The following is a 72,089-nucleotide window of genomic DNA, read 5'->3' as shown; positions in this document are numbered from 1 at the left end:
GGATTGTGCCATTCATCACCATCATATCCATTATCTTTTTGTGTATGTTTACAATTTCTTCAGTTTGCTTTCCAAGTTAATATCCTTTATCTCTTCCTTCACTTCATTTAGTTGGTCCATGATATTTGCTTGGGCAGCTTTGATTAGTTGTTCAATGTTCTGTTCCTCTTCCTGGTTTTTAGTTTGTTCATTAGATTGGACCATGTCTTCCTGATTATTGGTATGGTTTTCTCTTTGACATTTTGCTCTTTTTATTCTATTTCCTTATTGTTGACTTAAGTTCCCTAGAAGGAAAAAGTTTAGGGCCAGGGAAAGCAAAAGAGGTAAGAAAAGAAAAAATATAATAGTAATATTAGTAGTAAATGTTAGCAGAAGAATCCATATAAGACCTACAAGAATGAATATTAAACTCTTGTTAGCAGTGTAGAGGTATAGGAATTTTAAAAAGTGGAGTACCTACAATGAAATGGGAAACTGAATATGGTTTTATGAGTAAACTAAGATAAATTATATAACAAAAGTAACCTTTTTTTTTTTTTTTTTTTGGAAAAATAAGAGACCCAAGGGAAGCTAATACAAGGATAATGTCTATGTTTTCCCTGTCCTAAAGCATCAGTGAGATGTTTAGTATCCCAGTAAGTCATTACTCCAAGAGGAGCCCAGAATCAACCTAGAGAACTTGTATATTCAAGGCTGAAACTCCTCCACTGAGCTAAACTTTCTTCATGGGTTGATTAGCTCTTCAGAAAGAGTCCCTTTCCTGGGACAGGATTGACTCTTTTGAATTGGATAAACTGCTGATTAGGAATCTATCCTTCCAGGGCAGCAGGAAGCGTGTGTGTGTGTGTGTGTGTGTGTGTGTGTGTATGTGTGTGTGAGAGAGAGAGAGAGTTCTCTTTTGAAATTCAAATGGAATCCTGGTGATTTAACTCACCACAGAAAAAAAAATGACTCTCAGTCTCTACGAGAGACAGCACCCACACTTTGCTGGGAACCCTAAATATGCTCTTGGAAGCTTATTAAGCACTTCCTACTATTCGCCTCCCTTAGGTGAGTTGCACAGAACTAGTTAATCGCCTGACTCCACCTTCTCCCAGACCAATTTTCCCTATCCCAGGGAGGCTAGGTAAATGAGGCTGCCTTAGCAGATTCACCTCTCCCCTCTTCCTGGTTTCTCCTCAAGCCATCTGGTATGCTCCTCAAAACTCAAAAAAGGGAGTCTAGACCATTGAACCTGCACTCGGGGGACCCCTCTCCTCCCTTCACCAGAACCCTCCCACTCTCAGAGTTTATCTACTCCAGTTGGGTGACTGGCAATTGTCAGGGAATGCCATGGATTGCTGCCCTGAGGGAGGGGCTTAGGTGTCCCACAGCTCCAGACTCAAGCACCAGAAATTCACGGTATTACCTTGAGCAATCACTCTTTTTGTTGCACTCTCTCCAGATCGATCCCGAAGCCTCCTGCTTTGTGGGTTCCCAAAACAGCTCCCTCAGGCAGGATTTTGCCCCAAATCAGCTAGTTTTTGCAGGAGATATGAGTTGGTTGCACTTAATCCAATGCCATCCTGCCCCGCCTCCTCCTATAATTTTTTTAAAAGGAATGAGCAAATAAAAATACAGTGAAATTAAATGTGATATGTGATCTTGGACAAGACCTAATAATGAAGTAGAAAAGGCCCAAAAGCTCATTTTGGGGACATGTTTAAAATTGGAACACAGACTATAAACTTGAAACCAATGTTAAATTTCTTGAACTTAATAGCTTCCCTTAAAGTAATTACGTAAGTGAATAAGCTTTTTTTTAGGAAATTGCTCATGGCAGTATTAAGTATTCAAGGAGCACGATGTATGCAATGTACACTCAGGTGCTTATAAAATAAATTGATAAATATGTGGACAGATAAATAGTTAGATGGATATTTTCCCTGCCTCAAAAACATGAGCAAAATATTCCCATTGTTTAACCTACCGTTTTGTGGTACAGTATTTGCTGTCACTAGCCTAGGAAACTAAATGGGATTTTGGTACCAGGAGAATAGGGTGTTGCTACTGCAAATACAAAAATGCAGAAACAGCTTTGAAATTGGGTAATGAGTAGAGGCTGGAAGAATTGTGAGCTATTTGATAGAAAAGGCCTAAATTGCTTTGAAGAGGCTCTTGGTAGAAATATGAATGCCAAAGCTACCTCCAATAAGTCCATAGGCAGAAATGATAAATGTGTATTGGAAACTGGAGGAAAGGCAAACGTTGTTTTAAAGTGTCAGAGAACGTGGCAAAATTGACTCCTGAAGTCAGATGGAAGGCAGAATTTGAGAGCAATTAACTTGGATATTAGTTGAGGAGATTTCCAAGTTAAGTGTAGAAAGTGAAGTCAGGTATTCCTTGCACTTATAGTAAAATGTGAGGGGAAAGGGACTAACTGAGAATTGAACTCCTGGGCACAAAGAAATCAGAAATTGATGGTTTAGTAAATTCTGAATTTCCAGAAAGCAATACCCCAGAGACTAGTGCTCCCTGTCAGAGTTTAAATAAACATGGAAGCAGTTAGCGATTTCTGTGGAAGTCAGGATTAGAAATGCAGCTATCCAGGAAGGATTTGTAAAAAGTTCTTTTGTTTAATGGTTTGGATCTCTGGGTACTTCATGCAAAACCAAGAAGTTTTGTTTGTTTTGTTTGTTTGTTCTCCAAGATCTGTATGAATGGAAACCATGCCAGTTTAGAATAAAAGGGAAAAGAAAGGGACAGATAGAAGGAACAAATAAGAGGTTGGAGCCTTCACCTCAGTGTTCAGGGAGAGCATGGCCACTGCACGAGAGCTTGGGGGATGGAGCTACTGCTTCTTTAGGCTTGGAGGACCAAACATCATTCCATAGATGATTCTCAGACCTTGAAACCTGATGGAGTTTCCCATCTGGGTGTTGGAATTGTTTGGGACCCATGACCTTCTGATTTGTCCCTATGGGAATGAGAATGTTCATCCTATGCCTTTTCCTCCATTATCTATCAGAAGCAGATAACTTGTTTTCTACATTTCACAGGTTCACAGATGGAGAAAACTTGTACACCAGGAGACATGGTACCTATAACAGATTTTGATGAGACTTTGAACTTTGCACTGTTACTGAAATGACTTAAGGCTTTTGGGATTTTTTTACAGGATGAATGTATTTCGCATCTAGAAAGAATATTTCTTTTGGGGGTCCAGAGAGTGAGGTGTCATGGATTGAAATTTACATACCCCAGAAAAACATGTTCTTTAATCAAATCCATTCCTGTGGCTGTAAACCCATTGTAAGTAGAACTTTGGATTGAGGTGACTTCAATTAAGGTGTGGCCCAACTCAACCAGGATGGGTTATAATCCTATTACTGGAGTCCTTTATAAGAGAATGAAATTCAGACAAAGAGAGAGAAAGCCAAATGAAGCATGAGCTAAAATGGGTCCCAGAAGTGATGGGAGAGACCAGGAGATGCCACTATGAGCCTTGCCATGTGACAGAAGAGCCAAGTATCAGCGGCAACAGGTCTTTGGGAAAAAAGATTTGCTTAATATTGTGTTGGTTTTCCTAACCTCAAAACCGTGAGTGAATAAATTTCCATTGTTTAACCTGACCCATTTCATGGTATTTGCTTTGAACAGCCTAGGAAACTAAAACATGGGGAAATAGTAGTTTGTTGGAGTTTTCCATAGGAGTTTGCATTATTTTTGTAACTGTCCTATAAGACAACAAGGTATTTAAAACTAAAAAGTTTATAAACAAAGATATTTCATTGCAAACAGAATGAATGAGAATGAGAATGGCAGAACAACAGAATCAGAGAGTGAACTTGAAGCAAGGGAGGCTCTCACCAGAACTAGAAACAAGGGCACATTACAAGTATGCCCAATGAGGGCACTGCCAGGTGCCCCAAGCCAGGCCTGTTCCTCTGTGTCACCCAATCCCTATTAGGGCTCCTGGTGGAGCATCTTAGTGGCAAGACTTAGGTTATAGAGTGGCTAGGAAGGGAGGAGAAGTAAGATCTGGCCTTTATTCTAGAGTGGTAGATGGGACAGATTCTCACCAGATTCACAGACCTATGTTCCTCAAACATAGGAAGTATTAGATGCTGGGCAGCAAATATGTGCACTCTATATTGAGATGCAAAGTATGACCAAAATGCACTACAATTGCCTTCATGAAGTTAAGGAAATCCTTTTCAAATTCCAATTATCTTCTCATTATTTTTTTCTGGCCTGAAGTATGTTTAATGTTACCCTAGGCTTCGGGTTAAATTTCACTTTCTTTAGAAAAATTTCCTGGCCTTCAAGAATACTTTCGTTTTTCTCCCTGTGTGCCTGATTGCACCCAGTGTGAAACTTATCAAAGTCCTTATCACACTGCATTGTAAAAACCAGTTTCCAAACCATTTTCTCTTCTAGAAAATAAAGTCCTTTGAAGTCAGGGAGTCTGGCACACAATAAGCATTCAAAAAAAGTTTGTTAAATGAATGAATGAATAGCTATTGCCAGTCAGTAAATTGTTGGAAGACAAGCATATAATCACACCATGCCTCCTTCAAGATGTACACTTTGTGCTCTAATATTGCTTCTAGGCTTTAATGAGGTTGAGTTGGAGTTTGAAAGCCAGGCTCAATTTTTAACAGTATGATTTAAGCAAATTATTTAAACTTTCTGAACTTCTGGGTGGGATGGTCATAAGCTTGAGGTTTTCTCATATAAATTGATGGATCGGCAAATGAGAAAGAAAAGTGTTTCCTTTTTAAATAAAATATCTTAGGGAAGCAGACTTGGTCCAATGGATACAGTGCCCGCCTACCACATGGGAGGTCTGCAGTTCAAACTCCGGGCCCCCTTGACCCCTGTGGAGCTGGCCAATGTGCAGGGCTGATGCGCGCAAGGAGTGCTGTGCCATGCAGGGGTGTCCCCCACATAGGGGAGCCCCACATGCAAGGAGTGCACCCCATAAGGAGAGCCGCCCAGTGAGAAGGAAAGTGCAGCCTGCCCAAGAATGGCGCTACACACACGGAGAGTTGACACAAGATGGTGCAACAAAAAGAAACACAGATTCCCAATGCCGTTGATAAGGATAGACGTGGTCACAGAAGAACACACAGCAAATGGACACAGAGAGCAGACAACTGGGGGGAAGGGGAGAGAAATAAATAAAAAATAAATCTTTAAAAAATATATATATCTTAAGTGCTATGATACAATGTAGCACTCAAAAACCAAAAACAACTAAAATTATAGAGAAATGAGTAGAATATTATCTTAATTTAAGTGCAGGCAGGATGTCTTCACTGAACAAGAATCTAATTGTTGAGTTCCAATCTCCATGTCTACTGACATAGAATATTATTTCCCAAAGCCTGCAGGGCTACAAAGCTGTTCAAACAAGAAAATAAACAGCTCCATCTTACATGAGTGAGCAGGGAGTGGCCTTTGCCAAAACATTCCTGGCTGCAGACCCCTGAAGACACCCATTCTTGGGAGAAGACTGTTTGGTCACAGTTCATAGGCCTTGGCTGTGAAGTCTTGACATGCAGGTAAAATCATCTGGAACTCTAAAGAGAGCCACGGGCGTGTTACCACATTGTGGATTTCCCCTTTAGCAATCCGTCTTCTTACCCACCTTTACTGTCATGCTTTATGTGTTAGCTCACTCAATTTCATTTCCAAAATAGGACATTTCTTTGTTCAACCTCTGTGTTGAGAGAGAAAATAATCAGGCCAATTTAAAGCGAACTGTTGCTGCCACAGTTTATTTAACCTTTGGCATCTTAATAGTCTCATGGAGGCTATAATATTCATTGTAAAGTGGGGGTAATTCTAGTACTATTCAAATGGGAATTAAATAAAATAATGTGCATAAATCAATTGCTAACAGAAAATAAGTGTTTATTATTAGCTGACTATTTAAGTTCTTCAGGACTGGTAAACTCATGAGCAGATAATGTAGACAGCTACCTAAGAGGTGTGTATGTTCAAAAGAGAATCTTTGACAACCAGCAAGATGGCAGCAGAGTAAGGAGCTCCTAGAGTCAGCTCTTGCTACAGAGCAGTTAGTAAACACCCAGAGCTCTTTGGAGCTAGCTGAAGCACCTGTTTAGGAGCTTAAGGAGGCCAGAAGAGCATCCTGCCACATCCTTGAAGGAATGGAAGGAGACTGCCCATCTGCAGAGAAGACTCATAGGTAGAGGCTCAACACCCCTTAGGCTGGTGCCCATCCTCCACTGCAGGCACAAGCTGCTCGGGAGCTGTTCTGCAGCTGGAATTGAAAGCTCCACTTTCCAAAAATGGGGGAGGAAGAGACAGTTGGGCACCAACTTCAGCTACTGAGGAGTAAATTCAGCAGGCTAAAGTATAATCCTGAGAACAGCTAAAGTATGAGCCTATCCAAGTCAGAAAGAGGCCAGGAGCCGCCATCTTAACTCTGTGCCTGGCACGAGGGAAGCAGGGCAGACTGAAAATGCTGGTGGGGACCGGCTTCTTTCCATCCAGGTCAGATTGTGGGTAGGCCCCAGTGCTACCTCCAGCAGGAAGGATGGTGCAGGGACCTACACCAGCCTCTCCAGGAAATTACTGGCCAAGCCACAGAGGCTGGTGATCATCCTACTCTGGCAGCATGAGTCACCCCAGGATCTGTTGTGTGGCTGGAATTGGAAGCTCCACTTCCTGGAAACAGGGGAGGAGGAGACAGTTGGCTACCGATTTCAGCCACTGATTGGTAGACGTGGCTGCTGGCTAAGGTATAACCCTGGGAACAGCTGAGGTATGAATCTGTCCAAGTTTGAAAGAGGCCAGTGGCTACCATTTTGACTCCACCCCCGGCCTGAGGGGAAGCCAGGCTGACCGAAAATCACAGTGTCAGTAGGAACCAGTTTCTTTAACCCAGAACAGCCTGCAGCCCTAGCCAGAGGCAGGGCTGAAGCTGGCGGGTCCTGCACCAGCCTATCCAGGTAATTGCAGGTACCTTTGGCTGGCACAGACTGAAAATCGGAAGTCTACTGGGGCAATTGCAGTCATCTTGGACCCACACTGCATAGATTGCTGCCCACACCTGTAGCTTTATCCCTGCCCCAGGCAGGGGAGAAAGGGGCATAAAGCTTCATCAGTGTCTCTGGGTAACTATAGTCTAGGCCTGCACAGCTTGGATTATTCCACACAGCTGTGAATTTGTCCCTACCCCTGGCAAAGGAGAAAGTTGGGAGAAGCTTCATTGGTCCCTAATGCAATAAGGGCAGCTTGAGCCTCCACAGCTTATAGCACTAAACCCATCCTTGGCTCCTACTGCACAACCAGCATGGGAGAAAGGGCAGGAAGTGATAAACTAAAGAAAAAACTGCACCCAGAATAAATACTCCTGTAATCCAGATGCCAAGACACCAACAAAAAATTACAATCCGCACCAAGAAACAGGAAGCTATGGCCCAGTTAAAGGAACAAGATAAGCCTCCAGATGACATAAAGGAGTTGAGTCAATAATCATAGATGTTCAAATAAATTTCCTTAATAAATTCAATGAGATAGCTAAAGAGATTGAGGATATTAAGAAGACACTGGATGAGCACAAAGAAGAATTTGAAAACATATATAGAAAAATAGCAGTTCTTATGGGAATGAAAAGTATAATAAATGAAATTTTAAAAAACATTGGAATCATATCATAGCAGATTTGAGGAGGCAGAAGAAAGGATTGGTGAACTTGAAGAAATAACCTCTGAAAGTTAACATACAAAAGAACAAATGAAGAAAAGAATGGAAAAAACTGAACAAGTTCTCAGGGAATTAAATGACAGTAAAAGACATGCAAACATACATGTCATGGGTATCCCAGAAGGAGAATTGAAGGGAAAGGGGACAGAAGGAATATTTGAAGAAATAATGGTAGAAAATGTCCCAACCCTATTGAAGGACATAAATATATGTGTCCAAGAAGCACAACATACTCCCATCCAAAAAAATCCAAATAGACCAACTCCAAGACACATACTAATCAGAAGGTCAATGCTAAAGAAAAAGAGAGAATTCTGAGAACAGCAAGAGAAAAGCAATGCATAACATATGAGGGATACCCAATAAGATTATGTGCTGATTGCTCACTAGAAACCATGGAGGCAAGAATATAGTGGTATGATATATTTAAGATAAGAATATTCACAGATAAACAGAAACTGAGAGAATTTCTAAGCAAGAGACCAGATTTTCAGGAAATACTAAAGGGTGTGCTACAGCCTGAAAAGAAAAGACAGGAGAGAGAGAATCTAGAAGTGAAGATTATATCAATAAAAGTAACTAACAGTGTCTAAAGAGTGGTGAAAATAAAATATGACAGATAAAACTCAAATAGTCAGGAATAAACTTAATCAACAATGTAAAGCACTTGTATTCAGAAAACTGCAACTCAGTGTTATAAGAAATCAAAAAAGGCCTAAATAACTGGAAGACTGTTCCATCCTCATGGATTGGAATACTAAATATCATTAAGATGTGAATTCTACTCAAATTGATATATAAATTCAAAACAATCCTGATCAAAATTCCACCAGCATTAAAAAAAAAAATTGAAAACACGATCAGCAAATTTATTTGGAAAAGTAAGGGGTCCTGAATAGCCAGAAACATCATAAAAAGACTTTAAATTGTATTACCTAGCTATAGTGGTAAAAACAACATGGTGCTGGCCTAAAGACAAACACATAGACCAATGGAACCAAAATGCTGGTTCAGAAACACACCCTCATATGTATGGTCAAGTGATTTTTGATTAGTTTGTTAAACCTACCCAGCTCTGATGTCCATTCAACAAATGGTACTGAAAGAATTGAATATCTATAGCCAAAAGAAGGAAAGAGGACCCCTATCTCACACCTCATACAAAAATTAACTCAAAATGGATAAAAACCTAAAAATAAAAGCAAGAATCATAAAACTTCTAGAAGAAATTGTGGGAATATATCTTCAAGACCTAGTGGTACATGGTAGATTCTTAAAGGAGATAAGAGGAGGACTGAGATGGCCTACTGATGTTTAATGTATGTAGCAGTTATAATTAGCTTTACTGTAAAAGTGTGGAAATGTATACAGTGGATGGTAATACATAGTAACAACTAGTTTATAAATGGGGATGTGACTGAAAATGGTAGTCTAGGTATGTAAATGCCAATTGACAGAATGCCAGAGAATAATCTAGGAACTGAATAGCACAGTAAACCAAGAGGTGGATGAGAATTGTGGTTGATGGTACAGATGCAAGAGTGTCCTTTGTGAGCTAGAGCAAATGTACATCACTACTGCAAGGTGTTGGAAATGTGGAGAAGCATGGGAAAAATACAACTGGTGTGACCTATGGACTGTGGTTAGTAGTAATAATATATTATTACTGCTACTATGTGAAAGATGTGCTGTATTGATAATGAGACAATGGAAAACATGAGCCAAATGTACACTATGGACATGGTAACAATCAGATGATCTGTAGCAAAATTTCCACCACAATGTGGTGTGTTGATGGAGGTGTGTTGTTTGGGAATTCTGCACATGTGCATGATTGTTTTACAAGTTTACAACTTCTGTCATAAAAAAATACACTTAAAAAATAATAATAGGAAAACACAAATTTAAGATAAGGTCTTTGATTAGTAGTAAGATTTTGACAATATTCTTTCATAATTTATAACAAATGTCTCACGACATTGCAAGGCATTGGTGGAGGGTTGATGTATGGGACCCCAGTACGATGTTATGCATGTTTGCCTGTAAGTTCACAACTTTTGCTATACACTTGTTTTTGTATGTTCATAAATAAATGATATAAAGATAATATTTTAGTAATATTTTGACAATGCTCTTCAATCATTAGTTAAAAAAGTTTAACAACAATGCAAGTTATTGGTGGTGGGGTGCGTTGTAGGAGTCCTTTGTGATGTTATATATTTTTCTTTTGTAAGTTCACATTATTATGCATTTACTGTTTTCATGTGTTTATGTATGAGTGATATACTTCAATAAATTAATTAAAAAAAAAAAAAAACAGAGAATGTTCTCCCAAACACCTACACGCACAACTCACTGCCATTTTACCATGAGAGCTTATTCCTTTCGGTTTGAGAGTTTTGCCTAACCTGGGGGCCGGGGATAGGGAGCTTCTATTATGGAGGTTCTTTGGGCCATGATTAGGGCATGGACCAAAGCGCCTCCATCCCTCAGGAGCATGGGCTGATCTAAGGGGTGGGCCTGGGACGCAGGCAGGGCAGGAGCATTCAGCAAGCTGCCTAAGGATTGAAACCTGAATGCTGGTACATGAAGCCCCACCCTCTGCAGGCTGGGAGGCCGGGGCCCAAGTCCCCCTCCCTGGGAACCAGGAAAGGCAGAAGAGAGAGGCGGGTGGGGAAATGCTTTGCAGTACTTTCTCAAATTCAGTTATTGTAAACAAGATACTTAAATCTTTCGGAACTGCTAACTCTGAAGAGACAGTGTCCTATTCAGGTAGCACCGTGGGTTGATGCGGCATGGTAAGAAGAGATGATGTTTTTAACAGCCTTGTTAGCAAACCTAAATATCTCCTGACCCTATGTCAGTCCCCAGTGCTTTGGGGGCCCAGTGACATGGACCGTATTCCCACAAGGTCTGTGATGACCCTCCCATCCCATCTACTCTCATGAAAGAAGAACCGGTGTTCTCAACCTGCCCTTAAGACAGTGCCTGTCCCCTCAGACTAGGGCAAAGAGATAGGAATCCAAGCTCACTCGCTGAGAGCCTGCCAGGGCTCCCAGTGCCTCCACATTCCGCACCCAGGACCCCAATGGGCTCTTCCAAACCACTGGAGGCAGGAGGTGCTGCTGCACGTTCTTTCCACCTTCCACCTAGTGTGTCCCTCCCCAGCAGCCCCACAGCCATCCTGGTTGGCGGAGCCATAGACCCACCATGCCCACCCCCAAGATGATAAAATTGAGCACATTCTGACCCAATTCTTCCAAATCACAAGCTCACTGATTTGTTCGGAAAATCTTTCTGCCTCACCACGTGGCTGGTACTGGTGTAAATGCAAATACAGTGCAAGCACAAATGAGGAAGGCAAAGCTTTTGCTCTCACAGAGCTCACAGTCTGGTCAGGCAGAGACAAGAGATACAGAAATGTATAATATAACATCTGGTGGACATGAGTGAAATAAAGGAAAATGGAGCAGAGAGAAGGAGCAAGAAGAGGAGGTCAGGAAGGGCCCCACGGAGGAAGAGGCATTTGAGCAAGACCGGCATGTCCTGAGAGGGAGCCCTGAAGGCCTGGGAGGAACCTTGCAGCAGACAGAGCCAGGGAAAGGTGCTTGGCTGCAGGGATGACCAGCGTGGCTCTAGCCCAGGGCGTGAGAGGCAGTACCTGCTGGAGGTGAGGGTGGAGGCTGTGCAGGGGCTGGGTGAGCAGGGCTTTGTGGGCCATAGTGGGGGCATTATGCTTTACACTGAGGGTGATGGAAAGAGTTACATGGCCACCTTCCACAATCTGATTCCTGTTTTCAAGAGACCACTCAGCAGATTAGAGAGTATATGAGCAACAAGCCAGCAGGGCAGCTGGTTGAGAGGCCCCTGTACATGTGTACGTGGTGGAGCTCACGAGAAGCAGTGTCATTCGGGGTATTCCTGAAGTAGGAGCCTCGGGGAGTCCAGAAGAACCCCTAAGCTCGAGGTCTTAGCTACAGAAAGAATGGAGGTGTTACTGTAAGGTGGGAGAGGGGCAGGTTTGAAGGCAGAAATCCAGAGCGGTGCTTTGCACATATTACACCAAAACAGAGATGCTGAACCGGATTATGGGTATTTGAATTTGGAGTTCCATGTAAAGGTCAGAGCTGGCCACAGATATTTGGGGGCTGTCATACCCCAATTTAGACATATTCTCCATTGTGATCTGCATCCCTGTGAGTTGTGAGCCCACTGTAAATAAGAGCTCTTGATGATGCTATTTTTAAGATAAGGTTTGGCCCAACTACATGAGGCTGGGTCTCAATCCAGATGACTGCAGTCCTGTACAAGCAGAAGAAATTCAGACACAGTAAGAAAGTCACAGGGAAGAGCCAGAAGCTGGAAATGAGCAGAACACAGAAGAGAAAGGAGAGGACATTTCCATGTGACATAAGGCAGGGACCCAAGGCAAGGGACCCGAGGATTGCGGACAGCCAACACACTGCTGGCTCCAGGGGGAAGGAAACCTTTAGCCTCTGAACATGGGGGACAATTATTTCCTGTTGTTGAGCCAAAGCACTGTGTGGCCTTGTCTTAGCAGCCGGGCCAACTGAGACGGGGGCCAGCACTGTAGAGATGCAATGGAAAGGCATGGAAACCGGTACTGTGATTAGAGCAAGTGCGGAAGAGATGAGGGCTGAGGTCTCCCTCCTGGGGCGATCCCAAGTGTGGAGGTTGTGAAGAGGGCGGAGCCAGCAGATGAGAGTCCAGAGGTAGGAGAAACACAGTAGGGGGGATCCTGGAGGGTGGGAGGAAGGCTAGAGGGCGGGGCAACCCAGTGGGCTCAGAGGTTGCGGAGGGTCCCAGCAACGAGGCCTGGGGACAGGTGTTGCCAGATGGAGATTCTGGTGCCTCAACCTGAGCGATTTCAGTAGAGGGCAGAGAGGGGAGAACAGGAGCTGAGGATGGGCGAGACCAGGTCCAGAGAAGGGGGAAGGTCTAGGAAGTGGTCCTTGAACAGCAAGTGAGAGTGGTTTGTGCAATGTGGGAACTGTCTGGGAGGAGAGAGTTGATGGCAGGAGCAGTGGCCGTGAGGAGGGGTGGGGAGGCAGGGACGGCAGGCGGGCAAGGCCAGCCTTCCAGGGGACCTGTGCAGGCCCCACGTTGTCCATGGAAGGAGGGCGAGTCCCATGTGGTGGATATCGGCCAAGAGCCGATCATTCGTTCTGTGAAGACGGCCCCTCTTCTGCCCATCTCCAGGCTCCCACTTTCCACACATGCACACAGTCCTGCCCTTCCCCTTTGCCCCCTGCCCCAGCTTCCATCTTATTTGCGAGATGGGCAGGAGTGCAGCTGGCAAGGACACCGGGTGGCTCAAGCTTCTCCGTTCTCCCTGCAGTGCCACACGTCACAGGTTGTGACAAATACATGTGCAGAAGTCAAAGAAAACACATCTGGTTCAACCACTTTATTTCCATGTAAGTGACCCTTGGAAAGATTGAGAATTTATTCAATACCCATAAATAAGTTATCATCAGAAACTTCAAAGTTACAGCTTAACAACTGACAATGTCTGATTGCTTAAAATTAAATGATAGCTTTAGTCAAAATATCCCTGAGAGAAAAAAATTCAACAGGATGCCCAGGACTTACTCTTCTCGACAGGACCACTCACGCCTCCCGCTCAGGCAGCCTTGGCCCCAGAGGCACTGCAGCCCCTCCCGCCCCTTCCTCTCCCTGAAACCCAAGGGAGGCGATAGATACTCATCCCCTACAAAGATAAACATATCAAGTGTGCCCAATACAGTTTTCTAAACACACGAAACCAAAGACTGAAAATGTTTTCCAAACATAAAATAATTACAGAAAATATCAACGTGAAAAAAGACTGTCCAATTTAGACCTTATATTGTCCTCTTTTCAGAAAGAGGACATGTCCATCACATTTGCCTACAGTTCAGAGCTAACCATAGTGAATTATACCATTACAATCATTTAACTTTCATTAAATATAAATACCATATTAAAAAACACAAATAAATGTTTAACCAATCCTAACATATAAAGAGATGAGTCTAGCAGACCATCAAGTGACATATAAATGTATTTGAATTTGTTTTCTTCTAGGAAAAACAAAATTTGACCACATCATCTCCCCAGTATGCATTAAGCAATTTCCGTTCATGCTGGATTGTTCCTGAATGTCGTATCTGACTAGGTTTGAAACAAGTGAATTCTCTGCCATCTGCTTTTTTCTAACCTAGACTTTAACTAAGTGCAATCTGCTTCTTTGTTAACCTCTGTGTTTGGAGACTAAAGGACTAAACCTGGAGGCTGACCCTGGATTGGTTCCCAGAAGCGTATTCAGGGCAGGGGCTCAGGACGTGGCAGCCCAGCAGCAGCCCCCAAGGCCAGGGCATGGAAATGCCGCACTGGACACTGAACTCTGAATCAGGTGCTGATTTTTTATCCAGCGATGGAGGCAGTAGAACAGATAATGCCAACAATATGACACACACACAGAAACATATTTGGCTATGGAATGAATTTTTCTGAGTGTATTTTAAAGTGATTATGTCTGATAAGCAGGGAATCCATTTTTTAAAATTTGATTAAAAGCCAATTTTCTGTTTGTCATTATTCTCATCCACAGGCACTGGGATGCGTTCCAGCTTTTTGTGGCTCTTTGCCCATGATGGGTGGACAGCTTCACCCCTCAGCTTTGGGCTGATCCATGAGCAGGGCCTATCCTGGTGGCCAAGCTTCAGAAGCAGGAAAATGGAGAGAAGTCCGTGTTCCTTTGTTCCCAGTAGGCACAAGCTGCCACCCTTCCCTTCACATGCCACCATGGGAGTGAACACGTATTTCATGTCTCGGAGGCATCGCTGAGAGTTTATTTCACACACAGTAGCTATGGTAAATCTGACTAAATCAGATTCAATCTATTACAGAGCCATAGAACCTCAGCTTGGAAGGCTGTGAGGTCCCCACAGCCTGGCCTTCTTTATTTCTTTCTGCCTGTGAATGAGGGCTCAGTGGTACAGATGACTCTAAATATTGTTAAACTCACAATTCTTGCTTGTAAAAAATACATGTTGATACTAAACATCACTCAGTATGCTGTCAGATCCATTTCACTTTATTTCACTTTTTCTAAATGTTCTGCCTGAACATTTGAGTCCAGGGAAACCTGAGTGGTGGTCCTGCGGAACATTCCGGCATGTCATGTCTGCGGCGTCTCTACCATACTGCACAGCAGGCAGCCTATGATTGTGTCACAAGTGTGATGATTGTGCAAAGGTGAGAGCAAGTGAGGACTCTCCACTGCACACTCCCACCTCAGCAGTCAGGAGATGGGCCCAGGTGAGCAAATGGCCTGCTCGTTTGCTGCCCTCCACAGGCCCTTACGTGGGTGGTTTAGGTGGTTCAGAAACCGGGGGCGGCTGAGTGTGGTGCTTCTCTCTGGGGCCTTGGATCCATCACACTCACGCTAACGGAAGCGGGAGTCTGGAGCTCTAAAGCCATGCTCTTTGGAGAGACAGCTTGTTTGGCAAGGGCTTTTGGGAAGGAGGGATGGAAAAGTGGGGGAGCTGGGGGAGTTGATGTTCTGAAGCCAAATATCTGTGCCGGCTGTCAGGGGGTGACGCAAATGACCTCGCGGCAGGGCAGGTGGGACAGGACATGTCGGGGACCCAGCTACGAGGTGGCTCTTGGGAACGTCACAGATGATGGTCAAGCCCCAAGAGGTCATAGAACACAGGGGAGGTCAGACTGAGGGGCTCAGCAAGTGCAGGGGACAGAGGAAAAGGGAGATGACAACACCCTGGGCAGGACCAGCCCGTGCTTGTAAGGAGGTGCTCATTGTTAGGTGCGTCAGGGGTGCTGTGGACGGAGTCGTGTCCCCGGTCATCCAACGGCTGACCCCAGGCTGTGGGTGAGAACCCGCGTGCGGACACGATGCTTGAAGATGCTGTCAGCTACGGTGACGCCAACTGAACCAGGTGGGCCTTCATCCAGATGACGAGTCCTCGGAAGCACAGGGAGTGTGGACAGTCAAGAGGAGGAGACAGCGAGAGTGACGGCCAAGTGACGGAGGCAGGTGAGCGACGGAAGGCCAGCAAGCAACCCCGGAACCCGACAGGTTCAGAGAAAGCACGAGCCCACCGAAACCTCGATTTTGGACTTTGGGCCTCCCAACCTGTGAGACAACAAAAGCCTCTTGTAGAAGTCCACCTGTGAGTGCTATTTGTTACAGCAGCCCTGGCAAACCAGGACAGGAGGCCTCCAGGAGGGAGTCATATTTGAACACCAAGGGCCAAATCTCCGCCAGGGATGAGCCGCCCTTCCCAGTCCTGCTGCTGTTAATTGTGCAGGTCACTGGCTCCCTATGAGCCTCAGTTTTCCCAGCTCATCACTGGACTTGGATTATATGCCGTGAAGGGCTGCTGAGAGGACTCACTGAGCAAGCATGGGAACGGTTTATGATGCACATCCACACAGAAGGCACTGAACAAACATTTCTTCACTCCACTGACGGGGATGAGGCCCCTGATAACCTCCAGAGCCTGTGCATTTACTCAACTAAAGCTCTGTTTGCAAAATCCTCAGACCTTAACATCACCTTGGCCCTCAAAAAAAGCACTGGGCTTCCTTTTCCAAGGGATGCTTCCAGATCAAAGGGTGGGTGGCTGACGGGAAAGTGCTAAGGCTTGTTCCTAATCCTGGATATGCCACTAAGGAGTGGCTTAACTAAGTCCCTCAAGTTTCCTGGGCCTCAGTTTTCTTATTTGTAAACAAAGGCGATAACCACCATAATCTCTGAGGCAACTTCCAGGCCCAGTATTCTTTTACATGCTCAGACTTTTGCACATTCTGAACTAACAGAGTCTACAACATTGTGCTGTGTGACTGAGAAGGTGGCTGTGGCTGCAGGATCTCCTCCAGGAAAGAGTTTCAGAAGGAACAAAGGTACGGGAGGTATTGGAGTGAAATTGGTATCAAAATAAATGAGACTGTTACAGACTTAGGATGAAGCTTAATTAACTATGTAAATGGGATTGTACATTAATAAAAGATCACTTTAGAATGACTGCTAAATTTCCTGGAAACTAGAAAGAGACTATTCAGATTTGTTAACTCAAGTTAAAAGCCTAAGGCAGAATTTTAATAAATAATTTATTCTTAAAACCAAAGTACTCATCTGGGTAATCCTTTTTTTCTATTATTTTGGAAGCAAAAATAACCACACTCGAGGGCATCAAAAAGGTCACATGGAACTCAGTTACCTTTCAGTTTTCCATTTCAGAGCTGAGTGCCAGCCTCTGGGATAACTGGAGAAGGGCTGGGACTCCGCGGGTTTGGAGTCTTGGGTCAAACCTCTTGAACAGCACGTGACTCACGCACAGTGGGACCCAAGCTAAGCCTGTGTACTGAGGTCACCGCAAAGCCTAGAAAAGAGCCAGTGGCGCTGGCCGCTGGGCACATCGGCTGCCCTGCTCTGTGCTTTGCTCTCCTGCTGCCTGCAGGGAGCTGCATCCACACTTGCTCATCCAGGGACCAGGAGGCAGAAGCCAGGGGAGAAGACGCCATGCCCTCCCCACACATTGGGGTGCCCAGGGCAAGTCACTCAGACCCCCTGGGTCTCTGAGTTTCCTAACCAGATTTACTTTGCAAAAGTACTCTGGATATAGAGTGGAGAACAGATGGGAAGGTGGTTCCACTGGACCTGAGCCCAGTTAGGAGGACTGGCTGTGAGTCCAGTTGACCCAAGATGGTGGCCAGAACAGAGGTTCCAAGGGTGGAGGAGGAAGAAGAGGCCAAATCCAAGGTTTTGGCAATGATGGGGCATGGGCAGGTGTAGGATGGGGCAGTGGGAAGTGGCAAGGACTCCTGGCAGCAGAACTGAAGGAGATGATGGTGATCATTCCTGAGGCTGGGACGCTGGGACAAAACAGGTCTGCAGGAGGCAGGTACGCTGCATTTCGTGCACCTCTGGGGAAGCTGGAGAGGACAGTGGGGCTGCTATTAATCTGGAACTCAAAGAGACGCGACCTGAGCAAGTCTCTGCTGACTGGCCTTTTCTGTCTTATCTTTTTGTTTGGGGTGTTATGTGGCTAAAATGACAGGTTTTAAGATGAGTAGGTAGTAAGTGTATTTAGTAAGATAAAACATGTACAAGGAAAGCGGACTTGGCCCAACAGATAGGGCGTCCGTCTACCACATGGGAGGTCTGCGGTTCGAATCCCGGGCCTACTTGACCCGTGTACCGCTGGCCCATGTGCAGTGCTGATACGCACAAGGAGTGCTGAGGCACGCAAGGAGTGCCGCGCCACGCAGGGGTGTCCCCCACGTAGAGGAGCCCCATGTGCAAGGAGGGTGCCTGGAAGGAGAGCCACCCAGCGTGAAAGAAAGTGCAGACTGCCCAGGAATGGCGCAGCACACACGGAGAGTGGACACAACAAGATGACACAACAAAAAGAAACACAGATTCCCATGACCGCTGATAAGGATAGAAGCGATCACAGAACACACAGCGAATGGACAGAGAGCAGACAACTGGGGGCAGGGGGGCAGGGAATAAATAAAAAATAAATATTAAAAAAGAAAAAGAAAAAGAAAGCAATAGCAGAGGACCTGAGGCCAGCAAGTATTTGGAACTGCCCTTGTAGAGCTGAACAGAGAGGGCAGTGGGGGAGTGGTAGGGGGAGGGGAGGCCGGGGATTGTTTCCTTGTAGGATGGAAGATCGCAGCATGTTGGGGTGCTGAGGGCAGTGGTCCAGTGGAGAGAAGGGAGGGTGGGGAGACCACGCAGCACAGGCACGCCCCTGGGGCAGCAGGAGGGCTGGGGGTGCGGTGGAAAGAGGGGAACCTGGCCTTCTCACCCCAGATGGCTGGCGGCAGAGCACTGGGCTCATGGGCACGGGTGCTGGGCGCGTGTGGCAAGGGAGCTGAGGAAGTGCCTGTAATGCAGTCTGGGCACCCGTGCACCCGGCAGCACGAGGGAGGGCCAGCTGACAGGCAGGGCCCCGGGGACAGGATGACAAGCCCATGGCGGCACCTGTTACCTGGGCTTCAATGCCCACTTCCGCCACTTTTCAGCTGTGTGACCTTGCCTAGTCGTTCCACCCACTCCTTGCCTCAGTTTCCGCATCTATAAACCAAGGGCCTTGTAGGTACCACCCAGAGGGTTGCTGGAGCATTTAAAGGAGCTGACACATGGGAAGCCCCTTCCTTAGTACCTTGAGAGTAGCGTTCCCATTCTAAATCCTTTCTCCCTTGAGGCCTGGAGGTAAAAGAAGGCAGCAGCGACACACAGGCCTGGCTGCTCTCCAGTCCCATCTTGAGTCTAACCATGGGCATCACCAGAACAGCCTGGCTTTGTCTCGTGATTCGTGCTCTGACACCATCTCTCACCCTCAGATACAGGCAGGACGTGGGAGAGGGGCCCAGCTGAGCTGGAGCACGGACTCCGCTAGACGCTCGCTGCGACATCGGGGCAAGCCCCCGGCCTCTCTGAGCTCTAGTTTTCTCCTACATGAAAGCGGGAGGTTGGACCAAACGAGCTCCGAGGTCTCTTCAGGTTTCTACAGTCATGCAATGATTTGTCCCTAAAGAAAACAATTCATTGTATAAACAGACGAAAAAAAAAGTGTTCACAGAAAACCCTAAGAGCTCAGGGAGTGCACAGGTGGGGCCCACACCTGAACTCGCGTGACCCAGGGCAGGGCCTGCAGGTGGATGCTGAGCAGAGGCCATAGCAAGGCACACGGGGGCAGGCACTGGGCCACCCCCGCCCCACCTCGCCCACCAGGGAGGTCCGCTCAGCCCGGAGCCAGCCCTGATGCAGACAAACTCCTTCACCCTAAACGCCAACAGCTCAGGGCAGAGGCCACCATGCAAGGGCCCGGCTCCTGGGAAATGTGGGCTTCAAACACACGAGCTCAGTCCCTGACTTTCCGACCTGAGGAGGAGGCTTTGCCGAAGAGGACCCAGCAGTGCTGCGAGCGGACCGCAGGAGGAAACACCTCTGCTACGGGCAGCTCAACGCAGACCCACGAAGAGCGACGCAAAACGGAATTCTGCGTTCCACAGTTTACCCTTGTCACGACGACTCTGCAGTAAATGTCCTTGCCAAGGTGCAGGGGGAGTTTGGTCCAACCGTTAAAAGTTAAGCAGCCATGGGAGGCCTCACTTTAAGTGCTTAGTCATGTCTGGTAAAGTGAAAAACAGCAATAACAAAATCCATCACTATTTTGATCAGGAGCAAGATGACTTTGCATGTCGTGCAGGGGTGGCTGAGTGGCAAAGGCCCTGGCAAACAACCGCCTCGTATTCACACAGCCCTACGCAACAGGCTCACACTGGCCCCCAGAGAGGACACAATTAAGGTAATTCTGAACCACAAAGCGCAGTTGTTCTTGGCCATCTGAGACCTCTGAGAAGACGAACTGATGTCACACTAGGAAGCGGACACAGGATAACCCCTGGCCTGGGTCCCATTCGGGACACTGTGCCCCAGGAGCTCTTGGATAGCCCCATGACTTAAGTCCAATGGAATGTTCAGGGAACTCCAAGGATCCTGTGTAGACTATGCCTTGCGTCCAATGGCGCTCGCTGTGCCCTGAGAGAGTTAACGGGCCTGGAGGGCTGTCCCCAGGGATCGAGGACAAAGGACTTCTGGAGCCACAGACCCTGAGCCCCACAGACAGGTCTCAGATGCTGTGCTCGCTGGGGAAGCCAACAGAGCCGTGAAGCAGTCTGCACACCACCAGGGCCCACAAAATGTGCCCTCTGTCTGGGGCGGGCGTTTCCTGCGAGGTGAGCTGTGGTTGCTGCAGCGCTACCTTCTGGGATGGGCTGTGTGGTCTGCCGTGAGCCCGGCCAATCCATCCTGGTGGGTGAAGGGAGCTGGGCCCAGTTCTTCCACCCCAGGCTGAGGACGAGAAGGTCCAACGAGTGGGAGGTAAGTGGGAAGGCATCTTAGGAGGAGGCTGAGGAAGCTGAGGGAACTTCTCCCCTAGCTTCAACCATCAGCACCTCCCAAGGGGAGCAGCACAGAGTCGGCAGGGAGGCTGGGACTGGCTCCTGCATTCCACGGGAGCTTGACGGTCACCACCACTCCAGCCTTTGTTGAGCGTGAGCCTGGGGACAAGGAACAGTTCCTCTAAGAACCACTGTTTCCTCATCTGTAACACGGGGTGAGAACGCCCTCACTGTATATGCACAAGGGGAGGATGTGGGTGCAGATGAAACCCTTAGAGAGTGGTGCAGGTACTGGAGGACGGTCTCTCTTACTGCTTGGGACACCAAGTGGGGGTGACCCAGTGAAGCTTGTATTTGGACCATGATGGGTCCCCACCTTGCTCTCCTTCTCCCTCTCCCTTCCCTCCTCCCCGCCCTGCCCCAATGACTCTCAGTGCTGCCACCCAAAGATCTTTCACCAGCTATCACTGTGGGTTGTCTGAAGCGCACTGGGGTGTGCTACTGAGCACCCCTCAGACCGCTGGGCATTCTTCTTCCAGGGTCCCCTCCAGAGCCTGCCAATAGGTCAGCAGTGCTGGGGGCTTGATATAGTGGCAGGCCACGATTCTCTTAAAGCGGCATGGGGAAAACCGTAACCCTTCCGGGAAAAATGTCCGCTCCGAGTGGAGCTCCTCCAGTTTGATTTTCAGCTTTTCAAGGCAGAGCCCCACAAATACATCTTCTAACTTAATGAACGGGACACTCTCAGACACATTATACACCTGACTTGCCACATCACTAGAAAACACATAGCCAGTGCCAGAACAAAATGGCAGGTACTTGTCCCACGGATACTCGTATTTGCTGACAAACCACTTGTTGAACTTTTTCCTAATGGGAAACTCATTCATCTTCAAGAAGCCAGTGAAAAACCGTGTGGTTTTGTTTTTCTTTAGGAGTAGTTCGGTCAGATAGTAGATGTTGATGAACATGTCTGAATCCGTTTTCATCACAAAGGACGCCTGAGGACAAAAGTAGTGGACCCACTCCATGCCCATCATGGTCTTCAGAGTCAGGTTGACATACACGTCCACAAAGTCCTTCTGGATTATGTCGCGATGCCGCTGGCTCTCCTCGGCCACCACTCTCATTTCGTCCTCATTGTCCGAGGCTCCCAGGAGAAAGAATGTCTTTATTCGTTTACCTTTCACAACGTTTTCTCGTCCCCAAGTCCTCCGGATGGCTGACCGAGCCACCACCTGTTTGGGGGATGAAGTCACCAGCAGAACAAGGAAGGGAGGGCTGTGCCTGCAGTCTATGCTTGGAAGCTGAAGGAAGTTCCCGTTATCCTTCTTGAAAATAAAGGGTTCTTCTTTGAAAGAACTCAGTGTGTACATGCTAAAACACAAGCAGAGTGCCCCCAGAGCCAGAAGAAAAATATAGATGCATCTCAACCTCGAATGAACCATCTAAAAAACAAAATCAAAGGATTAGACCCCAAAAGGATGAGGGGTATGTTGAGCTTTTCTTTGGGGCTGAGATGGGGGAAGAAACTCAAGTTTCATGAACCATGTTTCAGATACTCTGGAACCCCCTTGCACACAGATTTGGAGTTCTTTGGTTAAAGAGTCAAGCATAGGGTATGCCCTAGGCTGGAGAGGATCCCCCAAAATTCGTGCCTGTGCAGAACCTGTGTAAGTGACCTCATTCGGAGAAAGGGTCTTTGCAGATGTAACTAGTTAAGTTTAAATGAGGTCATCCTGGATTAGGGAGGGCCCTAAATCCAATGGCCAGTGTCATTAGCAGAAGAAAAAATAAAAGTCGGACACACACAGGAGAGAAGACCATGTAAAGGTCAAAGCAGAGACTGGGGTGATGCATCAAGAGCCAAAGGATACCAAGGATTGGTGGCCAACACAGTAGCAGGAGAGTCATGGAACAGATCCTTCCTCAAGCTGCCAGAAGGAATCAACCCTAGCGATACCTTGAATTCAGACTTCATGTTTTAAGCCACCCACTTTGTGGTACTCTGTTACAGCCACCACAGGAGACAGTAGATTTCCATTGTTTCTTGATTTATGGTATAACATAAATCAAGGGTTTCATCATTGGTTTTGGCTCTGCCTCCAGCCAGCCCTTAACCTACTGAGGCCTCAGATTCCAAATCCATACGTGAAGGAACCCACCACAAATGAGGTCTTTCTAGCCCTAGTCTTCAGTGGCTCCATGATGGAATCCAGGCAGAGAACCTGCAAAGTTGGAAACCATCCTACATCTAAAGGTATCAACCACTTCCGTTTTTTCCCTTCACCATTTGATTGCTCACAGAATGAAGTAAGGTAAGTCTCCTGGTTTGCATTAGTACCTTGGAATTCCATTGTTGCTAGCAGTTGACATTTTTTATTTTTTCAGGTCATTTATTTATTTTTTTTAGGAGGTACCAGAGTTTGACCCTGGAACCTTTTACATGCAAAGCAGGTGCTCAATCACTGAGCAACATCCACTCTGCCCAGGTTATTTTTTAAGATTTCTTATCTGACTCTTTCATCCTTTGCCCACCCGTTCTCAGCAATTCAGGATTGTCTCTATGCCAACCTACGATCATTAAAAAAAGACATAACTTGCTTTTTGCTGGGTGAACCTCTGGTTTGAAAGCTAAGCCACTAGGTTTCTGCAAAGAGGAAATTCATTTTGAAGACTTGTCAGTGTATCATGTTTGACAGCACCAGGATCTGGACTGATCCTTCTGTTTACTCAGGAACCACTAGAAGGAAAAAGAAAAACAGGAGTGTCATTCAAATCACTCAGCCCTCACTGGTGAGTTTCACAGTTTGCTGGGTTCATCCTGATCAATAACTTTCTCTATGTAACACAGTGTGTAGCTAATGCTTAACGATTTTAGCATAAGGAAGAAATTCATCAGTTCTTGGCTCAGCTTCAGGGCTGGGCTGGCTGTGGGAAACCTGGCACAGCTGTCCTACTTACCTCCCAAAGTCAGGGTGGACAGGACCCCTGACCCCAGGCTACAGGGCTCAGAGACAAAGGGATCAGAAGTCCAAGCCATCATGGCTGGAGAGCCAAAGGGAGAGTCTGGAAGGTTAAGTTCAAGGGGACCACCTGGATCTACAGGGTAAGATCTGGATTTGGGGGGCCAGCAGAGAGGGTAGCCAGGGCAGATGCTCACAGCCAGGAAAGATCTCCAGGGCCCAGGGCTCTCGCTGTTGAGAGAACTGCCCAGTGGGCCCTGTGGTTCTCAAGCTGGTCCTTGCAGGGCAGGTGTGATGAGTAACTGGAAGCAGAGGGATGGGAATTCCAGGCTAAGGCGACTGCTGGAACAGCCCAAGGGTCTCGAACTTCAGTAGGTGTAAGAATCACCTGGGAAGCTTACCAGAGATGCAAAGGTTCCATCCCATGAAAATTCTGATGAAGTGGAGGAGAAAGCCTCCTGCCCTGGAAGGCTACAGTGTGGACACAAGTGAGAAGAAGGCACTAAGCAGTCCAGTGCCCTTCCAAGGAATCAAGAAGGAGCAGCGTACAGTGAACTTCTCCACAACTGTCCAGACCCACGCTGGGCTGAGGCTCTCAGCTCCCACTGGTGTTCGGCTCCCTGCCCACTGGTGAACGGCTGAGCGACCGTGTCTGAAGCAGAGGGAGCAGCGCAGCAACTGGACAGAGTCCCTGTATCTTCTGAGCAGTTTGACGATGATGCTTCTAGGGTGACTAATGTTGCTAAGATGGCAAAGGGATGCTTCTGGAAGCATGTGGAAGAAGTACCAGAGCGGGAAGGACACCACCTGAAGAAGAGAGCAGGAGTAAGGCCCTCCAGAATAAGTCCCAGAGGAGTGGAGAAGGGGTGGGCTGAGGGGCTGCAGGCACAGAACAACCACACTGTGCAATTACACTTGCACCTCGATGATTTCTCCAAGTTGGCTGGCGCCTGGAATATTAAACGTTTTATGTGACAGTTGAGGATGTCCACCTAATCTTTTAAATTGACCCCTGATAAATGACAAATGAATCATGACAATTTAGAGGGGAAAGAGTGGTATTTTCAGTACATGATGCTGAGTCAATATGGTATACATATTGGGGTGGGGGGAAGCCCCTGACCTCTACCTCACACTATACACATAAAATAAATCCAGATGGGTTACATATATAAGGAAATGTGAAAAGTACAATAAAGCTTGTGAAGAAAAACTTTCTGAACTTCAGCTAGGCAATTATTTTTTAAACAGAACACATAAAGCATACCATAAAAGAAAAGACTGCCAAGTGGAACTTCAACAGATTTTGTACATCAAATATGTACAAAAGCAGTTCAGGCTGGGAGAATATAGTCCACATATGTATGTCTGACAAAGGATTATTATACACAATATACTAAGAATTTCTACTAATCAATGAGCAAAAGAACAAACTTTACTCCCCTCCCTTAATTTTTAAAAGAGGTAAACAGATATTTCACAAAAGAAGATATTTAAATGGCCAAAACACAAGAAAGGTCTCAACACCACAAGTCATTTGGTGAAATTATATAAAATCTCAATGAATATCACTACCACCCACAAGAGGACTAAAATTACAAGGATAGGCAAGACAAGTGGGCCAAAGCCACAAAGCCACTGGAACTCTCTCCTAGTATAGGTGGATCTGTAAACTGGAACGCTTTGGAAACTGTATCTACTTTGGCAGTGTCTAGTAAAGCTAAATACACACCTGATGACCCAGTGATCCACTCCTGGGCACATGCCCAACAGAAATGGCTGCTTATGTCCACCAAGATGCACAGTCAAGGCCGTTCATGATGGCATTGCTTCTAATAGCCAAGGACTGTTGGATCAGTCCAGGTCCCATTTGGAGAAGGAAACCACCCACTAATTTGAACAGGGAGTCTAATACAAAGAATTTATATGAACTAACAGGAGATTTGAGTAATGAGGGATCAAATGTAAGCACTAAAGAGAACTCTAAAGAATGGAGGAGCAGCAGATATCCCGAGCAGCCACTGCCACTACGGCTGAGATTGAGCACCCACAGAAGAGCCCCTGGCCACAGGGCTGGAATCCAGATGTCAGTGGAGAATATGTGGCCATGGTCACTCAAAAGCTAAGAAGTAGCTCCAAAATGTATTCATCAAATGCAAATGAATGTGCCACACTGATGAAAGAGGTTGTTGATGTGGGAGGAGTGGGGTGGTGGGAACCTCTTTATTTTTTAATGCAATATTTTGTGTAACTATGCATCTTTAAAAAAAAAAAAGACAGAAAAAAGGAAAAAAAAAAGAGCAAAGAAATCACCCTGGTAGCAGTCACCATGGGGGAACTTATAGAACTCTGCTCTTTACTGTGCCAGCGAAAGCTGTTCACAGGAGGTGGCTAATCAATGCACACTGCTATAAAACCACCCAGTGGGTGGACCAGGGAAGCTGCAGCCCCTGGGTGCTGCTGGCACCCTTCAGGAGCCTGCCAATCAAGCACCCCTGAGCCCAGAAGCAAAGCAGCTGTCCTCCTGCAACAACTCTCCAGCGCCCTCTACTGACACAGCTTCAGGGCCAGCTGGAAGAAGAAAAACATTTAAAGGGCCAGATGATCCTCTGTCACAGAGGGGTCTGAAAGAAGGATGAATTTGAAGGTGAGAGCCAACACATCAACACCTGGGACAACTGTAAACAGGAGTTGTCCACAAACAGCAGAATGGATAGAAGAATTGCTACAGAGCAATAGGAAAAGATAAGCAGTTGTTATACAGAACAGCATGAATTAAAATCACAGACATGCTGAGAGAAATAAGGCAGACATCAATGACTCCAGTCATATTAAGTTCAGATTCTGGCAAATTTATCAGTGGTAGAATAGTGGTTGCCTTTGACTGGGGGAGGGGCACAAAGGACCTAACAGAGAGCAGGATTTATTCTATCTCTTAATCCTGGTGGTAGTTACACAAGTCCTGTGCCTTTTGTTTACCTTCTTAAGCCATGAATATAATAGCAGTAGTAGATTCAATTCTGCTTACAAGCAACTTTACCTGCGATTTTGAATATTTTGAAAGGAAAAATGTTTTTTTTCCTTCTCATAAACATTCCCAATTAGATTTTTATTTCTGTTTGGAGAAAACCCTACAGGCAGGGACAGTTATCAAAGAGTAGACAAATGGTTCAATTAAAGGCCTGCAAACAGCTGGGGAAGGGGCTCTGTCCACTGGCTGTGCCCTCCCCTCCCCAGGTATTTCTGCCGGCCCCACCTCTCGAGCACTGCCTTCCTTCTGGAGCAATTACAGCTGCACAGGGTCACAGTGACGAGAGACTACCTGGCCAAGCTTCCCAGAAACCAAATGAGCTTAGTTAGCACTTACCTGGTAAGCTCGAAAGGAAAGAAAATGCAAATCAATCACCTCCTTCAGTCTCTCATTGTTTCTCACTTTAAGACATAAACTCAGTTCAGAGGCTCAGGAATTGATGGAGAAAGCAAGAAACGTGAGAAAGAGAAATTTCACAGAACGAGTTCTCCGTGAGTCGTTCTGAGCGGGTGGCTGAGATGGGGGCTCGGCTAAGACTGTCAAGGGGAGCGCGAGCAAAACCAAGACCCAGGTGTCAGGAAGTCCCCCCCAAACATTTGGGTCCCTCAGTGGAATCTGCCTCCAGCTTCTCTCACTCCAAACCTGGCAGGAAGCACCAAACTTTTACTAAAGATAACACTGGCAGGAAATCCACAGGATTTAGCTGTGAAATGATTCACAGTTAAATATGACACTTTTTAAGAGCTCATTACAATTTTTAAATATTGACAAGCTGGTGAGAGAGTCCTACCTTTCCCTTTAAAGACGCCTCTTCACTTTCCATTTAAAGTCCTTCCAAGCTTTTCACAGATGCCTTCCCCTGAGGGACGGTTATTACAGAACAGGCTGGGACCTGTGAAAGGAACTCTAAACTGACCTGAGTTTAAAACGGCGGCCGGTAAAGGAGGGCAGGAGGTGGATGCCCCGCACTGACACAATCAGACTTCAGGAAGGTGCAGCAAGAGAACAAGACTTAGGCAAGCGGACTTGGCCCAGTGGTTAGGGCGTCCGTCTACCACATGCGAGGTCCGCGGTTCAAACCCCGGGCCTCCTCGACCCGTGTGCAGCTGGCCCATGCGCAGTGCTGATGCGCACAAGGAGTGCCCTGCCACGCAGGGGTGTCCCCCGCATAGCGGAGCCCCACACGCAAGGAGTGCGCCCCGTAAGGAGAGCCGCCCAGCGCGAAAGAAAATGCAGCCTGCCCAGGAATGGCGCCGCACACACGGAGAGCAGACACAGCAAGATGACGCAACGAAAAGAAACACAGATTGCCAGTGCCACTGATAAGGATAGAGGCAGACACAGAAGGACACACAGCCAATGGACACAGAGAGCAGACAGCTGGGGGGGGGGGAGGGAGAAAAATAAATAAATCAATCTTTAAAAAAAAAAAAGAACAAGCCTTACAGGAAGTAGGAGGAGGAAAACAGGCCTAAGTTCTGACCAGTTAGTTTCAGACAAGTTTCCTTCTGCCTCAGTGTTCTAATAAGCTGCAGAAAGGGAACTGGGAGGACAAACAACATTCCTCCCACCAAAGTTTTTGAAACATAAGTTTCCAACTTTGGAACACCTGCTTTAATCTGGTGAGGCTCAATCTGTAAATTGTTACACTGTTAATAAAGCTTTCTCTTTTCTATCTGCAGCAGCAGTTTTTTTGACAATTTTAGTGTCATAGGTGGGATCCGAAGACACTTTCCTTCGGTCTCTGAAGTCTCTGCCAGACCCAGGACCTGGTGTCCACAGAGGTTTCAGGCTCTCAGGTTCCTCCAGCCTCTTTGAAAGCTGAAGGTAAGTTCTCTTGGATCCAAGCTCCACTTCCTTGCGTTGCAGCTCTCGGCTTTATCTTCACAGCTCATAACTTGAGTTTAGTGTTAATTACCTTTGTTTACTATCCTGGTCATGGGTGCCAGTGGTTCAAAAAATGCCCATGAATTACCTTCAGGGACTCTGGCCCCCTCCATGTTCAAATACAGTGGCACACGGTCATGTTTGCTTTGGGACCAATGGCTGGATGCCATTCCTAAGGCATTTCCTGCAAGATTTTGGTTTGCTCGGGAAACAAATAAGTTTCCTTACCTCTTCAGAAGCTGCTATTAAGAATGGAAAGCATGCCTATCAGAAACTCTTCAGCTGCCCAGTGCTACACGAGTTACCTAAATTAAAGCTCACACCCCTGAAACTCTCAATTCAGATGAAAGCGAGGGTAATGACTTTGCTGATGGGGCAGCTAAGGTGGTAGCTGAAACTGTCTCACAAAAATCAGTGGAGCTTTGTACACTGGATCAAGCCCCACCTTGCAAACAGAATTACCTAATGAAATATCAAGAACTGGGAACTCTCAAAGACAAGAGTCTATGGAAGGAATCTAACTGGAAATTAGACCCTAAGCAAAACAACCCATTATAAACACATTCAATAATTATCAACATTCTGAGTACTTCATTCATTCACACCTTAGAACAGCCAAAATGATAGAAATAATGGAAAAATACTGATGGGAATGCTTTCCCAGTACCACTCACTATGTCTATACTTCTTGTCAAACATGTCAACAGTACCACCCAGGAAAGCCATTATTGTTTCTCAAGGGATATTTTCCTTGACCTTGCTAACCTGGCAAATGGACTTTACCTAGTTGCCCCCTTCTCATGGATATAAATACACATGCTGGTAATGAACTGTGTTTTCTCTCACTGGCTAGAAGCCTTCCCTTATAGACAAGCTATTGCCTCTTTTGCAGCCAAGAAAATATTCCATCCTGGAGCACCCCCACCGAACTTGAGAGCAATCAAGCCATTCATTATACAGGACAAAAAAATTAAAGAAATATGTAGAGTCTTTCCTGTATATCAAAGGCTTCACTGCCCAACCCACACCCAAATGTGCAGCCTAGTGGAAAGTTCCAACCAGATAATCAAACAAGGTTAGTGACTCTCTAGAATTTCCCTGGCCTAAAGTATTTCCCTAAGTTCTGCTCATTCTTTGCTCAACCCACTTTGGAAAGCATAAACTTATACCCCATGAAATTGTTATGGGAAGACTTTTACTACTTTCTCATGAGTTATTTACAGACCCTAATCCACCAAGACCTAGTTAAGCTTGTGAGGCGATAATGAACTAAACTTGAGCTTATGCTTTGCAACTGCAAGAAGCCTTTATAAGAGAAAATTACCTGACTCTAGCAGACCGTAAAAATCAGCAACCTGGATGGTTTGTGCACTGGAAAAGACATCAAAAAAAATCTCCGGAACCACAATGGAAAGTACTTTATCGGGTGCTCCTCAACAACCAATATGCTGTTAAACTTGCTGCGGTAGGCCCTAGGATACAGCTATGTCAACTTAAACAAACCTCTCGTAACTACTGGAGAGTTACTGAAACTAGTGACCTCAAGCTCAGCCTAAAAAGAGTTTCAGTAAAGTAGGTGACAACTTATGTAGGAAACTTTCCCAAAGAACGATGGGTCAAGAAACACGCATTTTTCTCCCTTTCCTTTCTCCTGCCCTGTACTTCCTGGTCCCTTGCCATTCACCACCCCATTTTACAGCCATACATCTCACTGCCAACCTGTGCAATCTGTCAGAACACTGTGCCTGTGCTACTCTAGACTCCACAGAAGGGCCCCAGTTAGACATTCAAACTTGGAGACATAAAAGGCATATTTTGCGTAGACCAAGTATGGGACAAAAAGGATGGGCACGCTGTCGATAAATATCAAAAAGGGTCACTGCATTGGACTTACTTTACTCTTAAAGGAAAGAGGGACCCCACAGCACAAACTGTCCAGACTGAAATGAATTTCTCTTTTTGCATAAATAATGATAATAGCATGGACCTTATTTAGGTGCTATACTAGCCAATATCTATAATCAGACCATTTGGGTCAAGAGAAATAGGCAAATGGTATCCTCTCTACAAGGACAGAAAAATCAAACAGGACTCCGATGAGGATGTACCTGACACACTATTCTGAGCTAAATGAAACAGCCTCTTCTACCTTAGGAAACTTTTCAGGGCATTGGAATGCCAATGTCATCCTTGTCTATAACTCTGACATCATACTACCTAGCTGGAATATTACCAGGTTTTGCTTGGACAGATGTCCCGAACAGCACTGCTCTCATGTATAACTGTTGCCACAGCCTAGTATATCAATTACCCCACAATGTCCATTGTTCACTCTCCACTAGACCCCATCAATTTACAGACTCTGCCTGTAAAGATGCAAACTCCTCCACATCTGGAGGTCTAGAGAGACACGAACAAAACTGCTGGGTTATAGGAGGCACGTGAGCACTCAGCCCGGACAGCACAGGCGAGTCCTCCCCATGTGGGAAGAACACACCGAGGGTGGGACTTGCACAGTAACAGCCTTAAGCCCTGACCTAGAGAGGAGGGACCACTTAGAAACAACAAATGCAGACAACCTGGGATCTTTCATTTATCAACTCAAAAACCATTTTAGCCCTAAGAGGGACACTATAGAATAAAACCCATTAATTGAGCAGCCTGGTAGGGCTGGGACTTTCTGAGAAGTATATTTTGGTTTCATGGAATTCCCCAACTCGAAAAAGCCAAAAACTATTGAGGGCACCTGTACTGACACCATCAAGGCGTTAGATAACCCACAACTCAGGGTGGAGAGCCTGGCCAAGTTTGTCCTACAAACCACAGGGCACTCAGCACCTGCACAGCTCAGCAAGGAAGGGCATGCGCCTTCTTAGGGGAGCAACGCTGCGTTTATGTCGGTCAGTCTGGCAAAACTGAACAGAACACCAAGGTATCCAAGAAGAGATGCAGATGCTCAAGGACTAGGGATGGCCAGGGCTCAGGGGTTATATCCTGGCTGAATCTTGGATCCTGGGGACCTGGGATTGGGGCCTATTCCAAACACTGTCAATCGTTTTCCTCTTTATAATCAGAACAGTGTCTTGAACTCATTGTTTTATTTCCAGGATAATGGCTATGCTTCAACAATCGCTCACTTCCAAAATCATGCTGCTAAACTGGGCTTTCGACTTGAAGGCTGCGCTTATGACCCCCACAGGACAACACCTGGGATAACTGCCTGCACTTCCCGAAAATGCTGTTGCCTCCAGGTAATATTCCTCACTTGTCCTTCAGAAACCTTCCCCTGACCAACCAGATCTTGGTGGAATCCATTTTCCTCGATTGGCCACAGTTCTGTCACATATTCCATCCTCCGTAAGACATGACACTGCACCTTTCCAGTCACATGGATGCCTAGAAAACCCTCCAGCCCCGTGGAACAGCACAGAATCAGTGTTCATCAGCAATGCTGTCTCCTGATGAGCTTTATGAAGAGGAGGAAAAGTGAAAGGAACTCTAACTTGACCTTCAGTCCCGGGGTTATAGAATGGCTCTTTGCTGGCTGACGCAGTCAGACATCAGGAACAAGCAGCTCAGAGAAGGAGACATATAGGAAATGGGACAAGAAAAAGAGGCCTAAGTGTGACCAGCCAGTTTCAGAGAAGTGTCTTTGTCTGATTAGGTCATCTAGGACATTTATAAATGATGATTGATGCAAAGCTAGGAGGTGGAGAGGAAAGCAGGTACAAACAAATGGCAGTCAATATATTTCCCAGAAGAAAGCCCATGAAAATAGAGCACTGTACTGGGTCTGTTAAGACTTGGGGGACTTTCAGGAAAATGGTGACGGAGTAGCTAGGCAGAAACCCACCCTCTCACAAAAAAAAACGGAGATACAACAGGACCTATCCAAAGGAGATGCTTTGGATATATATATAGAACGGGCAGGTGCTCTGCATCATCCAGGAGGGCACTGGAAAGTTAAAGAAGCCAAATGAAAACCATGTGTTTCTCACACCTGTGGCTGGAAGGGCATATACACCCTCTTAGGGCAAGAAGTCTCAGTGCCCCTGACCCGCTGCTGACAAGGGACTGGGATGGGGCATTCCCTGGGAGGAAGAGGGGTCTGGCACAGGGTGGAAAGTGGTTTGTTTGTAGTTAGTTTGGCCAGCTGAGCCCCCTTTGAATCTCAGAAGGGACCCCAATTCAAGGGCAAGAGGACAGGGGGGATTACGTCACGCAGGCTGTCAAACCCAGACTATGGGAGAGACAGCAGTGAGATTAGAGAGGGGGCAGGGACCGATGCCTAATCAGCAGGGCTCTAGAAAGCTGTTAGCTAGAACAATGAACCCCTAATCACTTAATGGCCTTTTAATGGCTGGTTTAACTGAGAAACTATTGGACAATAAAGTCATGAAACTAAAACTGCAAAGAAAATAAAACACAATTCAGCTAGTAACTTCATGTTAAAGTTTAGTCAGCCTGTCTCCCAAGTCTAAAACTGCCCTGGAAATGCAAAGGAATAAAATTCTTTTTTTTAAATCTGTGCTTAATTTTGTGTTCAACTTTGAAATCTATTTAACTTTGTCAGTTTGCTTGTACCTAGAAAATCAAATTAGAGTTCACCTGTTACAAGTTGGATGATGGTAAAAGGTAACTTGAAAATAAAGCTCTGAATGCCAGTACTGTCTTGCTGGTAAATTAAATGCATAACTCACGAGTGAAATTTATTTGGTTGCTGGAAAAGGTGGAAAAACTGCAAAGAGTTGTTACTAATAAAATATTTTAATTGTATAATTAATAAATAAAGATACCCAAATTAATTTTAAGTAAAACTTTCTAAAAACTAAAAGTTAAAATATTGTATAAGTACCGTTATGTCTATAAAAAATTATAACTAAAATTATTACAGCAGAGTAAATGTAGCCTAGATTTCAGCTATTGTAACAATAATCTTAATCTAATTTACCTTTGTTTATGGTTACTTCAAGTTTATCTAGTGCTTACTATAATAATAGCAATTATAACTTAAACTTATCTTTAATTATAGTTATTTTTTAACTAATTTCACCTACTCCTAGACTTCAACTATTGTGATGATAATTATAAACTGAGTTTGTCTTTGACTGCAAGTCTAAAACAAAAAAATTGTATCATAGCATTGGAAACATTTTCGTTATAAGCCTTTAATTAAAAAAGCCACAAAGCAGGGAAACCGCAAACCCCTAGTGTGGAAAAGCCAGCAAAAGAAAAGACTTCAGGGAAATCTTTCTTTGGTTTGTAAAATACCAGGTTAATAAGTTAACATTATATGTATTAGATCTTTAAAATAATAAAAACCTGTAAGTTCATGTTTAATAAAATTGAGTTTAAAAAATATGTAAATCTACCCTCTCCTAAATGCATAAAGCAAAATCCATTGGTTGCCAATTACAATTTAAGGTAAATTAACCCGTCTATGTACTATGTAATTATATTTAAGTATAAAACTTTGTGAGAGCATCTTCCAAATTAAAGCATTTAAATGGCTAGTTCTAAAAGGCCATTATTAATTAAAAATCTAAATTAGTATTAATGGAAAATAACTTCATAACAATAAGACCTGTCTGAAAGTCACCTAAATGTGCATATTCAAGTGGCAGCAGCAAGAAGTTACCTTGATTTCATTGAGAATCTTCAGTTTTCATTTTAAAAATAAAAAGTTATTTTTCCCTCTACTGCTAAAATAAAATACCTGTGTAATTAACATCGTCATGGTAGAAGTGTAAAAGTCAAAAGCAAAGTACTGAAAGTGTTAATATATAACACATTGCATTAAAAGTGTTTAAAAGATGTATAAAAATCAAGAGATAAACTTAACATTGTCAAAATCTCTTGTGCATTCAAACCAGGTGTCCAATACGTACAGGGTGCTTCTCCATGTGAGTTATTGGCTAGTTTAGTCACTGACCCCTAAAACAATAAAAGTATCTACTACATTTCTGGTCATGCTCCTGAAGTAGATGCAAACTACTTTGCAGTTTTGAGTTCCTGCAGCAGCCAGCAGTGGCTAAGTACAACCAAATGTACAATAGATATCATCTCCAAACTGGCACTGTTTCATACTGACAGAGAGCGCTATGCACCAGGCCAGTGCATAATGAGATAGAATTAGTCATCAAAAACCTCCCAACTAAGAAGAACCCAGGCCCAGACAGCTTCACAGGTGAATTCTACCAAACATTCTGGAAAGAACTAACACAAATCCTACTTAAACTCTTCCAAAAAATAGCAGTAGAGGGAACATTGCCTAACTTGTTCTACGATGCCAACATCACCCTAATACCAAAGTCAAACAAACATGCCGCAAGAGGGGAAAACTATAGACCAATCTCTCTAATGAAACTAGAAGCTAAAATGCTCAGCAAAATACTTACTAATCATATTCAACAACACATTGAAACAAATAATGCGCCATGACCAAGTGGGCTTCATCCTTGGTATGTGAGGATGGTTCAACATAAGAAAATCCATCGCTGTAATCCACCCATAAGCAGATCAAAAGAAAAAGATCACATGCTCATTTCTATAGATGCAGAAAAAGCATTAAAAAAAATACAGCACCCTTTCCTGATAAAAGCATTGAAAACATAGGAATAAAAGGAAACATCCTCAACATCATAAAGAGTATATAAAAAAAAAAGAGAGAGAAAAAAGAGGATCTGAGAAAGATCAGGATGGACTGCTAACAGATGGGAAGACCGACTTCAGAGGGATGAATCAAAAATATAAATTTGCGAATTTGATGGTTTGGCCAAAGGTCATCCTAATGTTCTCCAACATCTTGAAATAAATGCATGTGAAATTTTAAAACAGTATGAATTTACCTGTCTCTAAAAATCACATAATATTAAAACATAGCATTTGGTACTGAATATTTGGACATTTTAATTTGCAAAGGATTAAGAGGGAGTACCAAAATAAAAGCATAAACACAGTCTGTTAATCCCTTTTGGTTAACTTCAAAATCAGAGATGCTTTCTTCATGTATGATATTTTTCTGTGAAGTGCCACAAGTCTCTTGATGCCACTGGAAAGAGAAATACTAAAGAGAGAATGCTGGATTTCCATCTAGTTTATGAATGTGCCAGGTAGTGGAGGTACACTTAAAGAAATATAACCAAAAAAGACAGTGACCTCTGGATAAGCATATAGTGAATGGAAATTGTACCAAATATTAGTAAGACAGTATTTTCTGAGTGTTGGGACTTTGTTTTTGTGATTTATGTCCTAATTTTCTGTATTTTACAAAATGTCTGTAACAAATGTGTATTCATTTCATAGTAAAATAAGTACCCTTATTTATAAAAGAAAATAAATGTATTTAAGAAGAAAAAAAAAAAGTATATATGAAAAACCCACAGCTAACAACATATTCAATGGTGAAATCCTGAAAGTTTTCCCTCTAAGATTGGGAATAAAACAAGGATGCCCACTTTCACCACTCTTATTTAACATTGTGTTAGAAGTACTTGCTCAAGCACTTAGGCAAGAAAAAGGTATAAAAGTCATCCAAATTGGAAAGGAAAAAGTAAAAATTTCACAGTTTGCAGATAACATGATCCTACACATAGAAAGCCCTGAGAAATCTACAACAAAACTCCTAGAGATTATAAATGAGTTCAGTAAAGTTGTAAGTTATAAGATTAACATGCAAAAATCAGTAGCATTTCTGTATACCAATGATGAACAATCTGAGGAGGAAATCAAGAAAAAATCCCATTTATAATTGCAACTAAAAGAATCAAAATACCTAGGAATAAATTAATTAAATGAATTAAATGCAGAAAACTGTAAAACACTGTTAAAAGAAATCAAGAAGATTTAAATAAATGGAAGAATATTCCCTGTTCACGGAAAGAAAACTAAACATCATTAAAATATCTATCCTACCCAAACTGATTTACAGATTTACAATAATCCCAATAAAAATTACGACAGCATTTTTTACTGAATTGGAAAAGCTAACTATGAAATTTATTTGGAAGGACAAGGAGCCCCAAATAGCCAAAGACATATTGGAAAAAAAAAAGAAATCAGAAGAATCACACTCCCTGATTTTAAAACATACTGCAGGGCAATAGTGGTCAAAACTGCATGGTATTGGCACAAGGATAGACATACTGACCAATGGAACTGAACTGCGAGTTCTGATATAGATTCTCACATATAGTCACCTGACACTCAACAAGGCCACCAAGCCCATTCTACTGGGAGAGAATGGTCTCTTCAACTAATGGTGCTTGGAGAAATGGATATTCATATCCAAAAGAATGAGAGAGGAATGCCACCTCACACCTTACACAAAAATTAACTCAAAATGGATCAAAGATATAACAGCCAAGACCATAAAGCTTCTAGAAGATAATGTAGGGAAGCATCTACAGGATCTTGTATTAGGAAATAGTTTCATAAACTTTACACTCAAAACACGAGCAATGAAAGAAAAAATAGATAATGGGACCTCCTCCAAATTAAAAACTTTTGTGCCTCAAAGAAGTTTGTGAAGAAAGTGAAAAGGCAGCCTATGCAATGGTAGAAAATATTTGGTAACCAAATATTTATATATGCCAATATCCAGCGTATATAAAGAAATTGTATATATGCTGAAACCTCAGAAATAAAGACAGCCCATTTAAAAAATTGGCAAGTGATTTGAAAAGACACATCTCCAAAGAAGAAATATAAATGTCTAAAAAACACATGAAAAGATGCTCAACATCACTAGGTATTAGGGAAATGCAAATCAAAACTACAATGAGATATCATCTTACACCCACTAAACTGGCGGCTATTAAAAAAACAGAGGACTGCAAGTGTTAGAGAGGATGTGGAAGAATAGGAACTCTCATCCACTGCTGGTGGAATGTAGAATGGTGCAGCCATTGTGCAGGGCAGTTAGGCAGTTCCTTGAGAAGCTAACTATAGAACTGCCATATGATCCAGCAATCCCACTGCTGGATATACACTCAGAAGAACTGAAAGCAGGGACACAAACAAATATATGCATACCAATGTTCATAGCCACCTTATTCATTATTGCCAAAAGTTGGACACAACCTAAATGTCCATCAACAGATGAATGGATAAACAAATTGTGGTACATACATACAATGGAATATTACTCAGCTATAAGAAGAAATGCATTGTTAACACATGGGAAAACATGGATGAACTCTGAAGACCTTATGTTGAATGACACAAACCAGGCACTGAAGGGCAAATATTATATAACCTCACTGATATGAATTAAGCAAATTGAGCAGGATCACAGAGCTAGAGTCTGGAAGATAGGTTTACAAAAGACAGAAAGGGAGAGGAAGGTTGTGAGTCAATACCCATAATCTGTGATAAGGTAGAAAGTATAGTTGGGGAGTGGATGGGCATAACAGTGGTGCAGTGATGCTATTGGGCTGGGTTGTGCTGGTCTGTGTGTGTGTGGTGGGGGGAATAGGCTGGGGAGGGGGCGTTAGACTGTCCATGGTACTGGAGCGAGGGTCAGGAGAGGGAGCAGGTGAACTCTGGGGATTTCAGGTATGCGGTTGAAACTACAATGCTGGAAATGTTCTTTTGTAAAAATGGCAGGAGAGGGTTACTGGTTTAAGGTTGGGCACACAGGGCACATCAGCCTTCTAGGAAGTGTGTAGCATTGTCATAGTGTGTTGTGCCAGGGGATAGAGACTCACAAAATGAGCAGGAAAGTGTTGGACTTCCATCCTGTGGAGTCCTGCTATGTTTTCAAATAGAGGGGCAGAAGTCTCTTGAGAGCATAGGAAGTACTTAATAGGGGAGGACAAGCTAGTATGTTAAGCCCTCAATACTGTTGCAAGTAACTGAATCTGGCCCTTCAATGAGTTCTTCTTGGTGGTTACCATGGGACCCAAGGGGAGAGGGAGAAATAGAATAGATGGAACACAGAACATTTTTGGGGTGATGGAATTGTTCTACATGATCCTGCAAGGATGGATACAGACCACATCAAATTTCATCAAAATTTATAAAAGTGTACAGCCCAAAATGTAAACTACAATGTAAATCATTGACCATGGTTAGCAGCAATGTTTCAATATTTGTACATCAATTTGTAACAAATGCACCACCCACCGGTAAAATGTAATTAATAGGGGAAAAGGGGAAAGGGAGAGGATGTTGGGTATATGGGGATCACCTATATTCTGTATGTGACTTTCCTGTCACCTAAAGCTTACATTTTGAAGACAAAATGAAAAAACAGACATTGCATAAATAAATAGAAGCAAATGTCACTGCACATACAAGACAACAGATCTTACAGTGATGAGAGACATAATGTTAAAAAAAATTTTTAATTTTATAATTTTTATTTTTATATCATTTCAAACTTTTTAAAAATTTTTCATATTTTATTCATCATTTTAAAAACCATCATTATTATATCATTTTCCTATTAGTTGTGTTTGGTCATTTTGTTCACTTCAATTTTGAAGAAGTTTTTAATCACAGATGGGTACGACTGTGGCAGGGTAGGATCATTGGTGCTGGGTATCAGAGATGGGGGATGCATGGGAGGAGGTTCACTGGGGTCATACCTGTAAGTCATATGAATGTGTTCAAGTGTTCATGGGGCATTGTCAAGGTGGGTGGACATCCACACAATAACCAAAGAAACATTGACTTCCCATCCTGGAGAGCTCTGCCACATTCTCTAATGGGACAGCAAGAATTCCCTGAGTACAGGGAGAGTGACTATTGAAGGAGGATGAACAATTGATGGGTTCTTGACTGTGATGACTGTAATTAGGAACTTTTACTTTTGAAATTGAAATATAGCATAGTATTATAGGGTGCTTAACTTGTTATCTCCGGAGAGCCTCCTTGTTGTGCAAATGTGGCCTCTCTCGAAGCCAAAACTCAGCATATAAATGCATTGCCTTCCCCCCAGCCCCAGCGTGGGACATGAATCCTGGAGATAAGCCTCCATGGCACCAAGGAATTACTACCAAGGACCAACCAGCAATGCATCTGGAAAAAGACCTTGACCAAAAGGGGGAAAGGGTAAAGACAAATGAGTTTATATAGCTCCGTGACTTCAAAGTGAGTCAGGAGGTCATATCAGAGGTTACGCTTATGCATGTCTGGGCAGGAACTCATTGACTGCCAAAGTAAATATTATCTCAAACAGAGGGGCACCTGAGGGTTCTGGAGACATCCAGACACTACAGGCAGGGCAAGCAGCTCAGGAGTTGGGCCCCTTGCCAGTGGGTCCTCCTTGGGAATTTATGCTCCCCAGTGTGACAGAGTTGGACTCCATTGTGGCTTCCCTACACATGGCTCTTCTGCCCCTTCTATTTGAACCTATAGTTAGTGCTAGAGTTGATAGGCATATGTCCAAGAGACTTAACTCTTTGGGCTGTCCATGTGCCAGCTGGGCCCTAAATCTCAACACTGTTGCAACACTTACAAAACTTACTCTCCAGTTCATTGACTCACCCAGGACAGCTAACAAGGAGATGATGATGGACAATGGCCATCCCAATGAACAGACAGAGTCTGCAACTGCAAGCAAAAGAGTCCCATCCATCTGCCCCATGGGCTCTAAGATCCTCTCAATTAGAGATGGAGTGGGCATCACCATCCCAGAATCCTCAGGATTGAGGAATGAACAGTGGACTAGAGTGGACCTACTAGTATTAAAGTACAGACTTACTGTGATTCTAGCAACGGAAGAACTTTTATCATTGATGTGGAGGTACTGGCCACTGGAAGTTCTGAGGACAGGGAGGAGGAAAAGCAGTTGAAATATGGGCACATTTTTGGAACTTGGGAATTGTCCTGAATGACATTACAGCAACAAACACAGGCCATTGCACTTGCTATAATCTACAAAATTGTGTGGGAGAGAGTGTAAACTACAATGTAAACTATAATCCATGCTTAGTGGCAATGCTCCAATATGTATTCATCAAACGTACCACATTAATGAAGGATGCTGTTAATGTGGGAAAATGTGGAAGGGGTTGGGAGTTGGGCATATGAAAATGCCCTAAATTTTTTATGTAATATTTATGTTATCAAAATATCTTTTGAAAAAAAGTTAAAAAGTATATTGTAAAAATATTAGCATGCTTTTTAGATAACAATCATGTGTGGTTTCATACCAGCTTAACTTCAATAGCATACACATGGTCCTATACCCTCTGTCCCCTTACCTTTTTGTTTCACTTGTTACAAATTATATATGTATATATTGTATGCTCTTAACCATTGATTTATCATTACCTAAGTTTTGAGTTTACAGAACAATAATGCATAAAATACAGAATACCCACATACCACCCTATTATTAACAACTTGTATTGGTGTGGAACATTTGTTACAATTGATGACAGCACATTTTTATAATTTCATATTAACTATATTCCATGATTTCACTTAGAGTTCACTGTTTGTGTAGTGCATTTCCAAGGATTTTAATTTTTTTAAAATTCTGTTACCATATATACAACCTATCGTAACTTTTTATGCATTTTAAAATCTTAATAAATAAAAAGTGGAGTTACATACCAAAAAATAAAAAATGTAAAATATAAAGAATTAAGGGTACATTGAATTATAAACTTTACAGGTGAAATTTATGTGTGCCTGACTTCAAACAAAACTGAGACACTGAACTCCCCCTCTCACTAACTACTGATGGGTTGATTTTATAACTATTAGTGTCCAAATAATACAAAGACAATGAGGCATCTATTTCTCCATTTTGTCCACACCCAAATGAAATAAAATAGGCCAAAAGTATTCAAACAGCACTCAACCAAAGAGACACAACTCTGACATACTCCTTATAGTGGTACAGGAAAAGCATTAACGGTCCCAGAATTTTACATGTAGCTTCTAAAGGGGAGGTGAAAACAGGAAAAGGTGAACAACTGAAATTTATAAAATTCTCACAATCTCCTTTCTCAAGTTGGAGAAAAATGAACCAAGGTGGTAAGAAACCAGAGGGAAATGATTCTTTAGAGCAAAAAAGTGACTTAAAACCTCCACATTTCCATTCTCCCTCTCAGGGAGAAGGCAGGCCCAGGCTGAAAGGAAAACCATCATCTTCCTTCCAAGATAATTATGTCCAACAACCGCAAGGCTTTTTCAGCAAGACAAAGGAGAGGTTGAGAGTCAATTCATTCTGATAAGAGTTTCTGAAAAGAAGAATGGAAAGAGAGCAGAGAAAAAAAATGGAAAGAAAGATCAGCTGAGAATTTCCCAGAATTCCTGGGTACCCAGTGTGGTTTACAAAGATAAACCCACCAGCCCACTTTCACACATCATAATATTTCATCAAGCATTAGGAGAATCTTTTTTTTGTTTTCACCAAAACAAATTTTATTTCCAGTGTTTAATTTGGTGGGCACACAGGCATGACACAGGTTTGGATTAAGTCCTCACAAGCATTAGGAGAATCTTAAAAGCTATCAGAGATAAAGACAAACTATCTTCAAAAGACTGAGCAATTTCTCATGAACATCAAGGCAGAAGTCAATGGAGTGACATCTTCACAATGCAATAATGAAATAACTGTCAATTGAAAATTTTATACCCAAACTAAGATGCAAAAGTCAAGCTATAATTAAGCCATTTTTAGACACACAAATAGTAAGAAAGTTTATCAACCATGTACTCAACTAAAAGTATTATCAGTAAATGCACTTCAACAAGAAGATATGTAAAACCGGGCATATATCAAGGGCTATAGGACACAATAATGCACATAGAAATTGATGGAATATGTTATTAATTTAATTAATTAAGGTCCATAAAAATAATGAATTTTGCATGTTTAAAATTTTAAAACCAAACACTAGGCAAAGTAACAAAATAAAGAAGAGATTGTTCAATGATTAAAAAATGTGTTAATGTCTTCCCTTGTCTTAATAGCAAAAATAATAGATATACTGAAAAGCTTTCAGATTATATATGGTGAAAATATGTAAATCAAATATATCTAAAATATATAACTCAACGTTAAGAACAATTACTAAAAGAAAGTAACACATTTTAACCACTGAACAATCTCTTCTAGCAGTGGAAGAAATTATATCATTGATGTGGAAACAGTGGCCACAGGAGTTGCTAAAGGCAGGGGGAGGGAAAAAGGGGTGTGCTATTAGGGCATTTTGGGGACTTGGAGTTGTCCTGAAGGATATTGCAGAACACTATATATCCTGCCATAACCCACTGAATGGACTGGAAGAGAGTGTAAACTGCAACATAGGCTATAATCCATGCTGTGTAGCAATGCTCCAAAATGTACTCATCAAATGCAGTGAATATACCACACTAATGAAAGAAGTTGTTGATGTGGGAGGAGTGGGGGGTGTGGGGAGTGGGGTATATGGGAACCTCTTATATTTTTTAATGTAACACTTTGTGTGATCCATGGATCCTTAAAATAAAAGATAATAATTTTTAAAAAATTTTAAGTAAATCTATTCTATAGCTTGTAAACCAGCAAAAGGAGAAAAAATGGGAATAAAGAAAACTTTATCAATCTAACAGGAGACAAACAAAGTAAAGAGAACTAAAGAGTAAAGTTGTTAAAGAGAAAACACACAATGAAATAATGGAAGGAAGCCCAAATACCTCAGAAGTCATACTTCTTATAAATGGATTAAGCTCACTTATTTAGAAACAGAAATTACTGGTTTGGGAAAAAATCCAGCTTTATTCAGCTTACAAATGACACACCCAAAGTAAATGTACAAGGTGAGTTGGGAAAAGACATATATGCACATACTATAGGGAAAAGGAAAAAAAAAAAAACCCTCGTGCAGAGATGTTGGTGTAAGATAAAAGAGAATTCAAATAAAAAAAAACAGTAGCAAACAGCAGATACTGCCATCAGCAGACACTGCAAACTGCTACAATGAGCAGACGATGCAATAACCAGATGATGCAACCAGCAGGGAGCAGGGCACTCACCCCCCATTCGGGTTTGGTTCCCGGTGCCTCCTAAAGAAGACAAACAGACAAGAGCCGACAGACTAGGGAGCCATCTGGGGGAGGGGAGGGAATAAAAATAATTTACAAAAAATATATATATAAAAGCATCAGTATGATACAGCATCTCACCATATTATAATATAATACAGATACACGATAAACTTGCTAGTATCTAGCAACATAGGCTCAAAACATATAACAAAAATTTGACAACACTAGAAGGAGAAATTATATTTTTACATACTCCTTTCAAAAATGTAAAGCTCAAGCAGACACTTATTGTTTATGTTCATATACAAATGATATAAATATAATAATAATAGAGTGGGTTGGGGAAAATACTTTGGTTAGTAGTAATATACTGATGATGCTCTTTAATCATTAGTTTAAAATGTTTAACAACAATGCAAGGCATTGGTGGTAAGGTGAGTTATGAGAGTCCTGTATGAAGCTATGTATGTTTGTTTCGTAAGTTCACAACTGCTACTATATACTTATTGTTTATTTATGTTTACGTGGGAGTGATATACTTCAATAAATTTTTGAAAAAACTCAAGCAGATAAAAACTTGGTGAGAACAATGATTTGAGGGGAGTGGATGTAGCTCAAGTAGTTGAGCACCTGCTTCCCCTGTACAAGGTCCCAGGTTCAGTCCCCTGTACCTCCTAAAACAAACAAATAAACCAAAAAAACAACTCTCATTGAGGAGCAGGTGTAGCTCAATAGTTGAGCACTTGTTCCTATGTATGAGGTCCATGGGAACCCCAATAGCTCCTATAAAATTTTTTTAAAAGAATAATGATTTCAGCAGAAAATAAACGTCAAATAATAAATATGGAGGGAAGCAGATTTGGCTCAACTGATAGAGCATCCACCTAACATATGGGAGGCCCAGGGTTCAAACCCAGGGCCTCATGACCCGTGTGGTGAGCTGGCCCACATGCAGTGCTGATGCGCACAAGGAGTGCCCTGCCACAGAGGGGTATCCCCCGCGTAGGGGAGACCCATGCACAAGAAGTGCGCCCTGCAAGGAGAGCGGCCCCTTGCCAAAAAAGCACAGCCTGCCCAGGAGTAGCGCCGCACACACAGAGAGCCGATGCAGCAAGATGACGCAACAAAAAGAGACACAGATCCCCTGTGCCACTGACAAGAATAGAAGCAGACACAGAAGAACACACAGTGAATGGACACAGAGAGCAGACAACGGTGGGGGGGGCAGGGAAGAAAAATATGGAGAGCACCCTGCATCTAAGAAATAATACATTCACATGTGTTAGAAAGAAAGCTGCACCTGTAAGAGAACAAAGGCTTACCTGATTGTGGAGGAGAAAAGAATTTTATTAACAATCTAGCAAGAACCAGCATGTAACCTGGGAAAAATGGCCGGTGCACCAAACAACAAGAAACAATGATATTTATAACCTAAACCTAACACACAGGTGCCTCCTCTGCTCCCCACTGATTGGGTACTTCAGGAGTTACAGCCTATCTGAGAGATCTCATTTACCCGGTTCTGGCTCTGAATTGCCGCTCCCCCATTCTCTACATTCCAGCGGGCTGGGCAGGCTTGGCAATGCTTTTAAATTCGGCGCCACTTTCACCATTAGCCAAGCTCTTGCTTCTCACCATTGGCCCCCCTCGCTTTGGCCCTGCCCTCACTTTGGAGCTACTTTTCAAATTCTTGGCGCCAAAGTTGCCAGAACCCCTTTCCCTCCCTCCTCCAACTGCAGAGCCGGCCCTGGCTTCACCTTTATGTGAAAATTAAACTTAACCCTTTCCCACAAATCCCCCCTCTTTCTTTTAGACTCTTTTAGTTTTCACAATTTAGTTCCTCAAATCTGCTAAGAGCCTCCTCACACTTCATAGAGAGCTCCCTCTCGAAGGGGGAACAAGTGGTTTTGCTTGTACCGTATGGGCCTCTGTTTGGTTAGGGCCATTTCAGTGAGTTTCTGATCTAACCCTCGGACACATGGGATGATGCAACATCCAACTGCTGTTGAGTACCCCAGCCAAGATGATGAGGAAGGTCAGGACAGACAGTCCATTTTCCAAACCAGCTCTCTAACCATCCATGAGTGGGTTGTGCCACTCATGCCAGAATTTTCTGCTAACTCTTCAAATAAGGCTGGTAAGCCTTGCAAGGCTTTGGTGATAGCCCCATCTGGGGCCACAGTCTGGGGGGATGAATGTACAGCAACTACTCCCAATCATAACACAGACGCCTCCTTTTCCTGCCAGCATCATGCCTAGGGCTGTCCTATTTTCCCAAGCCATTCAGTTAGTAGCATCTAACTGTTCTGCTATTTCCTTATGCATCCCTAGTGTAATTAATAAATCCTTGTTGATTATAATATATATAGTTAATCCAATCCACATTTTTGTTAACGGTGACCCACCAGAACAAGAATGACTCAAATCCTGCAGCTCCCTGACTTCTAGCTTTAAATTCATTTGGGGCTCCCCGGGGAACTCCTATACTATCTAGATATATTCGGTCATCAAAGGAACCAGTAAAACTTCTTTTCTTTCTCTTTCCCTGGTTTAGTGTTTCTTCCTCTTTTTCAAATGCCAGCATAAATGAGATGGCCAATCAAATGAGAGTACAGGTTCTTCCCCACTTCTCAGGTAACACTGGTTGGAGGACGCCCTTTCTGCAGTACCACCAGAGGTCTGCCCAGGGTACGGCCAAACTGGAGAACTTGCCAGTACTACCCTCTCTCATGTTCCATACTCATGTACACAAGGCCATGGTCCCAAGGTCCTGGAGCCCTTTTCCCCACTAGAGATACAGGCAGAGGGACTTCCTGGAAGGCAGGAAGCCATTACGGATTTAATGTTTCCCTTTTTGACAGGACAGAAGAGAGAGGACAATGTACTACAATTTTCACCAGGAGCCGCATTCTGGAAGAGGAGCACCACGCACTTACACTCCCTTTCATGATCTTCCATACCTAACAGAAAGGGCATGACATGAGCAGTGGGCTGGCCTGTTATATAAGGGTAACAATTGCTTTTGCTCAGACTCTGAACTGTATATTTGACCCATTCTCCCCAGGCATTTGCATCTCCACATCCTGTCTCTATTTCTGTGGTCTGCTTTAAATCCTCTGCCTTAAGTATCCTGACTGCTTTGGGATCCTTCCGCACGGGGAACTGGCCTTGGGTGGGTTTTCCCTTGATACCTCTGAAGGGTTAGCTGCAGGGAACGTTGTTGACGTCATATCCACAGGGGGAGGAAGGACTCGAATACGGAACCTCCCCAGAGGATCTTTACCTATAACGTCCACCCCCATCCCATAGACTCTGTCAGGGGAAGGATAACGGTTGTTATTGCTGAATCTGTCTGCCTTTCTAATGGTTATTACTAGTGGGTTACAATGGAGGTTTTTGCAGTCTGGTGGGGTATTACCTTTAACAAAGGCTGTCTTGTCCTCTGACAGTTTCAAGTGAGTATGGCCTCCTCCGTTCCCAGCAGTCCCCCCCTTGTACTCGGTAGTCCACTACACAAAGCTCCAATCGAGATGGGGGGAGGTTGAGATAACCTCTAGGTGACTCCCAGCATAGATATTTATTTCACCCACTCAGCTGCTGCTGATGTCCTAAATCCCCACACCTTATCACTTGGCAGATGTCAAACTGCACAGCCTGAGAGTCTAGGCCTTCGGTTATATTTACTATCAATTTAACGGGGCTTGTCACAACCTGAATCTGAAACATCATACTTAGTATAATTATTCTCATTTTCAGAAACTTTAAATCCTTCATCTGCTAGTCTCTTGAGGCACTAGAAAAGGTGGATACAGGTAACAGCCTTCCCTCTACGTGGAGGGGTATCTTCCTGCAAAGTTCACTGATAGTCTGAGCAGTCACTCCCCCTTTCTGATGTGCCCTCCCAACTCTTGCCTTCTCAGAGAGATCCTTAAGGGATCTGAGGTTGGAGTTATTTCCCAGGACTGAGACGGTGTTGTTGGGTACTCATCATCCGGTTCGGGTACAGGTCCCTTTACATGAGAATAGTGGGTTCAGCCTTTTTCTGCTGTCTGGACTACTCTCAATTGTCAACAAAACTTGGTAGGGTCCTTTCCAGGTTGGCTGAAGTTTGGACTTCTTCCATGACTTGATTAGGACCCAACTGCTGGGTTGGTGTTGATGCACAGTGAATTAGAGAGGCAGGGTCTGGGCCAGCAAACCACAATGCCTGAGGGATGATAAAGTAGAGGATAAAGCCAGTATATAATTCTTAAGGAAGAGATCCTTTGGCTGTAGAGAAGGCAGGTCTCCAGTCCTCTTAGGAAAAGGCAAGCCAAAAAGCATTTTCAAAAAGAAAGATTCCTAGTTCTTTCCTAGGGGTAGTTCTAATCCTCAGTAGGGCTATGGGTAAACACTTAATCCAGGGTAACTTTGTTTCTAAGACCAATTTAGAAAGATTCTTCTTTAAAGTCTAATTCATTTTCTCCACTCTCACTGAAGATGGCAGGTGTCAAGGAGTATGGAAGTTCCATGTGACACCCAGGCTTTGCATACTATTCTGGAGTATACTGGAGGTAAAGAGGCTACCATTGTCTGAGTCTATATTTTCCACTAACCCATAATAAGGAATGATTTGTTCAAGGATAACTTTAGAAGTTGGTGATGCTGTAGCTGAGGCCAGAGGATATGCCTCATCCATCCTGTCAGATGATCTACAAAAATCAGAACATACTTTAGCAGATTACACTAAATGGGGGCATTTTAGTGTAATCAACCTGAATGCTCTGGAATGGCCTGAGGCTCAGCTCCCGTTCCCCTTGTTCTTGCTTCCTTAAGACTTTCTTATTGAGCTTTGGCAAATTATACATAGTTCACTTATTTGTTTAGCTACAGTTTAAAGGCCCATGCATCCAAAAATACTTAAAAACCAGATCACGCATGGCCTGTACCCCTCAATGACTCCCTTGGTGTAAGACTGCTAATACCTCTCTCATCACTTGCTTATTCAACATTTGCCTCCCATCCAAGAGGAGCCACCTTCCTTGAACATCTAGGGTCACTCCTAACTGTTCCAACTCTTTTACCTCCTTTTCAGAGAAATGTGGGAACCCCAAAGCCTTTGGGAATGGAGGGTATCAGTATCATCAACTTCAAAGGAGGCCTAAGGGAGGCTTCCCCAGCCTCTTCATCTGCTAACCTATTGCCCTTTGCTTCAAACATATGGCCTTTCTGGTGTCCATTTACATGCACCACTGATATTTCCCTGGGTAAGACTAGATTGGCCAATACTTGTTTTATTAATTCCCTGTGAACTAGCCTTTTTCCTTTGCTGTTAATCAATCCCCTCTCTTCTCAAACTTTTCCAAAGATGTAGACTACCCCAAAGGCATACTTAGAATTAGTGTAGACTGTATCATCCTCTTCCTCTAATAATTTGAGGGCTTGAATTAATGCATACAACTCACAAGTTTGAGCTAACCAGTCTTTGGGCAATTGACCAGCTTCTTTCACCTCACAAGTTAGTCCATCTATAATTGCATAGCCACTGTGCCTCCTTTCTTCTAGGACCCTAGAGGACCCATCTATGAATAATTTTTTCCCCTGAGTGCAGGGGAAGGTCTCCTAGGTCAGACTGGACTCAGGTCTGATACTCAGTCAGGTCTAAACGATCAAGCTCGAGAGCCTCCATTTGGTCAGATTCCTTCCAAAGGAAGGAGGCCAGGTTTAGGCTATATCTGTTGTCAATAACAAGTCATTTTTTTCCATTAGGATAGCCTTATACTTCAGAATTCGGGAGTCAGTCAGTCATCTTCCCACTTTCTGAGACAAAATAGTTCTGACCTGATGAGGAATGCTAATGACCAAGGCTCCTCCAAAAGTCAAATTCCTGCCCTCTTATACCAGGAGAGGAGTTGCCACCACAGCTTGAATGCAGCCCGGCCATCCCCTGGAGACAGGATCCAGGATTTTGGAAAGGAAGCCTACAGATGCCCTTTGACCTTCCCAGATTTGGTTAGAACCCCTAAGGCTGTCCTTTTATCTACTGTAACAAACAGGTGGAATGGTTTCTCAAGGGAAGGGAGGGCTAGAACAGGGGCCTGCACCAGTGCCCGTTTGAACCCCTCTAAGGCCTCTATTTCCCATTCTTTCCATTTTAATTTGTCAGGCTCTTCCTCCAACAGTTTTTGATATAACCCCTTAGTTTGGAATGCATAAGAGTCTATCCACAGTCTACAATACCCTATCAATCCCAAGAATTTCCTTAGTTCTCTTTTTGTGGGGAAAAGGTAATTCAGTTATGGCCTGAATTCTCTCTGGATTTATCCTCCTCTTTCCCTCACTGATAAAATGGCCCAGGTACTTGACTTCCCTTTCTACAAATTGTAATTTATTCTTTGATACTCTTAACCCTTGATATCCCAAAAAGTTCAATAGGCTCTTTGTGGTTTGGGCCACCACCTGCCTTTCTTCACCTGATACTGGCAGATCATCTACATATTGCAAAAGGAATATTTCAGATGGAATTGAAAATTTCTCCAATACTTTCTCTAGTTCTTGCCGAACAGGTTGGGGGATTCCGTGAAAGCCTGGGGTAGGACAGTCCATCTGTACTGCTGCCTCTTTCCAGGGAAGGGATGCACCCATTCAAATACGGACAAATCTCTACTCTCTGGGTCAAGAGGCAAGCCCAAAAGGCATCATTCAGATCTACTACACTAAACTATTCATGATGATGGGGATCTTATTGATGAGGGTGTAAGGGTTAGGGACTACAGGGTGCTGAATCCGGATAATTTGGTTGATGGCCCTTAGGTGTGCACCATCTTCCAATAACTGTACAATTTTTGGATGGGTAAAATAGGAGAATTAAAGGGGGACATACAGGTTTCTAAGAGTCCATCTCAAATAAGACCCTCAATGATGAGTTGAAGTCTCCGTCTCCCTTTTAGGGAAATGGGATATTATTTCTGACAAACAACTTCCCCTTTCTTCCTCAATTTGATCTTAACAGCGGAAGCCTGCAAACCCCCGTTCCATTCCTTCACCCATACTTCCTCCTTGATGCCCTTTTCATCCACTTCAGGAAGTAAGGCAAAAAACACTTCTATCTGTCCATCCCTCACTTCCAAATCCAGCTGCATGGGTATTATCAGGTCCCTTCCCAACAAATTACTCCCAGCTTTTGGAATGCACAACAGAAGGCTCGGAATTTGGTTATCCTCCCAAGGAATATCATTAGGCTCAAGAATGGGAACTTTAAATCCCTTCCCTTTTATCCCTGAGACTGTGAGGGAACTGCCAGAGAGTTTGGTTCCTGCCAGGAGGTGGCTCACAGAAAATCAAGCTGCTCCAGTGTCCACCAAAAATGTAATTTCCTCTTGATACAGGCCCACGTTTAGATTTACTAGAGGCCCCTGGTGGGCTCTTGATATTAGGAGCCTCTGACCCCCTTAGTCCTCAAAATTCATCAGGGGTATGACTTGATCTTCTTTCTTTAAATTTGGGTAATCCCTCTTGAAATGACCAGGTTTCCCACAGTGAAAAGACCCTGCAGAGTCCTGCACTCTCTTAGCCCCTTTATCCAACCTAACCCAGCTTGCTCCCCTTTCTCATCTCTGCCTGCCTTCTCCCTGCCTCACCTCTAACCTTTCCTGGACCATGTGGTCAACTGTGCTCATCAAGACTTTGGCTTTCCACTTCTGCCTTTCCCCCTCCCTTCTCACAAACACTTTCTGAAACTCTCTCAATAATTCTTCCAGTGCTTTATCCATCCATCCATCTATTTTCTGGATCTTTTTCTGAATGTCAGGCCAACACCTCTTTATATAACTGACCTTTAGCATTCCCTGGGCCACAGGGTCATCAGGGTCCATTCCTGAATATTTCTTCACCTGGTCCCTCAACTTTTGCAGGTAAGCAGAGGGAGTCTCGTCTTTTTTGTGATTTACCTCAAAGGCCTTATTTAAATTTTGGGATTTAGGCATGGTCAATTTTATCCCCTGTATAACGAGTTCTCTAAGATCCTTCATTTGTGCTCTCTCGTCCTGATCATTAGTATCCCAGTTAGGGTCTACATTAGGAAACTTCTGCTTTGCTGCCATTACCCCTTGTCCAGGTGGGTGCTGCCTTTCCCACTCCTTCATAGCCATGCTCCTCACCATTCCCCTTTCTTCTCCCATAAAGAGGATACTCATTATGCATGTAAGTTCAGACCATGTATATAGACTCTGGCCCAGGAATTGATCTGCTTGCTCAGCTAGCCCCACTGGATCTTGCATTACTGACTCCATCTTCTTTTTAAAGTCTCTAACTCCTGTACTTGTCAGTGGGGCATTTACATAACCTATCTCTCCTGACCTAACGGATACTTCTCTCAAGGGGTAAAGAGGCTCAATGGGGATATATTCCCTCACCCTCTTTTCTTTGGGGGCCTTGGAGATGGGAAAGTTCTGTATATCTTTCTTACATTGTTCCAATTCCTTCCTAAACTGCTGGTGAGTCAAAACCGGTGGGGCAGTGGGGACCTATTGGCCCTCTGGCTCCCTGGGGGCTGGGTTGGTTTCCACTGGACCTTCCAAATCACTGGACCTTCCAAATCCACCAGTTCCTGCCCCAAGAGGGGAGGGGAAACATAGGGGGGAAGAAAAGCTCAATAGGGGGTTCCCAGGTTTTAGCTTTTACAGACTCAGTTTCTGGGTCTGGAGTCTTAGCTTTCATGGGCGAGAGAAAATGGTCTCTCTTCCCTTCAACCAGCACATGGCATAGGCAGACTCCTCCTTGGAAAAGCATTTCTTTTCATTAATGTAAAGCAGAAGGCTGGCACAGAGCCAATCCTCATCTGCCCCATATTTTGGCCAAAATACATTGGGCAGTAAAATGCTTTCTTCAGCCCAAATGTAACAGCAACATTTAATATATTCTTTTTATTCTTTCCCTTACTCTGGTCATTATGGGTCCAATGTTTCAATAGCCTCTCTAATGGACTATCTGGAGGAATGTTCCCAGGGGACCCAACAGGTACCCCCTTTCCTCTTTTCCCAGATGGCTGCCTGCTCCTATTCCCCATTCTGAGTCTTGTCTGGGTTTCTTTCTCTCAAATCTTTTTGCTTCGTCTGTCTCCGGCCCTTTCCCTCAATGGGAGAAGGGAAACACGAATTGGGATTCTGCACTCACTTCACGCAGTATGTCACGCAGCATCTCATGCACACACAATCAACCCCAGGCTCATCAGAACTTCCCCACCACCAAGACAATACTTAATAGTCCCTTTTCTTACCTTGGTCTGTGCACAGAGTTGCCTGGTCAATGAGAAGCAGGTTTTCCCTTCCCCTTCTCTCATCCACAACCGGCAGATCCAAGTGTCTGGTCTCAGGTTCTTTCAGCTGTCAAAGGCTGCCCCCAAAGATGGAATCTGAGACCTCTCAATCAGCAGGGCACACCTTCCCCTTCTCCACCCCAGGGGTCCCCCTCCAAAGCTTTGGATCCCAGATGAGGTCCTAAAGTTGTTAGAAAGAAAGCTGCTCCTGTAAGACAACAAAAGCTCACCTGATTATAGAGAAGAAAAGAATTTTATTAACAATCTTTTAAGAACGGGTGTGCAACCTGGACAAAACGGCCGCCACAGCCAAACAGCAAGAAACAATGATATTTATAACCTAAGCGTAACATGCAGGTCCCTCCCCTGATCCCCACAGATTGGGTACTTCAGGGGTTACAGCTTATCTGGGAGATCTAATTGACCCAGTTCCCACTCTGAGTCGCTGCTCCCCATTCCCTATGTTCCAACAGGCTGGGCAGGCACGGTGCCACTTTACCTCCTGGCATGCTTTTCAAATTCAGTGCTGCTTTCACTCTTGGCCCTGACCTTGCTTCTCACCATTGGCCCCACCATCGCTTTGGTGGCACCTTTTTCAAATTCTTGGCACCAAAGCTGCCAGAACCCCTTTCCCTCTCTCCTCCAACTGCAGAGCTGGCTCTGGCTTCACCTTTATGTGACAATTAAACTTAACCCTTTCCTTACAACCTGTACAATTTATCAGAGTTTTAAGTCAACAATAGGAGAGCAGATGTAGCTCAAGTTGTTGAGCACCTGCTTTCCATGTCAAGGTCCTGGGTTCAATCCCCAGTTACCTCCTAAAATCCAAGCAAACAAACAAAAAAAAAAAAACTCTTATTGGGGAGCAGATGAAGCTCAGTGGATGAACACATGCTTCCCATGATTGAGATCCTGGGTTCAATCTCTGGTACCTCCTTAAAAAAAAATCAGCAATAAAAACACAATGGTGGAAAATGAATGTTTTAAAACGTTCAAATGGATTAAAGACAAAATCACAATAGACATTTTAAACCAAGTAACGTGAACAAAAAACATAACAAAACCTGTGGATTGCAGCTAAAAAAAAATCATTTAGGGATAAATGAAAACATTGAACTTTAGGAGGATGATTTAAAATTAAGTAAGCATGTAATTCAAGAAGAAAGAAAAAGAATAAATTAAACATAAAGCAGAAAAGGGGATAAGTGAGAATAGCAGTGAAATAGAGACAAAACTAAAGAAAAAATCAACAAATTCAAAATAATTTCTTTAAAAAACCTACTAAAATCAAGCTTTAACAAGGTTAACAAGAAGCATAAATAAATAATATTTAAAAGGAAACGCATCGACAGCCACAGGAAGTTTTAAAATCCTGAAGGAATATTATGAACATCTGTATACCAATAAACTTCAAAACTTAGATGAAATAATTTTGTAGGAAACCACACAATAACTAAGTTCAATGAAGTAGAAACAGGACCTGAATAAATAAATAACAATTAAAGACACTGAATTTGTAATCAAAAGTCTACCTGCACCTACCCTAAAAGACAACCACCCAGATAGATTTATAGGTGAGCTTTACCAAACATTGAAATAACAACAGCAATAAAAATTCCCCTCTTTTGTTAAACCTGTTTCAGAGAATGGAAAAATACTTAACTCCAGACAAGAATAGCAAAAGAAAATTATGAAAAATTTCTCTTCTGAACGTGAACATAAAGTTTCTAAATAAAACATCATCAAATGTGTCAATACATTACATCAGTAACTTTTTGCAGGGCTTTCATAATGTATATGTGCACACTTATATTTCAAAGTAGAAAATTACAAATATTTTTCTCTGGCTCTGGAATAACCATGCTGCTACAAAGTCAAATTTGATAAGAGCATAACAAAGACAGGAACTGTTTTTTCTTCATTTGGTTTCATTTTACTCAAGAAATCAGTGACAGTTCACTGGAACTTATTTTATTGATGATGAAACAACCTGATGTTATAATTAATGGGAAATCTAAAGTTAATCTTAGAGGAAAAATAACTAGGCATATAATGATGTTTAAGCCTGGGATGGCTGAATTCCATGCTGCTGTCTTCCCTCTCCTCTCTTTTTATGTTCATATAATAAACTTCATTTTTAAAGAAATTTTAGATTATAGAAAAGTTACCTTGAAAGTAAAGGGGATTTCCATCTACCCCACTCCTCCTCCTCTCACATTTTCTCCTATTAGTAGCATCTTACATAGTTTCCTACATTTGTTCCAATTGATGAACAAATATTGAAGCACTTCTACTAACCATGGTCTAAAGTTAACATTATGGCTTACACATTGCACTGTACAATTTTATAGGTTTTGATAAAATGTATGATAGCCAGTATCCATCAATGTAATATCATGCAGAACAATTCCAACACCCTAAAAAAGGCCCTATGTTCCACATATTCTTCCCTTCCCCTCTCCTCAGAAGCTCTGACAGCCACTATCTTTATAACAATGCTACAAGTTCTTCCATTACCACCATAATGATAAGTCTACTTTGGTCTAAGGTTTCATTCCCTCCTTATGTTTGTTCATTCCTCATTCTTGAGGATGTTGGGATGGTGATGCCCTCTCTGCTTCAGATTGAGAGGGGATTTAGATCCCATGGGGCGGGCAGATGGATGGAACTGTTTTGCTTGCAGTTGTAGATATTCTGTGTTTTGGGGGAGGGGCATTGTCATCCTTTTGTTAGTTGTCCTGGGAAAGTCCAATGAACTGGAGAATTATGTTGGCTGCCACTCTGTTGAGAATCAGGGCTCAAATGACATATGAATAGACTGAAGATTTAAATCTTTGGGATACATATTTACTATGTATTTATGTAGGACTATTACTATGTATAGTGCTAAACAGAGGTTCCAAAAAATGGGGTAAAAGAATCAATATTAAAGAAATTATAAGTGAGTCTAACTGCTACATTGGGGGAATAAGTTATCATATATTCCAAGATAAGGCCCACGAGTGGGCTGCTGATCTCATGGGGTTGTGTGCCTTGTCTATAATGTTCAAATGTCTCTAGAACCTTTGAAGAACCAGTAGTTGATAATTTGCTTACTGTGATAGTCAGTGAGATCCTCCATTACCTCTGGAATGACCTCCCAACTCACTTGGAAATTTCTTAACCATAAAAATTCTGTCATATTTAATGTTTCCCCCTTTTGGTCAAGGTCTTTTTCCAAATGATTTGCTGTTTGGCATTTGGTATTATTCCCTCAGTGCCAGAGAGGCTCATCCCCAGGAGTCATATCCCATGCTAAGGGGGAGGTAGTGCGTTTATTTATTGCTTTGTTTAGAGAGCAGCCACATTTCAGTAACAAGGAGGTTTTCAGGAGGTAATTCTTATGCAATAGTTATTATTAGGCTAAGTTTCCATTTTACAAGGATAAGGTTCCTAAGCATTAATATCAAGGGCTTGGCTTATTTGTTTTCTTTTATTAGGCACTGCCTATGTATGCTAGAGAATCTTGCCACTCTATTTGAGAATGCAGCAGGATCTCCCATGATGGGAGTTTAATTTTTTTTTTTTAATATTGTGAGGCTCTCCACCTGCTGAAATAACACATATGACAACATGAACACATTCATATTCCATAGAGGCATGCCCCAGGTGCACCCATCCTCACAAATTCCCTCACCACTGACACACTGCACCTCCCTTGTCATAGTTGCCAAAATGACACTTCATAATTGTACACTTAACCACAGTCCTCAACCTCCCCAAAGTTCACCTGTTCCTTCCTCCAGCCCTCCCCTCAGCTCCATGGACAACAAACCCCCAAACCCCACTCATACTCCCACTCTAACACCATTGATCCCACTCACCTCCCTGCACCACCATCACCACCTCCACTGTCGAATCACCCTCCTCCACCTTATTATAGATTCTGCCAAACTGAGCGCTGGCTCACCACTCTCTACCCTCTTTCTATCTCCTGGTAACCTATTTTCCAGACTCTACGTTTGTGAGTCAGCTCAGTGTGCTTAGTTCCTATCAGTGAGATCATGCAATATTTGTCCTTTACTGACCAGGTGACTTCATATATATATATGCCAAAATTTGTTTATCCATTCATCCATTGTACATCAGTAAATTAAAGAAGAAAAACAAATACATGGTATTATCAAAAGATGCATGCACAAAATAAGAATCAGTAAAATTCAGCAATAATTTATAATAAAGGGAATTTCTTTAAGTCCCTTGGAAAAGGGTATCCATTAAGAACCAAAAGCAATCAGCGGCCTTGGCCCAGTGGTTAGGGCGTCCGTCTACCACATGGGAGGTCCGCAGTTCAAACCCCGGGCCTCTCTGACCCATGTGGAGCTGGCTCACGTGCAGTGCTGACGCGCGCAATGAGTGCCCTGCCATGCAGGGGTGTCCCCTGCATAAGGGAGCCCCATGCACAAGGAATGCGCCCCATAAGGAGAGCCACCCAGCGCAAAAGAAAGTGCAGCCTGCCCAGGAATGGTGCTGCACACACAGAGAGCTGACACAACAAGATGATGCAACAAAAAAGAGACACAGATTCCCATGCCACTGACAACAACAGAAGTGAACAAAGAACACACAGCAAATAGACACAGAGAACAGACAACCGGGGTGGGGGGAGAGATAAATAAATAAATAAATAAATCTTTTAAAAAAAGAAGAACCAAAAGCAAAATCATACTTAATAGTGAAACTTAAAAGCATTTCCATTTAGGTCAAGATCAAGGCAAAAATCACTGCTTTTGCTCAACAATGTACAGGAGGTCTTAGGCAATGCAATAAGACCAGAAAAATTAAGAAATTTAAGAATTGGAATTGAAGCAACCAAACTATCATTACTGCTAATATGATTGTTTTATAACACCAGATAGGTTAGGTTATATTACCCCCAAACCTTAGCATTTGACACTACAAAAATTTGTTTTCACATAGGCAAAGTGCATCACTGACTCAGGCAGCTGTCCTTCATACGTTGGTTTATCATTTTATGCTGTTTCTCTCTTATGGCATATTCACATCAACCTGTGCTTACACAAGCAGAGCAAAGAGAACTGGAAAATCAAGCTCCAGCAATTAAATTGTTCCACGGTCATCACTTCAGATCTTATCTATTTGGCCAGAAAAAGTCACTTGGCCTTTCCTAATTTCAAGAGGTTATGGAAATAAAATCCTCTCACATGCTAGGAGGGCATAAATAACCAAAATTTCTAATACAATTATCCACACAAAACATTCAACACAATCTACACAGAAACTACTAGAACCAATAGTAAACTTTATCACAGTTATTAAACTACTGTGGTATTCTTACAAAAACGCATAGCCTCAATCTACGCACAAGAAAATATCAAACAAATCCAAATTAAGGAACGGTCTACAAAATAACTGTCCTAGACTCTTCTAAAATGTCACAATCATGGAATATAAAGAAAGACTGTGAAACTACAGAGATTGAAAGAAAATATGGAGATAACACAACTAAATACAATATAGGATTCTAGTTTGGATCATGGATCTGAAAAAAAAAAAACCTTAGCAGAAAAAACAGCAAAATTCAAATACAATCTCTATATTGTGCCAATGTGAATTTGTTGGTCTCAGTAGCTAAACTATGGTTATTGAAGATGTTAACATTAAGGAAATCTGGATAAAAGGTTTAGGAGCTCTCTCTACAATTTTTGCTACTTTTCTGTAAATCTAGAATTATTTCAAAGTAAAAAAGTATTTTAAAAATAGCAACAAAACGTTAATAAAAAATCTCATTCACAAGATCAAAACTAAAGCAAGGTATCAAGCACCTAAACTAAAAAAATATGGGCAAGACTCTTATATGGCATCATGTTATTGAAGAACATTCAAGAACAATATAACAACAATATGGTAAGCAACAAACCAAAAAATATACAAAGGGCCTGAAATATGTGCATGGATAGAAAGACTCAATATCATAAAGATGTCATTTCTTCCCAGAGCTAAAAGAACTGCCGGGGAAAATGGCTAAAAAGGACAAGATAGGGAACCTTACTTTATCAGAATAAGAGTTATTAAAAGGCATAGTTATTAAGGCAAAGTGGTACTGGGACAGAACCAGACAAAATACACCACTGACAAAACAAGGGAGCCCAGATATAGGTGTGCATATTTTAAAATTGAACTTGACAACTGACACTAAAAGCAGTATATGGAACAAAAGCCCAAAATAGCTAAATATGTTATTTAAAAAAACAAGATGGGAAACTTGCTCTATATGTTGACTTATTATAAGGCCATATAATTAAGTCAATGAGATATTTGTAAGGTATAGACCGGTAAAATAGAATAGGCAACCCTGAAACAGATCTACAGAAATGGAATTATAAATCACCAAGGAAAGGACTGACCATAGAAGCAGTGATCTGTGCCTACTGACTATTCATATGGAAGGTTAAAATTGAAGCCCTAAGTCACAACATACCAATAAAAATCCAAGGACGTGTAAAAACTTAGGTGTAAAAAGCAAAACTTTAAGGCTGTTAAAAGAAAATGTATGAAAATATATTTAAAACCCTAGAGAGGAAAAGAATTTAAGAGAAAAAAAAGTACAAACTATAAATGAAAAAAATGGTAAATCTGTCTAAATTAAGAACGGTAGTTCAATAAAATGTACCTGTAAAGACATAAAAATACAAGCCACAGACTGAAGATATTTACAATGTATATTACTGAAATAAAAGATTACTAGAATTTCTAAATGAACTTCTACAAATCATTAAGACAAAGACAATCCAAATTTAAAATGAGCCAAAGATATAAATAGGTAGTTCAGAGGAAACCCAACTAATTCAGGCATAAAAAGATGATATAAAAAGGTGATCAGCTTTACTAGGACCAGACAAATAGATCTTAAAACAATAAGATACTATTTCACAAACATCGTATCAACAAAAATTTAAATCCAATCACTTTAAGTGTTGATAAGGATGTGGAGAAACAGGAATTAAGATACTGAGTTTTATGGTGAGTGGTTTGTAAATTGGTACAACCAACTTGGAAAGCATTCTTCAGTGTTTTGGAAAAATGGAGATATATGTGCACTCAACCAATGATTATTTTGTTTTTGGTATATACTCTAAAGAAAACACATGTGCAAAAGGAGATATTTACAGGAAAGTTTATTTTAGCATTTTTGTATCAAAAATGAAAAAAATGTAAATATCCATGAACAAAAGAATAGTTAAATCACTTGTGGTATAATCCTACAACTGAATTTTATATAGCAGTAAAAATGAATGAATTAGAGCTACATGTCTGAACATAGATTAGTTTCAACAACGCCCAAAGTGAAAAAGAGCCACAGCATGAAATGACAGCATGAAATCATTTTAGAAAGCTTGAAACAGTAACATACCTAGTAAATGTGGATCCTGACATTTGTAGCAGTGATTTAAATACCAAGCATGGGAAAGAAAATTAACATTCAAGATAAATGAGAAGGGAATAAAGGAGGTAGGGAGGATTGGGGGAGCTGCAGAGGAGCCTTCGTAGATGGCTTTAACATTGTATTATCTTTAAAACCAGAAGCAAGTATAGCAACATGTTAGAACTCAACCCAGCTATATTGTAGGAACATAAAATACATGGTCTCTCTATTATTCTCTAACCTGAATGTCTATTTGAAATACATTGGAATTTGGGATGAAATAAATGATGCTTCCGAGCTACATGTGGAATGTGGGAACAATCTGAAACCACAGTGAACCCTGAAAGCAGCTTTTAATAAAATTACAGGAAAAGTTTAAAGACTAAATCCACCAATCATTATTATCCACAGTTCCCGCTGTGCCGTGCTCTCCTGTGGATCCTCAGGCAATGGAAAAGCTAAAACCTCTGGCCCTGTACACAACTGAAGCTCCGGGGAGAAAACAGATTTCACATAGAGACACGCAATCAAGGATAACTCACGTGAATTCTTTGAAGGTACAAAACTTTACCCTTTTTAATATGCTTGATATAAAAAGATAGGGCAGGAAAATATGATTAAATGCTACAGAAAAGAAGGAAAGATGAAGAGGGAAGGGAATATACAAAAGACAGTGAAGAAGGCAGTCTGGAAAAAAATGTATTTCCAGAAAGAGATTAAAGTTTTCACAATAAATGATTTGCTGCTCTAAGATATTGAGGAGAGCAAGAAATCAACAAAACAAGACATTGAATGAAATGACAAGGAGACAGAATGAGATTTAAAAAGGAACTTGCAGCATTCAGGAGACACACTGGAAAGCAAAACACCTCTGCGAAACTAATAAATAAATTAGAAACAGTAAGAAATAGAAGAAGACAGAGCTGTAAACTGAAACAGTAACATCAAGGAATGCCTTCAGGTAATTATAGAAAATCAGAGGTTTAAAAAACCAACAACCGCGACTTCTCTGACATCAGTCATCTTACTCCAGCCTACCTGCAGCTGCTCAAAATAGTTTCAGCAACATTTTTGGCAATTATTTTATGACCAAAATATTTTTTAAGTTCCAGGCACCATCCCACCCCAGTCCACTGATGAGTACTCAGACACATGCTTGGCTCACCAGTGCCAAGCGGTACATTTGCTACAATTGATGAGCACATATTGCAGCGCTGCTGCTAACCATGGCCTATAGTTTACATTATAGTTTACACTCGGTCCTGCACAATTCTGTAGGTTATGACAAAACATATAATGGCCTGCTTTTGGAAAGCCATTGGAACCAGGGTTCAGGGGCAGGATGTGGTCCTGGCAGAAAACCAAGTGGATACTTGATCAGGAGCCCAGTGAAATGGACCAGCAGTTACAGGGCTCCCCTGGGGTACCAGGACCTGGGCTCCAAGCCCAAAGCCAACCCCGTGGCCTGAAAGGAGGAGATGGAGCCCCCCGACACCCTTCCCGGATTGAGCTGAGCAGGCACGACTCTGCACTTGTCCAGTGCCTGCGGTCAAGCAGGACCCAGGAAGGACAGCCTCAGCCCCGCTGTCCCCTGCTGGCAGGATGAAGAGTTTCACCCATTCTAGGAGGCCAGTTAAATAGAGGTACATAGAACCTCAGGAAACCCAACATGCAAGGCAGTCCTTGTTTGTTCAAAGTACCTGCTTAGAAATCCGACAGAAGAAAGGGTGGCTGTGTCTACAAGCACATTCCCAAAGGCGACATTGTCCTTGTCAACTTTTTGAGGAGAGGGCTTAGTGAAATAGGTTAACTTTCCAGGAACTAAACTTGAATGGACTGCACCTGGAGATCCTCCCTGCACCCAGGACATTTTCATTACCTCGGAATTTACATTAAGAAAGGAGCAATAAAAGATGACTGACTTGAAAAGAGAAGAAACGTGAGAGTGAAAACATCTCACTATGTACGCAGGCACTCTTTAAAAGAAGTCTCATGTATGTGCTCTCCCTGAAATGGAAAATGCCTATTACATACACCTGTTGTCAACAGGAATCTCCATAGAATATTGGGCATATACCAGACTACATAACTTCTTTGAAATACGTTACTACACATAAGGATGAGTAGCCTCATCACGGCCTTCACCCACAGATGCAACTCTCACTTTCCTACATCTACAGCACACTCTACACAGTGGCCACCTCCACTCCCAGACTCCTTGGAACCTGACACTTGTCCAGATCTCTATCTGCACTCAGTTCTACTCTTCCAAGATCTCATTGAGCAAGGGCAGAAATTGTAAATAAAGCGACCCAGGTGAGAGGTGAGAATACTCACAAAAGGTTGTTACACAAAACAGAGAAGTTTTTGTTCACACTGCTGGCAGAAGAGTGAAAAATAACTTCACAACCTCTTATGACTACAGGCGAAGTAGTTCCTGTTACTGGGAGATGCAGTTAGCCTTCCCTCCTCCCCCGCCCAAAGTGAAACCGAAAAAAGCCTGAAAAAAAAGTTATTGAAATGCAGATACTTACTACAGATATTACTCACTCCCACATAAAATGACTGGTTCTGCTCTTGCAAAAAAAAAAAAAAAAGAAATGTTGATTATAAAATCTTAAGATCCTCCATTAGAAATGGTCTAAAGAGACATTCTTCTGCCACAGTCAAAAGCTCTACTGTCATTCCAAGGTGAAGTCTTTTTCACAAACTTGCACACAATTCCCACACACTCTACAGGGAGATCGAAGCCTGCCACAGGATGCTTAGGAGTTGTCTTGATTTTAGGTTAAACTATCCTGTTTATTGTGCAACGTTTTATCAGATGGTAAGCCCCAAATCTTCCGTGTGCACTGTGTCCGCCAGGCAACACAATTTCTTCGCTGGGATTAGCGATAAGGTTTTGCAAATGAATACAATGGTAGACCAAATTGGATGAAATGTGGCCTGTACTCATTAAAAAGAAAAAGACTGCGGTCCACGGTTGGCCAAAGGCAGCGGAGCTCCACTGCGGCGCAGGAACCCACACCTCGCACTCGCCCGGCTATTGCAGGACCCGGCCCGCACCGCGCGCCCAGTGTCCCAGCCATCCTGGAAATGTCCCCGGGGCCTTACCGAGCAGCTCGCGTCCGGGCGGGGAACCCGCAGCCAGCTCCCAGCGGCATTCCACGCAGCCGGGCTGGGGTCTCGCCCCTCGGGGCCCGGGGGCGCTCAGCAGGTTGCCCCGCTCTCGGCACTGGGGAGGTGGGAGGAGCGGCGCGGCGGGGCGCACAGGAAACCTGAGAGGTGACGAGCAGGCCCGCGAGGACCCGCCGCGGCGCCAGGGGTGGGGGCGCGCGGCGCTGGGACCCGGGTGGCCCCGAGCCCCCGCCGCAGCCGGTGCGCGTCTCCCGCGAGGAGCAGGACCCGGGCGCGGAGAACCCGAGCAAGAGCAGGAACCGTCTGCAAATGCTCGGCCTGGGAGCCCGCTGTGAAGCGCATCTCTCACCCTCACCGGAGAGTCGCGAGGATGGAATTTGCTCATGGCCCCTAGGCCGGCTCTTTGGTTCTCCGTCCTGCCCTCCCTGCGGAAGGTCCCAGAGTGAACTTGGAGAGACGCTGGTCTGTACCTGGACAGCAGCGGCTCCAGCGCTTCTCATATGCCAGATGCCTGCGGAGCGCAGCCCCTGCGCTCTTTCAGAAAAGACAGGCGAATTGCACCGCAAACGGTTGGGTGCTGAGCCTTGAGTCAAGGACTAAGAAGGGAAGGGAGGGTCGGTGGGGTGTTTAATGCCTAGGACGACCTCGTGAAGTAGCTACTATTGCCATCCCCTTTTCAGGTGAGGAAACTGAGGCAGAAGAAGTTGAGGGGCTTGTCCTGGTCTTACAGCTGGCCACAAGCAGTGGCCAAGTTCCATAGGAAAGCTTTGCAGGCACAGGCAGTACAGCCCTGGGGGGGGGGGGGGGGGTGCGGGAGGAAGGAGAGCAGGAGCTGGTGCCAGCGGGACCCCACGTGGCACTGCCAGGAAAAGATATTAAATAATACATGTGAATGTTCTTTTAAGATAGTCATGTTTAATAATTATAGCTAGGACATAACTGCTATGTGTATTATAAGTATCAACATATTGCTTATATATTAGTATTTTTTTCCCTGAGTTGGGGGCATATTATTTGACCATCTAAAACAGGCCAGGACCCAGGCCCTCCTCCAAGTCAAGGGAATCTTTTCCTTAATCTTACCTCTGCAACAATTTCGGAACCATGACAGTCCTTGTTTCCCCATAGTTAGAATGCCATCTTACTTGCGCAGAAATGAAATGAGCTACTGGGGGCAGGCGGTGGGGTGTAAAGAAACCCCAGAATATTTATAGGCGCGATGGAGCCTAAAGCCTAAAAGACACAGAAGCCCTTCAGAGAAAGGAAAGGCCCCAGGGAGGGGCCAAGCTGTGGGGAGGAGGGCGGTGCCCACAGCAGCTCAGCCAGCGAGAGCCTAGTAACAGCTAGCGCTGTCACCTGTCACAGTTATTAGACTCCCACGCACTGCAGGCACTGGCTTTTCTGCAGGCACGGGTTTTTCTGCAGTCATGTGCATTTCCTGGGGCAACCAAACAGGCTGGCCTCCTGCAGCTGAGCCCCATTAGCTGCGCTGAGGCCCCCAGGATGTGGCATCGGGGTGAAGCTTTAGGTGAAGCTGCCCCTGCCCATGTCCCTCCCTCCTAACCTAGGCCATTTCTGATGCCTCCATGTGTCCACGGTCTGGTCTGGGAACTGCGAAGATCAGCTCACAATAGTTTGGCTCAAAGGCAAGGCAACACAGAGCTTAAAGAAATAAAGGACAGAGGCGGTGGACTTGGCCCAGTGGTTAGGGCGTCCGTCTACCACATGGGAGGTCCGCGGTTCAAACCACGGGCCTCCTAGACCCTGTGGAGCTGGCCCATGTGCAGTGCTGATGCGCGTAAGGAGTGCCCTGCCACACAGGGGTGTCCTCCGCATAGGGGAACCCCATGCGCAAGGAGTGCACCCCGTAAGGAGAGCCACCCAGTGCGAAAGAAAGTGCAGCCTGCCCAGGAATGGCGCTGCGCACGGAGAGCTGACACAAGATGACACAACAAAAAGAAATACAGATTCCCCTGCTGCTGACGACAACAGAAATGGACAAAGAAGATATAGCAAATAGACACAGAGAACTGACAACCGGGGGGGTGGGGGAATAAAGAAATAAATAAATCTTTAAAAAAAAAAAGAAATAAAGGACAGAGAGACAGATAAAAGAGAGGAGATAAAGCTGGGACCAGGGCACTCACAGCTTCTAGAACTGAGAGCCTCCACCCTAGTTTCCACCTTGTATTTCCTGGAAACTACCAAGCTATGTGAATGGCCACGTCATCTACAATAATAGGGAGCAACTGCAACATCTACCCTAGAACATGTATAGCATTTACAATAAGGAACAGGTAAGCGGGTTTCCCACAACAGGGAACTACACATCAGAAACCCATACCTTGGCTATAGATATTTTCCTGCACGCAGGGGGACTGTGGCACAGGGCAGGAGGTTTGTTTTTTTCTTTTTTTAATTATTAATTTATTAAAGTATATCACTCATACATAAACATACATAAACAATAAGTATATAAAATAGTTCTGAACTTACAAAAATATATATATAACATCATAGAGGACCTTCATGACTCATCCTACCACTAATACCTTGCATTGTTAAACATTTTGAACTAATGCTTAAAGAGCATTGTCAAAATATTACTACTAACCAAAGTATTTTTACCCCAGCCCACCATATTATTATCTTTATATCATTTATATATGAACATACATAAACAATAATTGTATAGTAAGTATATAATAAAAATTGTGATCTAAGAAAGCCAACATGCTTAACATCATACAGGGGTCCCATATATTAACCCTCCACCAACACCTTGTATTGTCGTGTGACGTTCGTTACAAATTATGAAAGAATATTGTCAAAATCTTACTACTAATTATAGTAAAAATCTTACATTTGGTGTGTTTTCCCCCAAGCCACCCTATTATTATTTTTTAAGTATATTATTTACGTCAGAAGTTGTAAACTTATAAAACAATCATGCACATGTGCAGAATTCCCAAACAACACTCCTCTGTCAAACACCACACAGTGGTGGAATATTTGTTACAGACTATAAGATAATATCATTTGATTGTTAGCACATCCATGGCGTATATTTGGCATACATTTTCCATATTGCCCCATTATCAACACAGTACATCCTTGCGTTCATGCAAGAATATTATATTATTACTGCTAATCACAGTCCACAGATCATGCCAGTTTTATTTTTCCCATGTTTCTCCACATTCCCAGGGGACAGGTGAATTTTAATGGCAGTGGAGGAACAAGGGGCCTGAGGAGATAGGGCTGAGGTCCCTGTCCAGGAGACCAGTGGAAGAGCAGACGGCCCTGGCAGCTGGTAGGGAGGACCCCAGGCCTCTGAAGGAGACCGAGGTCTGTCATGTGAATGATGGGAAGGCCACGAGAGGTCAGGGGAGCTTGGTCCAGGCAGAGGGCAAGGCAAAAGCAAGGCTCTGGGCCAGGAGCTTGGCTGCCCAAGGCTTGGTGTTGTCCTGAGCGCACTGGGCCGATAGCAGCTCCTCCCGGGTGACTGTGCACACTGGGTAGGATAGTGGGGTGCGTTAGACAAGAGACCCTTAGCACAACCCGCTCTGGTGCACAATAGCTCAAGGGCTGTGGCTCCTACATTGCTCTTTGCTCAAATGCAAGAGGAGTGGAAGGGTGGTCTGCCCTCTCCTTCACTGTGTGGAGGGTGTCACCTGGGAGGCATGACACTGCCATCGCTTGGGGGAACCAGTTTGCAGAGACAGAGGCACCTTTCCCAGGTGCCATACCCACCCCCCACAATGGCTCCAGGGACTGCCAGTCTAAACTAGAGGTTGCTGGGACCAGAACCAGGGTTTCCCAACCTCGACATAATTGACACTTAGTGGTGGGATGTCCCGTGTGTGCATTGTGGGAGGTTTAGCAGCACCCCCGATTCCACCCACTAGACGCCTATCGTACCCCCAATTAGGCCAAGAGCAGCTCCAGATATTGCCCAGAGTCCCCTATGAGGCAAAATCAGCCCAAAGAAAAGCATCTTCTAGTAGGAAGGAAAGGGACACTGTGTGCCATCAAAAACTGCAGAACACATTTATTAAAGATGGCTCATGTGAAGGGGCCATTTATGAGAAATTGAGGGCTGAGTGCATGATGGGGTCTCTGGCCAACCTCGCCTGCCCCACTTCTCCCTCCCCACCAGCGCACCGTCCCCATCAAATCAGCTTTCATGGTGCTCATTGACGAGGCCACGCTCATCCCAACTCAGGGTCTGAGTGCTTCCTCTTCCCTCTGCCTGGAATGTTCCTCTCCCGATATTCCCAGGACTCTCCCTCCTTCACCCAGATCTTGGGTCAGATGACACCTCCCCAGACAGGCCTTCCCTGAACCCCAGCCCAACGCACCCCTCCCCACACTGCCGTCCACTGTGCCTGCATTACCACCTGAAGTCATGGGCACTTGTCCCTTTCTCTGTTGGCTGTCTCTTCCCCCACCCCGCACCCACAATGAGAAGCCACTCTCAGCACTACATCCCCCACTGAGGATTCAGCACAAAACAGATGCTGGAAAAATGCTCCTTGAATGGATAAGCGAATGATGAGATGGTGTTCTAGTTTGCTAGGCTGATGAAGGCAATAAACGAGAAATGGGTTGGTTTTACACTGGGAGTTGATTTGCTTACATGCTTACAGTCCTGAGGCCGTGAAAATGTCGAAACAAAGGCATCATCAAGACGATACCTTCTCCCCGAAGTCCAGCCAGCTGCCATCCTGGATTCCCCTGTCACATGGCAGGGCACATGGCAGCGTCTGCTGGTCCCTCCCTTCTCTTCCTGGTTTTGTTGCTTTCAGCTTTCCGTTTCTGTGGCTTTACTCGCTGTGTGTGGATTTCATTCTTTTATAAAGGACTGCAGTAGGAGGATGAAGACACCCCCTGAATCCTAAATGAGGTGCGTCACATCCTTTTTTTGTATCAGTTTTATTGGTACATAAGATTGAAGCATATAATCCATGAAAAGTGTACAATCGTTAGTATTTGGTATACTTGCATTCACCACTCAATATTACAGCATTTTCATTATTCCAAGAAGAGTAATAATAATAAAAAACAGACCAAGAGAAAACAATAAACTCTACCCCTTGATAATCACCGCTCTGAATCTCTATGCTTTCTCTGATATAGAGCAGTGTCATATCTTCAGTTAAGATCCTCTTCTCTAAAAGATGCTAATTACAATGGGTCGACACCCCAGAAATGGATTAACTATAAGAAAATGCTTGTCTGGGGTCCCTAGAGCTTCAGACCACCTCAGATGGCCTCGGTGAGCCCCGGCTGGGAACTCCTCACCTGGCTGTCACTGCAGGGCGGGGCACGTGTGCCCACTTCTCCCCCACCCAGGGAGGTCCCAGCCGCCGCCCTGGCACGCCGGGCATTTTTACTCTAAGAACCTGGTAAGGCCGCACCCCTGGCTGGCTGAGAAGGTATCGGGAAAATGTAGAGAACTAGTAAGGGGTTCCTTGAGGCCTGGAAAAGTCTTTCCCAGGGAAGCTCTGCCTGGAAGCCTTCCTCTGCCTGGAAGGCCTTGTGGGCCCGCAGCAGTGTTCTGAGACATTATCAGTAAAGTTCTCTCCTGGAGCAGGGGCGGGGTCAGTGCGGCCCCTCAGGCAGGCAGGCCTTGCGGGCTGCCCCTGCTGGAGCAACGGGGACTCATCCCTGGGCTGGTGCCTCATGAGAAGCCCCCTCCTCCCACAAGGCGCACGGGGCTGCTCCACCAGGGGACCCCGCGCCCAGGAAAGCCTGATGCACCTGGGCTGGCCCACTCCCCACACAGGCTGACTTCCTCCCAGATAGGTGGGACAGGGCTGCAGAGGGTCGCAGGGGCCACCCCCTGGAGGGGCACCAAGCCAGGGAGGCCCACGTGGGTGGTCCCGGCCGACAGTGCTGCTGCCAGGCAGACCCCAGGGACTGGAGCGAGGGCGGCCGCTGGTTCCTGCGAGAAGGTGGCTCCACAGGTCCCAGGACACAGGGAGATCCGCCCTTGGGGGGACAGGAAGGCAGAGTCTACACTGGTTAAGAGGGACGGATTGAGGCAAAGGAGCTGCACCCCAGAAATAGAACCCTCCACCTCCGACCAGGGGAGTTGGAATCGGGGTACACTTGCATCCGGAGGGTAATTTACTTCAGGATTATTCCAGGAGAATGCAATCCTGGGACCCAGGAAGAATCCCGAAAGGCACAGACCGCGGCCGCTGGCTCTCAGCCGCCGTGTGGTGATCAACGTGAAGGCGTGGTGCACCCCAACCGCGAGGCGAGTGCTCCCCTCCACGCCTCCAGTGGGGTCCTGGGCCCTCAAAGCCACGCAGGTCCACAGTCCCTGAAGGAAATGCTCATTCTGACTCTTAAGGATACGGGTCCCAAGCCAGGGAGGTGATGGAGAAGGGGAAGTCCAAGTGCACTGATTCCTCAGTTGAGCAACTGCTCACTCTGTCAGTTTCCTGAGCGGGTCCAACTCTAGCTCAGGGGCATGAAAAGAGGGTGGTGGGAGTTTACCAAAGAGGAGCAGCCAGGGCCCAGCATCTCCACTGGCACCCTGTGGTCTCTTTTGGTAAGGCCGATGGACTGTAAGGTGTTTGTTGCCTTCTGCTTTGTTTGAATTCCTGCCTTTTCAAGCAGACGGTGGGACCATGTCTTCAACAGCTGACTTGAAGATTGTTTTCAGCCCACTCCGAGGCCTGCTGTACCTTTGTGGAATTGCCAGGCATACAATGCTAAACGGAGAGAGCAAGTCATGGGATTGTGAGGGAAGTAGAAAGGATAATTCTAAAATACTGTAACGGTTTTTTGTTTTTGCTTTTTTACCACAAACATCCAGCATTTATACATCCATTATGTCACACTGTCATGTTAGGGGGATGTGTCCTTCTGTCACCATTGACTTCAAACCAATTTACCACTATGTTGAAACCCATTCATTATACCACACATCATTCTGGTCAGAGAGGCAATCTGCTTATGCTAAATGGTTTTTTGATATGTTCAAAATGCAGTTAACATGCCAAGGTTTTCTAGGATGGAGCATATTTCCAGGCACCCCCAGCTTTGCAAAAATCTCCTTAAGAGGCACACCGACAATTGCTGGGAGTTCCAGAGACCATTTGAAAGGGAGGATGTTCATTTGGAATGCAAAAACTCTAGAGTATTGGCTTATTAGGATGATCATCCTTAGTAGGGGTGCACCCAAAAAGAAGTTAAAAGTCATTATCTTAATCCTTCGGGAAAAGACAGTGGGAGAGGTGAAACCAAACTAGAAACAATGGGTCACTTTAAGGCCAGAACAGGGACACAAAAGCAAACAGAAGTAAAAAAAAATGTGATGCAAGCAGAGGAAAACCCACTGCTTTTCTAAGTGAGGGTTGGACTTCATCAGGTGTTTGCTAAAGTTTCTTAGCAACAGAAACTTCTCTTCGAAATGAAATGTGCATGAACTCCAATATCTCCCAACAAATTGGTGAGAACTGTGGAGTTTCAGGGTGGGGAGCTGTGGAGGGGCCTCCCGTCCCCCGACTCCCCATCTGCTCTCCATGGGCCCCAGGAGAGGGCCTTAAATCCTCAGGCCATGGCCAGCCGGCTTGGATCCTGCCTGTGCAGAGGACGCGGAATTTCCCTTGCAGCTCTCCCCACCCAGCATCCTGTGAGATTGTGGCAGCCCTGCACAGAGGCACTGTACAGGAAGCTGCCAGTGGTTTACTCTGGGAAGCTTGGCTTGCCTCCTGCTCCAGCCCTCAGACACTACCTGGTCTTTAGCCCCCTGTGGAGTGCAGGGCCAGGCCAAGGAAAGGGAGGTCACTCAGCAGTTGTGCTCCTCCGCAGCTCCGTCCAGCAGGATGGGACGGTGCTTCCAGCAGAAGCTGTCTAGGCTTGTGGGATCTCTTGCTTTCTCCACCAAAATGCTTGGATTTTACGGGGAGGAGCCCACAGGGCAGAGTAGGAGGGAGGCCCTATTGTTGTACAATGAGATTGAGCCCCAGGGCTGCCAGGCTGCTCCCCAGCCCTGTGGCCAGGAAAGAGTCACTGCACCCTTGGGCTCTGCAGGTCCCGTGTCCCAGTGGACACGACCGGGCCCTCTGCTCTCTGAGCTTTGAACTGTGCTGCCACATAGCAAGCCCTCGGTTCTGTCAGCTCTGAGCACCAGGGAAGTGACCTAGGAGCACGTTGGGGGTACCAATGGGGCCCCAAAACGACACATGCAAGTGTTCACCCAGGTCCCATGAGTGTGGACTATCTTGGAAATAGCGTCTTTGAAGATGTGACTAGTTAAGATGAGGCCAAAGGAGATGAGGGTGGGGCCTTATCAGAAGGGGAAACTTACACACAGAGAGCCACACACGGGAGAAGAAAGCTCAGGAAACCACTTTGAGTAGCACTGTTCCAAAGCAAGATAAAGCAAGGGAAATTAGGTGTAATACAGGAAACAGGGGCCATAAGTGTTACTTATACCAGTATCTGATACCCATTTGGCAACATGACATTTAAGTTCAGGAGCACAGACAAGATAAAGCTTGAAGAGCTCTTTGAACCCTGTGAATTAAGGACCTTTGCAAAAACTGGAGGCTTTGTCATGTATGTCACCAGAGCCCCCAGAGCAGACAACAAATGCTACACTTGACACCTCAGTCAAATTTCAACTTTTAAGGAAAAGCCCAAGTATTATGTAATGTTTTTCACATTATGATGTCACCAGAG

The 72,089-nt window shown here is 44.0% G+C and overlaps 1 protein-coding gene across 6 annotated transcripts; it reads right to left on the bottom strand.

The window, feature by feature from the left end:
- Positions 1-13,129: 13,129 nt before the first annotated feature.
- LOC101445349 (beta-1,3-galactosyltransferase 5) lies at positions 13,130-63,673 on the bottom strand. Of its 6 annotated transcripts, XM_071214977.1 has the most exons (6): positions 63,366-63,605; positions 62,786-62,827; positions 52,787-53,033; positions 24,026-24,431; positions 23,263-23,401; positions 13,130-22,106 (listed from the first exon to the last, which is right to left on the bottom strand). In XM_071214977.1, the coding sequence occupies exon 6, from the start codon at positions 22,104-22,106 to the stop codon at positions 21,171-21,173; it is 936 nt and encodes a 311-aa protein (XP_071071078.1). In that variant the 5' UTR covers positions 23,263-23,401; positions 24,026-24,431; positions 52,787-53,033; positions 62,786-62,827; positions 63,366-63,605; the 3' UTR covers positions 13,130-21,170. The 6 variants fall into 6 exon arrangements, with proteins under 6 accessions (XP_071071078.1, XP_071071077.1, XP_058152242.1 ...); XM_071214976.1 differs by lacking the exons at positions 52,787-53,033; positions 62,786-62,827 and having other exon boundaries at positions 63,366-63,673; XM_058296259.2 differs by lacking the exons at positions 52,787-53,033; positions 62,786-62,827 and having other exon boundaries at positions 13,130-23,401.
- Between the last annotated feature and the right edge of the window lie 8,416 nt (positions 63,674-72,089).

Source organism: Dasypus novemcinctus, chromosome 4, assembly GCF_030445035.2.
Source record: "Dasypus novemcinctus isolate mDasNov1 chromosome 4, mDasNov1.1.hap2, whole genome shotgun sequence".
Classification (NCBI taxonomy): domain Eukaryota; kingdom Metazoa; phylum Chordata; class Mammalia; order Cingulata; family Dasypodidae; genus Dasypus; species Dasypus novemcinctus.
Note: the sequence above shows the minus strand (reverse complement) of the source record. Positions and strands in the feature narration are given on the sequence as shown.

Bases quoted from the DNA above. Each gene is read 5' to 3' on its own strand.
- LOC101445349 (XM_071214976.1), bottom strand. From the start codon at position 22,106: ATGGTTCATTCGAGGTTGAGATGCATCTATATTTTTCTTCTGGCTCTG.